Source organism: Pristis pectinata, chromosome 3 (assembly GCF_009764475.1).
Source record: "Pristis pectinata isolate sPriPec2 chromosome 3, sPriPec2.1.pri, whole genome shotgun sequence".
Lineage (NCBI taxonomy): Eukaryota > Metazoa > Chordata > Chondrichthyes > Rhinopristiformes > Pristidae > Pristis > Pristis pectinata.
This window is the reverse complement of record NC_067407.1, coordinates 10,724,422-10,796,510: the sequence shown is the minus strand read 5'-3', so window position 1 is coordinate 10,796,510 and position 72,089 is coordinate 10,724,422. Positions and strand designations below refer to the sequence as shown.

The following is a 72,089-nucleotide window of genomic DNA, read 5'->3' as shown; positions in this document are numbered from 1 at the left end:
TGATTTGCCTTCTTTGCTATGAGTGGCCCCAATCCACTGTGAGCTGTGGGCTGGTCAACGTAATGTCAGCATGGAGTTTGTGGGTGGTTTGGAAACAGAAGGCTGGGATACTGAAGGGAGTTCCACTGATTCATTCTCCATGGTCCTGAGGCAGAGGCTGGAAGACATTGATGTGGTAATGTGGACCACTTAATTCGCAGACCCTGTGCGACATGCTGCTGTATTTCCTATGAATGAACAGCGAAGGTCATAGGTTGCACCCATATTTTATATTACATATTATAAAATATTATTACATAATCTTCATTCAAGTAGAGAATAAGTGTCAATATTTACTTTCTGTTCAGTTTCCTGAAAACACTGGAAATTTGCAGGGCTTTAGTGAAAGAGTAGATGGATTGAGACAAGTGTGAAATGTTGCATTTTGGGAGGTCAAATGCAAGAGGAAAGAAAACAGAAAATGGCCTGAGGGACATAGATGTACAGAGAGATCTTGGGGTGCAAGTCCATAGCTCCCTGAACATGGCCATGCAAACAGTGAGTGTGGTAAAATGGTGTATGGCATGCTTGCTTTCATTGGTTGGGGAACTGAGTATAGAAGTCATGTTGCAGATGTATAAAACTTTGCTTTGGCCACATTTGGAATATTATGTCTAGTTGTGGTCACCATATTATTGGTTGTTGTTGTTGGAGGTCATTCACCCCAGCCCCAGGATATCACTAACGGATTTCCTCAGGGCAGTACCTTGGGTCTAACCATCTTCAGCTGCTTCATCAATGACCTTCCTTTCATCACAAAGTCACGAATGGGGATGTTCCCTGATGATTGAGCTGTACTGCCAAATGGATCTTTTTGCAAAATTTCAGTGCGTGCACTTCAGAATCAGCAACAAAGTTCCATCTTCACCAACACCATCTCTCACTATTTTGTTCTTTTGCAAGGTCATTCTAAGATTTGCTTCCCCCTCTCAATTACAGCCTTTTGACATTTTTCTGTGGGTTGAGTATTCGTAACCCTGGTTCTGACTTCACATTACTGAACTGGTTCAATCACTGTGATCTGTCCTGTCAGTATACACCAGCAAGAATTGCATGATCTATCCTTGTTGTGTTACATTTCCACAAAGTTACTTCTTCAATTTTTCTGTTTATCATCACTCTCAGAACTGTGGGTTACCATACGGAGATAAGAGAGATTTGCAAGATGCCATTTCTTCTTCTCTTGCTTTATTTTTAGCGAGAAGTTTGGTTCAATGAAACTATTTCCTTGTCTCACTCAGAAGTGAGAGTGAAAGGGACATTCTATTAACAGCAGGTAGCTGCATTGACTCATCCGCAACCCCACATGTGGTCAACCTGCATTATTTGAAAGGAGTTCCTCTTCCCTGAGAAAAGCTGATTTCATTGCCTCATCACTTCAATTAACACAGAAATAGCTGATGCTGCCTCCAAGGAGTAAACAAAGGGCTTGCAAAGAACCTTAAGGGTAACAGGAACTAAAGTGAGCCCAAAGCTTCCAGCTCCTTCCCTCAGCCTCAGCCTGGGACAGTTTTCTAAATGTCCTGTTTGTCATTTGAAAATGTGCAGTCTATAACTGAAAAGCCAAACAACACAAATGACTTAAGTGATGGCCAAGGTTTGCCTGAAGCAATTTTCAACTACGCTGCAAATATTTTTAACAGTGGGTGTCTGCTTCAAGCAAGGTCTGGCCCCATTATAATAGAAATGCATAGAGTGTGCACAATGCTAAGCAACCAAACTAGTAACTCTTAAATAAAAACAGCAGTGACAGAAACACCTGGCAGGTCAGACAGCATCTGTGGAAAGGAAACAGGGTCAACATTTCAGATCTGAGATTTATCATCAGCAAATCTTCAAGTGTCTGATGGAGGTTTTTAAAAAACAATCGCATTAAAATGAAGAGGGGGAAATTCAGCATTGTTCACTTGCACTACTCTTAACCTCACAATCTACCTCATTATGGCCTTGCACCTTATTGTCTGCCTGCACTGCACTTTCTCTGTAACTGTAACACCTTATTCTGCATTCTGTTATTGTTTTCCCTTGTACTACCTCGATGTACTGATGTGGTGAAATGATCTGTATGGATGGATGCAAGACAAAATATTTCACTGTACCTCGGTACATGTGACAATAATAAACCAATTTACCAACTTACCAAGTGTACAAGACTATCATCCATCAGTTTTACTCACTTTCTGCACACATGGAAGTCAATAGGATGGAACATTGGGATCTGAGAATGAACAGTGCACACGTTTAGCACCAATGAAGAAAGATACATTTCTTCTCCTGAATCTTTATTTTTTTTTAAGTCAAGGAAAAGGACCATAAATAAAATCTTCAGCTTACATTACTGAGACAAGTAAGAGTGGTAATTGCAGAAGTATTGCCCTTAGTTTTGCAAAAATCTGCAGATACAGGGAGGTGCCAGGGAGAGGGTGCCTGGAGACTGAAGAATCGCAAATTTTTACAGTCTAGTTCAAAGAAGGGTACAAAGATAGATCCAGCAACTACAGACCAGTCCGTTTAATTGCAGTGGTGAGGGAACTTTTAGAAACAATAATCATGGCCAGAATCAGTAGTGTCTCAGACAAATGTAGATTGACAAGGCAAGTTAGAATGGATTTGTTAAAGGCAAAAGATGTTTAAAAGCCTGATGGAGTCTTTTGATGAGGTAAGAGAGAGAATCACTGAGGGAAATCTGGTTGTTCAGGTGGATGTGGATCTTCCAAAGTCTTTGATAGAGTGTGACTTAATGGGCTTGTCAGGATTGAAGCTCATGAAATAAATGGCAGTGTGGATAACTGGCTAAGTGACAGAAAACAGAGAACAATTATTTCTCAGACTGGAGGGAATTATAGTTGGTTATCCCACAGCTTTTCTTTAGATTAGTGACTTGGGCTTGGTTGTATGGGGCAGATGACACATAATTTGTAGGCAGATTGTGAGGAGGATAGTAAGAGCCCAAGGATGGGAGAGACAGAAACCCTTACCACATGTAGGAAGTACCTGGATGTGTACTTGAAGAACTGAGACCTGCAGGGCCACAGATCGTGTGCTGAACAGTAGGGTTAGACTGGGTAGCTTTTTCTCGACCAGCACAGGTACAATGTCTGAATGTCCCCCTGTAGCATAAATTTTCTTTGATTCTACAATACAGACAGGCTGGTGAAGTGGACAAACACGTCACAGATGAAATTTAACCCAGAAAAGTATAAAGTGTTTCATTTCAAGAGTGAGAATAAACCAGAGGATACAATTCTTAAGGGGCTGAGGACGGAGGGAGATCTGGGGGCATATCTGTACAGTTCACTGAAAGTGGCAGGGCAGGTAGAGAAAGCAGTTAAAGGAGTATTCGGCATCTTTCCTAGGCTTTGAGATATAGAGTACACTAGCAAAAGAATTTTTGTGAAACTTTACGAAACAATGGTCAGGCCACAATTGGAATAGTGTATCCAGTTCTGGGCACCACACATTAGTAAGGATGTGAAGGTTTCAGAGAGGGTGCAAAAAAGATTTACTCAAGTGATTCCAGCGGTGAGGGACTTCAGTTATGTGGATCAGCCTGGGTTGTTCTCCTTGGATCACGGGGAATTTCAAGGACATCTGAGAGAGGTATTTAAAATCTTCAAGTGTTTAGATGAAGAGAAATTCTAAGATCAGAGAGGTTGAAAGGTTAAGATCAGAGGACATACGATGAAGGTGAATGGTAAGAACCCAAAAGTGATTTGAAGAAAACAGTTTTATGCAGTGAGTGATATATGAACTGGAATGCACTGGAAGCAGGGTGTTCAAAGGGACGTTGGATACGTGCATGAAAGAAAAAATGCAGGTCCTTAGGGGGAGGGTGGGGGAGTGAGACCAGCGGGATTCCTCGTGCAGGGAGCTGGAACAGACTCAGGCTAAATGAGTAACCTCTCTGTGATTCTGTGAAACCACTGCACATTGAACTGACAGCAACAGAAGGATTATGGTTTGAGTTCACAAAATTCTCGAATGTTCTGCTGTTTTCAACTATTTACTGAAAACCATACTTTGAATCTCTCCAATCAAAAAATTTCCTGAAAACCTGAAAAATAGTCAGCAAAGGGAGTTTAAACTTTGCAATTGAGAAGATCAACTTCCACTTACTAAACGGTATACTATTCTCACATTTTCAGAGATAAAAACTTGTAACACAAATTAACACTCCTGAATAGAATGTTCAGCAACATCTGAGGCCCTTCCAGGGATTATCTTCCCTCAGAAGAGACCCTGACCAAAAATGGCTCTATCCTTTGTTTACCAGCCACGGCCAAGAAATGTAAGTACCTCAGCCAGAAATTAACAATCAACCCACATTGTGAACCACAAAAAGGAATCTCCTAGAGGTTACCGTGAATCACTTTAAAATATTTCACTGGATAAAAGTCGTTGACCAATGAATTGCAGTGCAAGTTTTGCAGTTACACAATAAGTTGGGAATACTTTCAATCACAAGAGCATTGACCTCACTCTATGATCATTGCAGGGAGCTAGGTTGCTGTCTTGTTGCCTGTAGTTGGTTGACAAGTATAAACAATTTTTATATAAATCTGAAAATGGAGCTGGGAATCAAAATCAGAAAGAAAATCACAGATGCTGGAAATCTTAAAAAAAAACACAAAAAATGTTGGAAACACTCAGCTGGTCAGACAGCAGCTGTATGTCCAGGTGCAGGTAGATGGGACTAGGCAGAAAACCAGGCTGGTATGACTAGGTGGGTCGAAGGGCCTGTTTCTGTGCTACAGTGTTCTATGACTCTGAGTGAACATCACCAATCTCCTGTCCTGGTCCAACCACGTGGGCACCACCGCCAAGAAAGCTCACCAGCGCCACTACTTCCTCAGGAGGCTAAACAAATTTGACATGTCCCCTTTGACCCTCTCTAATTTTTATCGATATGCCATAGAAAGCATCCTATTCAGATGCATTATGCCTGAGTACAGCAACTGCTCTGCCCGGGGCCACAAGAAACTGCAGAGGATTGTGGACACAGTTCAGCACATCACAGAAACCAGCCTCCCCTCCATGGTCTCTGTCTACACTTCTCGCTGCCTCGGTAAAACAGCAAACATAATCAAAGACCCCACCCACCCCAGACATTCTCTCTTCTCCCCTCTCCCATCGGGCAGAAGATACAAAGGACTGAAAGCACGTACCACCAGGCTCAAGGACAGCTTCTATCCTGCTGTGATAAGACCATTGAATGGTCCTCTAGTACGATAAGATGGTCTCGTGACCTCACAATTTACCTCGTTATGGCCTTGCACCTTATTGTCTACCTGCACTGCACTTTCTCTGCAACTGTAACACTTTATTCTGCATTCTGCTATTGCTTTTCCCTTGTACTAACTCCATGTACTGTTGTAATGAAATGATCTGTATGGATGACATGCAAAACAAAGTTTTTCACTGTACCTCGGAACATGTGACAATAATAAAGTTTACCACTTTAACAAACCTTCCTGATAAGGATGGCAGACTGAAGTTGCTGCCCCTCTCATCGGTGATTAAAGTTGTAGTAAGATAAGACCTCTTTATTAGTCACATGTACATCAAAACACACAGTGAAATGCATCTTTTGCGTAGAGTGTTCTGGGGGCAGCCCGCAAATGTCACCACGCTTCTGGTGCCAACATAGCATGCCCACAACTTCCCTAACCCAGATGTCTTTGGAATGTGGGAGGAAACCGGAGCACCCGGAGGAAACTCATGCAGACATGGGGAGAACGTACAAACTCCTTACAGGCAGTGGCCGGAATTGAACCCTGGTCGCTGGCGCTGTAAAGCATTATGCTAACCGCTATACTACCATGCCTGCCCTCATTGAATCTGAATTGTTTTATTACAGGGCTATCAAATACATTCACAAAGCAATTAATATCCTTAGTTAATAGGACCCCTGAGGCTTGTGCTTTTTCCTTCCATGACTTTAAGTTACAATAGAGGTTCAATGTAGTAAGATCTTTCAACAAGTTTAAGGCTTCTAATTAACATGTCCAACCCCTGGGACAGTTCAAATACGACAGCTTCAGAGTTAGCAAAGGAACCACACTGGCAATAAACAGCCAAGAAGCAGAAGAAACACATCAATAGCTCTCCCTTTGTCTCTACTAGAATTCCTGAAAGTAAAGTCTGGGTGCAAGGTTCTTGGTTGTCTGTTTTGAATAGCAGTTGGCTCCTGGAGTTCACAAGTAGAAACCTTGCCAAATTTTCTTCTAAGTGATAGGAAGTTGTTATTGTAGCTCTTTATATCTGCTGAATTGTTTTATTACAGGGCTATTAAATACATTCACAAAGCAATTAATATCCTCAGTTAAGAGGACCCCTGAGGCTTGTGCTTTTTCCTTCCATGAGTTTAAGTTACAATAGAGATTCAATGTACAAAGTCAGCAGACATTTCTGAAGACATTTCATTTGATACTTGGCTTAATGAAACTTGGATTTATTGTTTGAATACCTGGACAATTTGGCTAGCTGCTGGATCTAATTAATTAATGGTTAGCTTTTTAAATTTTTTAAAAAATTTTTACAAAAATTTTATTTACAGGCCCTTCCGGCCCAACGAGTCCACGCTGCCCATTTTAAACCCAAATTAACCTACTCGTACGTCTTTGCAATGTGGGATGAAACCGGGGCACCCAGAGGAAACCCACACAGACACGGGAGAACGTACAAACTCCTTACAGATAGCGACGGGAATCGAACCCTGATCGCTGGCGCTGTAATAATGTCGCGCTTCACTGTTCTGTTTATAGTGGTGCGATTGTCCCATTTCCCACACATCTGATTTAACCTGAGTGACCCTCAACCTATCCTGAAACTTTTGACCTCTGATTTCATTTGTCACTGAAATGATGTCAGACAGGCAAGCTGATACCTCCTGAGGATGGCACAGCAGAAAAGAAGCCTAATTCATTGCTTGATTTAAAAATAAAACTTCATTTAAAATGAGGGAGAATCCAACATCCAGCAAGGTCTCAGTTCCAATGATGAAGGATTTTACATGTTGGGCCCACGGTTGGAATTTATTCAATTATCTTTGGCAGGAATAGAACAGGAGAACTTTTTATCAAGAACTGCACTTGTTATATTCAATTTATCCTGGTGATAAATATTACTTTAATCCGGTATTGTGTAATATTGGAAATGGTTATCATATGAAGATTCAGATTCAGATTTATTGTCATATACACCAGGATGCAATGAAATTCCTTATTCACATGAAGCACACAGAGTGAACAGAATACATGGTGGTAATAAGTACAGCAATAAATACAATGATGAGTACAAAGACAACAGAATGATGCAAAAATTGCAATCCAGTCTGAAGTAGTGCAATTGGAAATGCTGAAGTGACAATAATGGAAGAGATAGAGTTAAGAGTCCGAGAATGTGTAAGTCCCACCGGGAAGGGGATGTGAAAGAGGTGATTGGTTCAGAAGTCTGATAGCAGTGGGGAAGAAGCTGTTCTTAAGTTTGGACGTCCGGGCTTTCAAGCTCCTGGATCTTCTCCCAGAAGGTAGAAGATAGAAAAGGGAATGGCCAAGGTGGCAGACATCCTTGATGATACTGTTAGCTTTCCTGAAGCAACGCACTTGATGGCAGGAATTGACAAGTCTGTGACGGACTGGGCTCTGTTTATTACCCTCTGCAGGTTCCATCAGTCCAGAGCAGAGCAGTTGCCGTCCCAGGCTGAGATGCAACCTGTCAGGCATGCTGAATCTTCTCAGATTGCTAAGAAAGTAAATACGCTGATGCACTTTCTTGATCATTGCATCAGTGTGAAGGGACCAGGTGAAGTTGATGGTGATATGGATGACAAGGACCTTGAACCTGTTGACCATCTCTACAGCAGCTTTGTTGATGAAGACAGGGGTGTGTTCACCTCCCCACTTCCTTAGGTCAACAACCAACTCTTTTGTCTTGCTGACGTTAGAGCTGGGTTGTTGTTCTGACACACAGTTCATGATCTCTTTCCTGTATTCCATCTCATCTCTGTCGTTGATCCGACCAATAACAGTGGTATCATTGGCAAACTTAAAGATTGAGTTGACATTGTATCTGGCCACACAGTCATGGGTGTACAGTGAGTAGAGCAGGGGACTGAGCACACAGCCCTAGGGAGCATCAGTGTTGGGGGTCAGGATGGATGAAGTCTTATGACCATTTCTAACTGACCGAAGTCTGCTGGTCAGGAAATCTAGAAGCAAGTTGCAAATGGGGGCCTCAAGGCCAAGGTCCAGGAGTTTAGAGTTTATTTGATATTATCATTTTGAAGGCTGACCTGTAGTCAAAGAATGACACCCTGACATATGCATTCTTATTGTCGAGGTGATCCAGAGCTGAACATACTGCAAGGGAGATGGCGTGCTCTGTAGAACTATAGCATTGTGGTTATGTTACTGGACTAGTAATCTAGAGGCCTGGACTAATGATCTGGAGATGTCGGGGTTGAGTTACTTTAAGTAAGCTTTACGATTACTAGTTTTGTATTTAAATCAACGTCAACAGCCTTGTTATTGAAAACTCACTTGATTCACTGGTGTCCTTTAAGGAAGAAAATCTGCCATCGTTATCCCAGTTGGGTAGTGTGTGTTTTGGGACTCACAGCAATATATTTGACTTTCAACTGCTGTCTGATATTAACTAGCAAGCTACTCAGTGATATCAAGCCATTATATCTAAACTGTATGGGATCTGGCAATTCAAGGGCAGTGGTTCACCACAGGTCACCTATTTCAGGGACTGTTGCAGATGGACAGTAAACTTATCACAGATATCCATCTCCAGCTAATGCATTTCGAAGAAAATTTCTTTTTGTTCATGCCCTGCAGAAACAGCAGTTAATAATTCAAGCTGTGTAGCTTGTATAATTGCCAGTTTAGACTAGAAAATACATAAGGATAACTTTTAACCTACAAGAAAAGAGGAAAGATTTGAAATCCTCTATGCCACAGCAATCATTTCTGACAAAAGTCCGGAAAATTTTGAATTCAGCCTTTCAAGGAGGTGATTAAGAGGAACCCACAGCAAGACATTAAAAAATAAATCCAGAGCATTTATTTGAGACCTTTCATTCGGGCTAGTTAATGGTAGATCCAGGAATGGCATGCGACAGTTATTCTCATTTGAGATCAATTGAAGGCAGAACCTTGATGTGGAGGTAAATGTTGCAAGTGGTGCTTTGTTGGGAAGGCAAGGGGTCTGATAATTCTTGTATATGTAATACTTTTAACTGGCTGCTTTGTGTTTAACAGTGAAATGTATAAAATACTTGCAAATTGGAAATGTCTCCTCTGCTCTGAAATCAATGGTTGTTATAGACGGCTATCATGGAATTTTTAAGGAATTTGCAGAGATACCTTGTAAATAGGCATCCTCCTTGACATTAGACAGTGGAAATCAAAACTTGACCCTTCCTCAACTTGTGACCACTTTTAACCCTGCGCAATTTAACCCTGCACCCTTGCAGACTCATTTTCCCGTACTTGTACAATCCTTTCCCTTCACCCCAACATTGTGTCTGAGGCCATTGAACCCCATACATAGACACACCCTCTAACTCCTCCTGTCTTTCAAGCTCATTTTTACTTTAAGCTCTCATAAAACTTAATACTTTGAGTTTTCTTTGAAACAAATTGGGATGTTTTCTAAATTAAATGTGCTCTAATGTTGATACAGATGCTTTTTTTGGCACCATGTTTTAAAAGGACAAAACATTTTCTAAAAATGTAATATGAGATGGGTTTTATTAGGAATAGAAATTCTTGAAATTCCATCTTACTTCTGAGCTGTTAGGACAGAAACTGCTGGTGACTTTTTAAAAAGTCCGGTGAAGTAGTAGTAACATTTTAGCATTTTCTGATTGTTATTTGTTTTGTCAGCAGTCAGTGTTTACTTGTTAGCTGTTGGGTTTTTTTGCATGTCTCCTGTTTGGTTGTGGTTGTCAAAAAGTGAACCATCTCTGCATTTACAAAGTGTTCAGAGTTTTGTTCAGAGTTTTGTTCTTGTGGTTTATGACAATCTAAACTTATTAGGAGTTTTCACTCATTGATTGAGTCCAAGCATGAATCCAGATTACTTTTAATTGCCTGTGTAATGTGTCTTGTGTTCAGACTTCTTTGACATTTTAGGTTGATGCTTTTGACACTGGACAAGTTTCGCTCTTGTTACGGACTCAGTGAAAGTCCCTTTAAGATAGAGAGTGTGTGTGTATGTGTGCGTGGGGCGTGCTTACGTCAATAGAAGATAAAGGACGTAATGACGTTGTTGAAGAAGTTAGAAGAAGAAGAAGGAGAGAGAGAGAGAGAAGGGAGAGAGACACCAGCCTGCTTGTTTTCTCTATCGATGGATGAGAAACAATAACTGTGTTTGCCACAGAAATCCATGTATGGAAGTTGGAAGTAATCTGGTGGAGTTCACTTTGTTGCTGACCTGTAGAGGGAAACAGGTATTTGTGTGTGGACGACTACGATTCGGATGCTTTTCGGGGTGAGGAAGTCACTATCGAGTAAACACTGAAGTGTCGTTTGGGTTCCATTGTGGAACATTTGGATTTCATATGTACTCTCTCTATGTTTCTCTACGTCTACGTCTTATCTTCAGACAACGGTGGTTGTTGAAGAAGCCCTTGCTCATGTTTCACCTTATGGCTTGCGGAACTGAACTTTAAGAACCATTCCGGAACTGGGAGTTTTGGACTTTGCCACACACACACACGAAGAGTTTAGTTTTGGGGTTAACGTTCGAGGTTTAACATTTTTGAATTCTAACATACTAACATTTTTACTTTTATTTTACATATTATCATAAGTAGTGATTAATAAAATAGTTTTTAACACTGAATCGTGCTCAGTGTGTTTCTTTTGTTGCTGGTTCGTGACACTCTTGAGGATGACTTCACCTGCCCTGTCCAAGTTATTCTTGGGTCTTGCGCTTATTGTGCTATTCCTCAAACGTGGCAGTGTCAAATGAACTTGCTCTTTATATTTTTGCCTAAAGTCTCTAGTATCATTAGTGCTGTAATAATTTACCTCCATGTAATCAGGGGCTATTTCTTTGCACAATGGAAGCTTTGGGTAGTACATTGGGCGATTTAATTATATTTTTACTTCATGTATTGCTGTGATGTAATGAGAATATTTTAGCTCTTCCTCCTTGCCGCAGCAGCTGGCCACAGATCTAGATCTCTCTGGTGAGAATGTTACCACACTCAAGTCAACTCTTGGAATTCTGCACATCCAGCCAATAGACTCTTGTGCATGACAACACAATGCAGTGAGAGCGGGTTGAACTTTGGGAATGTCATCATCCAACCTCATTGCTAAATTGCTGGTCTGATGTTAATTTGGAAGTTGTGTTTTATTTTGAAATTTAGCAGACTGCCTTGAAATGCTGTTAGGGGAAAGCAGATTTATTTCCCCCTACAGCGAGTCAACATTTTTTAAACTTAAGAACTTGATTGCCATAAGCCTTGCTAGAATCACTCGTGGATAAAGAGATAGATGGCACTTTTCGTGTAGTACTGTCTACTTTTCAACTTCATATTTTACACCTGTTTTCTAACTCCACTCTTTCATTAGTCTTTTGTTTCTTGCTATGTCTTTTCTTGTTTACCTTTATTGCTCAATTTCAAAGTGCTGGCTCCTCGACCGTGATTTTTCATTCCATGTCCCTTGATTTGAAGAGTTCTGGCAGAGCAAAGTAACTTACTTTTCTCTGTCTGGTCAAATTTTATAACACTGGTCGAAAAGTGAGTATTTTCAGCATTCTTTCTACTTCAGATTTCCAACAACTGCAGTCATTTGTATCTCGCAGATCCAGCATCATTTTTTATTTTATTCTCTTTTGTTCTTTCACCTTCTTTTATATCCCCATCCAGACATCAGCTGATTAACACGTCTTCACCACTCTTCCTCATCCAGCACCACTGCCATTTCGGTCATTCAGACTTACTTGGTCTCGGCCCTATCGCAGATATTCCTTTTGTTGTTTCCACCCCTTCCCCTCCTCAGCAACTTGGAACAAGTTTCTTTAATAGCCTTGAAAGAAAATTTTAAAAAACTGCAGATGATGGAAATCTGAAATAAAAACAGAAAATGCTGCAAGAACTCAGCAGGTCAGGCAGCATCTGTGGAAGGCTAGACAGTTAATGTTTCAGGTCAAAGACTCTTCACTATTAGCAACATATTACACAGACAAAGGTGCTTCACCATCCATTTAATTTTCATCTGATTACAGACATTCCCTTCATTCCATCCAGTGCCCTCAGCACTTTCTCTACTAGCTAAACCAACTTGCTTTCTTTCTCAGTTCTGATGAAGGGTCTTCGACGTGAAACATTAACTGTTTGTCTTTCCACGGATGCTGCCTGACCTGATGAGTTTTTCCAGCATTGTCTGTTACTAGTTGATAAGCTTTCCTCATTCTGATCAAAGGCCATTGACCTGAAGCTTTAACTCAGATTCTCTCATCAATAGATGCTGCTTGACCAGCTGAGTATTGCCAGCATTTTCAGTTCTTATTTCTTTTTTACCTTGATGCATCACTGAGTTCTGGGAATGGGGAAAGAAAAAAGTGTTGGAATAAGTGGGTGTCACCAGGAGAGGAGGGGGTGGTATGGTAGCATAGCGGTTAGCATAATGCTGTTACAGCAACAGTGATCGGGGTTCAATTCCTGCCGCCGTCTGTAAGGAGTTTGTACGTTCTCCCCGTGACTGCGTGGGTTTCCTCCGGGTGCTCTGGTTTCCTCCCACATTCCAAAGACGTATGGGTTAGTAGGTTAACATGGGTGTAATTGGGCCAGAAGGGCCTGTTACTGTGCTGTATAAATAAAATATTTTAAAAAATGGACTTATGCACTGGGGGAAATAATTGCTGATTTATCATTTGAAATTATGGAACATAGAACATAGAACACTACAGCACAGTACAGGCCCTTCAACCCACAATGTTATGCCGACATTTTATCCTGCTCTAAGATCTACCTAACCATTCCCTCCCACATAGCCCCCTATTTTTCTATCATTCATGTGTCTATCTGAGTCTCTTAAATGTCCCTAATGTATCTGCCCTCACAACCTCTGCAGGTAGTGCGTTCCACGCACCCACCACTCTCTGTGTAAAAAACTTACCCCTGACATCCCCCTTGTACCTTCCTCCAATCACCTTAAAATTATGTCTCTTCATGTTAGCCATTGTCGCCCTGGGAAAAAGTCTCTGACTGTCCACTCGATCTATGCCTCTTATCATCTTGTACACCTCTATCAAGTCACCTCTCATCCTCCTTCTCTCCAAAGAGAAAAGCCCTAGCTCACTCAACCTATCCTCATAAGACATGCTCTCCAATCCAGGCAACATCCTGGTAAATCTCCTCTGCACCCTCTCTAGAGCTTCCACTTCCTTCCTATAATGAGGTGACCAGAACTGAACGCAATACTCCAAGTGTGGTCTAACCAGAGTTTTATAGAGCTGCAACATCACCTCGTGACTCTTGAACTCAATACCCCGACTAATGAAGGCCAACACTCCGTATGTCTGGGATAGCCAGACCCCATCAAAATTGAGTGTCTTGCTGCTGGAGGCCCATTCCACTTCAAGGTGTGTGTTTATAATCCAGGCAGAGATCATAACGTTGTCTGCATTGACCATGGTTTTGAAGGTCTGCACTTCACAAGATATCCAGGCTGGAAAGGATGAGTTCTAAAGTCTGTGACAAACCCCATGCAGGTTATTGTTGGACGCCTTCATGCCCCTTGACATTGCACACAAACTGTCTGGAAGACCTGCCAGTGCACCAAGAATTTCACTCTGTACACCCACCAGCCTTCATCTACAGGCTGACACATCATAGTTTTCACCTGAGTCCTCTGCAGCGGAATTGAAGTCCAGCCATACACCTCAGGAAGCTGGCAGCTGGGCTATCCCTTCCTCTCACCCTTGTTGCAATCCACAGGCACAGTAACTCATCAGGTGCAGGTTCCACCCTCTGCAGTCTATGGAGCACCACTATCTGGTGAACAGCAGTGATCATTTCAGCCAGAGTGTGCCCCTGGTAGGGTTGAAGGTCTTGACTACATGGAAGGAGAAAGCCACAAGGTTAAGGTAGTCATAAAAACAGAAAGAACTGGCCATAATTAACAGGCCCAGCGACATCTATGGAGAAAGAGGTAGAGTCTACATCTGTAGGTAGTTTCCCTCTTCATAGAACTTGGGTTGTTCTCCTTAGAGCTTCAGAGGCTGAGGGGAGACCTGATGGAGGTTTTTAAGATTATGAGAGGCGTAGCTAAGGTAGGTAGTTAGAATCTTTTCCCCAGGGTAGAAATGTCAAACACCAGAGGACATACTTTTAAGGTTAGAGGGGGGATGTTTAAAGGCGATGTGAGGGGCAAGTTTTTTTACGAGGAGAATGGTAGGTGTCTGGAATGGTTTACCAGGGGTAGTAGTGGAAGCAGGAAGGTTCATAGAGTTTAAGAGGCTTTTAGATAGACACATGAATACGAAAGGAATGGATGGATAGGGACGATCCATGAGGAGGATGTTTAGTATAAATTGGCATCAAGATCAGCACAACCTTATGGGCCAAATGGCCTGTCCGGTGCTGTACTATTCTATGTTCTATGTTCTAGAACTGGCCTGCTAAGTATTTCCAGCATATTTTATTTCAGATTTCTAGCATCTGCGTTTAATTTATGGTTGTAATTGGAAGTATGACGTTTATGCCAATTGCAACTTGTGCGTCGGAAGTATTTATGGAATGAATGGCAGGTGAGATGTGAGTATGATTCAGCTGTTGTCACCTGTGTTATTCATCTATTGCCAGCCATGGACTCTTTAAGATCTGCCCAGTCAGAGCCATAGAGTCATATAGCACGGAAACAGGCCCTTCAGCCCACCAAGTCTGTGCCGACCATTAACCATGCATTTACACTAATCTACATTAAACCCATTTTTTTATTCTCCCACATTCTCAACAACTCCCACCAGATTCTACCACTCACCGACTCACAAGGGGCAATTAACAATGGACAAATGTGCAAGTCTTTGAGATGTGTCAGGAAAGTGGATCACCCAGAGAAAACACCTGCTGTGACAGGGAGAATATGAAAGGTCCAAGGAAACAGCACCTGAGGTCAGGATTGAATCTGGAACTCAACGAGCTGTGCCTCTATGCTGTCGTGAGTGAGCCAGGCTAATCCCAGCTTTCAGAACTGGGTCTGTAGCCCTGCAGCCATGGCTCTTCAAGTACACCTCCACGTTGTAACTGTGATGAGAATTTCTGCCTCTGTCACCCTTTCAGTCCCCCACTACCATACCTGAAAATAATTGTTCTTCATCTCCCCATTACTGTAACTCTTTGTCCTTTGGTTTTGATCCCTGCACTAGGTCCTTCCTCACTATTCTACCTGAGTTCCTCAAAAATGTTTAAATCCACCATTCCACTCAAATTCCAATCCTTCTCAAATTTGACCTCTTTGCTCACACTTTCTATCAGCCATTCTCTCCATCCAACTCTCTATTTCCTTTGGCAGCTTTTAAATGTAAGCATTCCTGGTACATGTTATTACATTAACACTTATTTTGATTCATTTTTCAGGACACAGCTAATGCTGGCAGGCCCAACATTTATTTTCCATCTCTAATGGCCCTTGAGGCGGTGGCGAGTGGCCTTTGTGAGTTGTGATAACACACCACCTTATGTTGCAACTTCAGAGGTTGGCACCTCTTTTTTAAGTGCCACTCCCGACATGCTCTTCTGCATTCTTTATTAAACAATTGTTGATTTCCTGGCTTCACTGAGAGATTTGTTGGTCCATAATGTTAAATTGTGGAGGTGGTGTAAATTTCTTGAACACAACCCATCATTCATGCCCCATTTTGAGCTGCCAGATTTATTCTGAGTCTAATGGAGACACAAGAGACTGAGATGCTGGAATCTGCAGCAACAAACAATCTCCTGGAAGAACTTAATGGATCGAGCAGAGGATCTGTGGGAGGAAAGGAAATGTCGACATATTGGGTCAAAACTGCATCAGGACTATTCTGAATCTATCTTATTTAGTTTGATTATAACGTTACACAATACGATGGATGATGTCCTCCTTGTGAAGATGGGAATTTGTCTCCACGAGGATTGTGTACTGTCTAATCCAACTGTTCTCTCATGGACTTATGCATCTACTGCAGGTGGATAGATGAACACATACTGAAGTAAGTTCAACCTTCATGATAGGTTGCTCATTATGCAGCCCAAACCAAATCTGGCAGCTATGTCCTAAAGGGTTCAGTCAGTGGTGGCAGTACTGATCCAACCTTGGTGATGGGCATTGTAGTCCATCACCCAGACTACATTCAGTGATTCTTCCAAGCGTTGTTCAACGCAGAGCAGTACTGATTCGTCAGCTGAGGGAGGATGGTCAGTAATAATCTGGAACGTGTTTCCTTGCCCATGTTTGACCTGATGTCATGAAACTCCATGGAGACTGGAGTAAACGTTGAGGAGACCCAGGGCTACTCCCCCCAACCTGTATACACACGTGCCACTCCCTCTGGTGGGTCTGTCTGCCCTAAATGTTAATTATTGTTGTCGATGATGACAAAAATAGAACTATAATTGTATGAGTGATCATTGCGGTCAGTCCCTGGAAATTGCCAATGCAACTTCTGCATTACGTTCATGAGTACATTATTCTGTTCTGTGTGTGTAAATTGTAATCCAATGAAGTTCTTGGATCAATGGCCACTTTAAGTGTGTGCAGCCTATTCACTCCCATTGTGAGGCAGATATGCTTCTACAAAAACTTCCTTATGCAATCTCTGTGCACAATTTAAATGATCAAACACACAACAGTATGACAACAGTTGAAAGATTATCAACCAGAAACGGTGACTTTGTTTCCCTCTGAAAGATGCTGTCTGACTTGCTGAGTACTTCCAACATTTTGAGTTTTATTTCACAAGTACAAGAACACAAGAAAATAGGAGCAAGAGTAGACCACTTAGCCCCTCAAGCCTGCCCTGCCATTCGATGTGATCATGTGATCATTGGTATTGGTATTGGTTTATTATTGTCACTTGTACCGAGGTACAGTGAAAAACTTGTCTTACAAACCAGTCAATTCATTACACAGTGCAGTTACATTGAGTCAGTACAGAGTACATTGAGGTAGTACAGGTAAAAACAATAACAGTACAGAGTAAAACATCACAGCTACAGAGAAAGTACAGTGCAATAAGATGCAAGGTCACAACAAGGTAGATTGTGAGGTCAAAGTCTCATTGTATAAGGGAACCGTTCAATAGTCTTATCACAGTGGGGTAGAAGCTGTCCTTAAGTCTGGTGGTACGTGTCCTCAGGCTCCTGTATCTTCTACCCGATGGAAGAGGAGAGAAGAAAGAATGACTCGGGTGGGTGGGGTCTTTGATTATGCTGGCTGCTTCACCAAGACAACGAGAGGTAAAGACAGAGTCCAAGGAGGGGAGGCTGGTGTCCGTGATGCGCTGGGCTGTGTCCACGGCTGTGGCTGATCTACCACACACGTTAACCTCTGTGCCAGTTCCGCATAGCCCTCAATTCCCTGATCTCTCAAAACATTATCTCCCTCCTCTTTGGATACCCCTAGTGATCCAAACTCCGCATTTCTGTGGGATAGAGGATTCCAGAGATTCACCACACTCCTACACACCTCGGTTTAAATGACCGTCCACTTATCTTGTAATTATAGGTTTGAGACTCTTCTATGACTGGAAACATTTCAACATCTACCCTGTCATGCCCACTATAAACATATACAGTATGTGTTAACAAGATCACTCTCATTCTTTTAAATGCGAAAAATACAAGTTCACACTTTCTGACGTTAAACTCCACTTGCCAAGTTTTCTCCCACTGACTCCACCTATTTATAAACTGTTGCAGAGTCCAAAAATTACAGCATGGCTTCCTACGTATTTTTATGTCATTGGCAAACATGGATACCTTATGGAGACACAAGAGACTGCAGATGCTGGAATCTGGAGCAACACAAAATCTGCTGGAGGAACTCAGTGGCTCAGGCAGCATTTATGGAGGGAAACGGACAGTCCACGTTTCATAAGAACATAAGAACATAAGAAATAGGAGCAGGAGTAGGCCATCTGGCCCTTCGAACCTGCTCCACCATTCAATAAGATCGTGGCTGATCTGGCTGTGGACTCAGATCCACCTACCTGCCTTTTCCCCGTAACCCTTAATTCCCCTACTATGCAAAAAAATCTACCTAACTGTGTCTTAAATATATTTAATGAGGTGGCCTCTCCTGCTTCCCTGGGCAGAGAATTCCACAGATTCACTGCTCTGTGGGAAAAGCAGTTTCTCCTCATCTCCGTCCTAAATTTATTCCCCCAAATCTTGAGGCTATGTCCCCTAGTTCTAGTCTCACCTACTAGTGGAAACAACTGTCATGCCCCTATCTTATCTATTCCTTTCATAATTTTATATGTTTCTATAAGATCCCCTCTCATTCTTCTGAATTCCAGTGAGTATAGTTCCAGGCAACTCAATCTCTCCTCATCGACTAACCCCCTCATCTCCAGAATCAACTGGTGAACCTCCTCTGCACCGCTGCCAAAGCCAGTATGTCTTTCCTCAAGTAAGGAGTTTCGAGTTGACACTCTGCATCTGGACTAGAGCAACACACAAAGTGCTGGAGGAACTCAGTGACTCTGGCAGCACCTATGGACACCGTATACTCTGCCCCTTTCTCTAGGTCATTAAAATGGACAGTAAATGATTGAGGGCTAAGAAGTGATCCTTGCTGCATTCCACTAGTTACATCCTCTTAACCTGAAAAGACTCAGTTATTCTAACTGGTACAGCAACTGCTCTGTTCTGGACCGACGGAACCTGCAGAGAGCGGTAAACACTGCCCAGTCCGTCACAGGCTCGTCACTTCCTTCCATCCAGCCCATCTTCATGGTGCATTGCTTCAGGAAGACTAACAGTATCGTCAAGGATGCCTGCCACCCTGGATTTTCCCTTTTCTCTTCTTCTACCTTCTGGGAGAAGATACAGGAGCTCGAAAGCCCAGATGACCAGACTCAAGAACAGCTCCTTCCCCACTGCTGTCAGACTTCTGAACCAATCACCTCCTTCACATCCCCTTCCCAGTGATGCTGCCATGTTCTCAATCCTTAATTCTACCTCTTCCATTATTGTCACTTTGGCATTACCCCTTGCACTACCTCAGTTTGCACCACTATACTTTGCACCATTCCGTTATTTTTGCGTTTGTCAATGTACTTATTGTTGTATTTCATATTACCTTGTTTACTGTTTAATTTGTGAGCTTCACATGAGCAAGGAAATTCATTGTACCCTGGTGTGTATGACAATAATGTAATCTCAGTCTGACTCATCCCTTTCTTCTATGCACTAGCCAGACTTCAATCCATGTCAACGTGAAACTGCAGAGAGTTGTGGACACAGCTCAGCACATCACGGAAACCAGCCTCCCCTCCATGGACTCTGTCTATACTTCTCAATGCATCAATAAAGCAGCCAACATAATTAAAGACCCCAACCACCCTGCACATTCTCTCTTCTCTCCCCTCGCATCAGGCAGAAGACATGAAAGCCTGAAAGCACACACCACCAGGCTTAAGGTCAGCTTCTATCCTACTGTTATAAAACTATTGAACAGTCCCCTAGTACCATAGAACCATAAAACCATAGAATAATACAGCACAATACAGGCCCTTCAGCCCACCATGCTGTGCCGACCTTTAAACCTCGCTTAAGACTATCTAACCCCTTTCTCCCACATATCTCCTTATTTTAAATTTCTCCATATGCTTAGCTAACAATCTCTTGAACTTGACCAACATATCTGCCTCCACCGTAAGATGGACTCTTGATCTCACAATCTTCCTCGTATTGACCTTGCACCTTATTGTCTACCTGCACTGCACTTTCTCTGTAACTGTAACATTCTATTCTGCATTCTGTTATTGCTTTACCTTGTATGACCTCAATGCACTGTTGTGATGAATTGATCTGTACAAACGGTATGCAAGACAAGTTTTTCACTGTACCTCGGTACATGTGACAATAATAAACCAATTTACCAAGTTAACAATTTACCACCCTTCCTCCAATACTTTGAGTTCTTGTGCAGCAGACATAACATATTTATGAACAGCAGTTTCAATCACACAAAGGAGACAATACCTTTATTGCAGGAAATATTTTTATTAGCACACAGCAAAGGAAATAGCTACAAAATTAATCAATTTTACATATTCTATACCTGTATTGGAGACATGAATTTGCTTAAATGCAAAGAAATGATGTACTGGTGGCACCTGGGATTGGACACCCTTGAGGGTAACCAGCTCAAATCAGTTTAAAGCCAGGAGAATGAGCAAATAGCCAGGGGATAAATTTGCACAGGAATTCTCCCAATTGCCATAATCCTGGGAGAAAAATCAGTAAATGCTGGAAGATGGAGCATATATTAGAAAATACCCTTTGGGTCTTCATCTTATCTCCCTCCTTCCAACCCATTCCCTAAAATTGAAACCCAGTTAAGTGTTTGGATTTTGGCCATTTTAATTGCAATCTGCCTCTTCATTCCTTTTGTTAAAGTCCTATGCGTTTGGAATACGCATTTGCTGCCTTTTCCTTTTTCGATACCTAATGTAAAGAATGATCCAGAAAATGAAAAACCCAATAACCACAAGTAATATTGGAATCTTTTCCTTCCATGATAGGCAAATGATACAATGTGACTTAGCCAAAGGCACAAATAAAGATATCATGGCTATGTTTGACACTTGAGAAGACTGATTGCTTTGGTCATATGCACGCACAGCAAAGTAGATCACTGCCCCATTTTGCATGTTTGCATTCTCAGAATAAATCATAAGTGTTTCCTTGGAGCCATAAGGTTGTGGATTCATGAAAGTCATATTGATTGATAGAGCTGTGGAGAAATTATCTCGTAGTTGTAGCAGTTTGTTACTCATTCTCATTTCATAACGAGATGCTAAAAAAATGAAAAAGATTGGATATAAATGTTGTTTTATACATACAGATGGAAAAAATGTACAGTTTCCTTGGCTTTATGAAAAGAGGTCAAGGGTATGAGGGTAAAGAAGTCATGTCAAACCTTCATTAAATTTAGGTTGGGTTTCACCTGGAATATTCTCAGCACCATGCTTTAGGAAGGATATCAAGGCCTTGGAAAAGGTGTCACAGAAATTTACCAGGATACTGTCCCACTCTGACTTTTGTAGCATTTAATACATCTCTCCATTCCCTCCCCTACAGATAGGCCATAGAAAGCATCCTATCTGGATGCATCATGCCTTAGTATGGCAACTGCTCTGCCCAAGACCACAAGGTACTGCAGAGAGTTGTGGGCACAGCCTAGTCCATCACAGAAATCAGCCTCCCCTCGGACTCTGTCTACATTTCTCGCTGCCTCAGTAAAGCAACCAAAGTAATCAAAGACTGCACCCACCCTGGACATTCTCTCTCCTCTGCTTCCCATCAGACAGAAGATACAAAAACCTGAAAGCACGTAACACCAGGCTCAAGGACAGCTTCTATCCCCTTGTTATAAGACTATTGAACGGTCCCCCAGTACGATAGGATGAACTCTTGACCTAAAAATCTACCTCATTATGGCCTTGCACCTTATTGTCTGCCTGCACTGCACTTTCTCTGTAACTGTAACACTTTACTCTGCATTCTGTTATTGTTTTACCTTGTACCAACTCAATGCACTGATGTGATGAAATGATCTGTATGGACTGCGTGCAAATCAAACTTTTACATGTGACAATAATAAACCAATTTCCCAGTTTCCCAATTCTGAAGGGGCCAGTCCCTTCACAATTCGCTGATCCCTTCTTCCTTGTCCATCAACCACTTCCCTTCTTGTGGCACTTCCCATTGCTACCACAGGAGATGCAACTCCTGTTCTTTTACCACACCCCTAATCACCAGGCAGGGACCCAAACATTCCTTTCAGGTATAGCAGTGATTCACTTGCACTTCTTCCAAACTAGTATATTACATTTGGTGTTCACAATGTGGTCTCCTCTACACTGCAGAGTCCATATGTAGATTGAGTGAGGGATTCAGTGCACAGAGGCAACCCTGAGCTTCTGGCTGCCTTTCATTTGAATTCTCCATCCCATTCCCACTCTGACTTATCTTTCCATGGTTTTCTTCACTGCTCAGTGAAGTCCAGCATGAACCTAAGGAGCCTCAGCTCACCTTCCGTCTGGGTATGTCACCGACTTTTGGATTCGATATCGAATTCAACAATTTCAAGTAATTCACTTCTCTTGTTTGTGTCGGATCTGCCTCATTCAGCTGTAAGGTTATCCAGCTGTAATGTTAATTTAATTTCTCTCGCTCCACAGAAGCTGACTGTTCAGCTGGACAGTTGCAGCATCTTCTTCTTGGTTTCAGGTTTCAGCAATGGCTTTGACCTGTATTTCACAGGGAAAGCTTTAACATGTCCCTTTATTTGTGTATCTCTCTCTAACTTCCCTCATTAATCTATGAGCCAGTGACTCCGTAACATTGGAACCATCTTGGCAAACCTGGCCTCACTCTATCAGATATATTCATTCCTCTCCAGCAGCTCCCTCCCTCCCTCCACCCTCTCTACAAATTAAAACCAGCTTTTCTCTTACTTTCCCAGTTCTGATGAAAGGTCTTTGATGTGAAATGATCTCTGTTTTTCTCTCCACAGACGCTGCCTGACCTACTGACTATTTCCAATATTTTCTGTTTCTACCAGGATGGCATTAGTCATACAGCATAGAAAGAGACCATCCAGCCTACTATGTCCACACTGACCAGTGAGCAGCCATCCACCCATCTTCCAGCACTTTCCCCTTAGCCTTCAATGCCTAGTACTTGTCTAGACACTTCTTAAATGCTATCAGCAACTCTTGCTTCCACCACTCTCTCAGGTACTAAATTCCAGGTACTTACCACTTTCAGGGTAAAAAGGTCCCCCTCAGAGCCCCTCTAAAGCACCTTCGGATTTATCTTAAATCTGTCCACCAGTGATATTTTGTGACTTTTTGCCGTTCTAATTTCCTTTTTAAGCAGCCTACCCATTTTATACTCTTGACTAGCCTTCCCAATCTTTTGCTTCTATACCTTCCACATGTTTTTTTTTGTTCTTTTTATCCAACCCTCATTATCCCTCAACGTCCAGGGTTCCCTGTACACGTCCTTGAACATGTTGGCCCTGAGCTCTCGCTATTTCTCCTCTGAATATTTCCCACTGTGCAGATGTAGACTGACCTGCAACTAAATGCTCCCAGTCTACCTTGCCAGATCCTGTCTTATTTTAATGAAATTGGCCTTCCCACAATTTATTTCTGGTCTATCCTTATCTTTTTCCATAGTCACTTTGAAAACAACTCCAAAATATTTCCCCATGGACAATTCCTCCACTTGATAGGTTACATTCCCCAAGATATGATCTAGTAATGCTTCTTTCCTCATTGCTCTGTATGCCTTATAAGCCATATGCTTTCTTTACCACCACATCTACCTCTGTTGCCGTTTCCAGGGAGCTATGGACTTGCACTCCAAGATCCCTCTGTACATCAATGCCCCTTAGGGTCCTGCCATTTACTGTATACTTTCCTTTTACATTTGACCTCCCAAAGTGCAAATTAGAGGGGATTAGAGGGCATGTGCTATCAGGAGAGGCTGGACAAACTTGGGCTCTTTTCTCTGGAGTGGCAGAGGCTGAGGGATGATCTGTTGGAAGTGTATAAACTTATGCGGGGCACAGATAGGGTGGATAAGCAATATCTTTTTCCCAGTATTGAGTGATCCAATACCAGAGGGCATGCATTTAAGGTGAGAGGGGGTAGGTGCAGAACAAATGTGAGGAGTATGTTTTTTACTGAGAGAGTGGTGGATGCCTGGAATGCGTTGCCTGATAGGGTGGTGGAGGCAAATTCATTGGGGATTTTTAAGAGGGGCTTGGATGGGCACATGAATGAGAGGAAAATAGAGAGATATGGACATTCTGTAGGTAGGAGGGAATAGCTATGTGGCACAACATTGTGGGCCGAAGGGCCTGTTCTGTACTGTACTGTTCTATGTTCTAAGTACCTCACACTTGTCCAGATTCAAAGCCATCTGCCCACATTTACAACTGGTCTATATCCTGCGGTATCCTTTGACAACCTTCCTCATTATCTATCTATGACTCTGAAAATTTTCCTTTCGCAGGCAAACATACTAATCAAATTACCTACATTTTCATCCAAATCATTTATATTTACCAGAAGCAATTTTATTATATCTCTCTGCTATATGGGGGCAGTTCAGTTGTTCTGAGTGGAGCGGCTTGGGTTAGGGGGAAATTAAAGAGATCCGGCTATCTTCTTTATGATGATGTTCTACGGGGTAGGTGTGGATAATGTGACTGAGGCCAGAACATAGGCCATAAATATAAGAAGCACTAATAAATGCAAACAAGAAAAAACGAATAACTTCTTTACTCAGAAAGGGGTTAAGATGTGGAACTCACCAGTACAAAGAATAGTCAAGGTGAACAACACAGATGCATTTAAAAGGAAGCTGGACAAGCACTTGATGGAAAAAGCAAAACCAAAAAAGATATACTGAAGGGATGGGCAAGCAAACTTTAAAGAGTTTGATAGAGGACGAGAAGAAGAAACTGTTTATCATGGTAAAAGTGTCATTAACTGAAAACCCACATTTAAATTCATTGACAAAAGACATAGTAGTGTGTAGGATGAGTACTCTAGTGGGATGTGAAGATAAAGAACTAAAAAGGGAGCTGCTCAAGTCTGAAGAGAAGGCGGAAGCAAGCTCAGTAGCAGCTTTCACAAGGGCTAGGACTGCAGAGCGATGAGAAAGGGCAGGAGTCAGTAGGATGAATGGATAGTCCTTCCTGCAATACAGGACCAACAAGAAGGACCAGCTGCTTATTTGTGTAGCTTTATCACAATAGTTCACAATAGTTTCCACTGGAAGGTCACACATAAATGGCCAAAGATTAAATATTAATGGAATGTACATTATTGTGTTTAACTCATAATGTAAACCTTTCTATCTTACCACTTCTTTATTACTCCATTATATCTTCTTTGATCAGGTTCTGATCACATAGCAAATTAAGTAATATAAAGACTTGGTGTCAAGTAATACTTGATAATGCCACTGTGAAGCAATTTACAATATTTTGCTTTATAGCTTCAGCGAAATGTATATGTATGTGTGTATGCATGTGTGTGTTTGCATGTGCATGTGTGTGTTTGCATGTACAGGTGTGTGTGCGTGTGTGTGCATGTGTGTGTGCATCTGCCTGTCTATCTATGTGTGAGTGGTACCTGTAACCAAACTTCAATCAAGAATATATTTAACTCATTTAACCTAAGCTAACATTAAATTACATTGACTAAAAGTTGACTGAAAGAATAGTTCTATCACTGGAAACTTGTAAACCAAACTGTGACCTGAACATTCTGTGAAAGGAATTGTTCAGATACATTGCAGACAATTTACTTATCTACTTTCTCCATAGAGCTCCTGTGGTATGACTGCCCAAACAATTTTCAAGTCAACAGATACATTTAAAGGTTTGTTACGGACTCAATGAAAGTCCCTTTAAGATAGAGAGTGTGTGTGTATGTGTGTGTGGGGCGTGCTTACGTCAATAGAAGATAAAGGACGTAATGACGTTGTTGAAGAAGTTAGAAGAAGGAGAGAGAGAGAGAGAGAGAGAGAAGGGAGAGAGACACCAGCCTGCTAGTTTTCTCTATCGATGGATGAGAAACAATAACTGTGTTTGCCACTGAAATCCATGTATGGAAGTTGGAAGTAATCCGGTGGAGTTCACTTTGTTGTTGACCTGTAGAAGGTAACAGGTATTTGTGTGTGTGGACGACCACGATTCGGATGCTTTTCGGGGTGAGGAAGTCACTACCGCGTAAACACTGGAGTGTCGTTTGGGTTCCATCGTGGAACATTTGGATTTCGTATTTACTCTCTCTATGTTTTTCTACATCTACATCTTATCTTCAGACAACGGTGGTTGTTGAAGAAGCCCTTGCTCATATTTCACCTTATGGCTTGCGGAACTGAACTTTAAGAACCATTCTGGAACTGGGAGTTTTGGACTTTGTCACACACACACACGAAGAGTTTAGTTTTGGGGTTAACGTTCGAGGTTTAACATTCTTGAATTCTAACATACTAACATTTTTTTTTACTTTTATTTTACGTATTACCATAAGTAGTGATTAATAAAATAGTTTTTAACACTGAATCATGCTCAGTGTGTTTCTTTTGTTGCTGGTTTGTGACAGGTTCACTAAAGTAAGAAGTTCCTAAGATGCTGAAAAGCTCAGTGGTCTTCTCCTCAAAACAACCTCACTGTGAAACCTGATGACAAAAACCAATTAAATGAAGAAATGCATAAATTTATGAGTTGAGACAGTAATATCAAAAAGGAGGGGTTTGCATCAATCAGTTGTGCCAGGGCATAGTTTTTGTATCATTACTTAGAGGGCCATGGGCCAAATGTGGACAAATGGAACGAGATCAGCATCTTGGTCAGCATGGACGATTTGGGCCAAAGGGCCTGCTTCTGTGTTGTATGAGTCTTATGACTCTATGAATCTATGCAAGGGAGTGTTTTGGAGCAACTTACAAGGGACTGCAGACAAAATTGTTCACCTTTATGGATAGGAGCTGGCTCGCCATACAAGTGATCACAGGGTGAGTTGCAAACAGAATGAGAGTTAGGGAGAGATACATGTGTTGAAATTACAGTACAGCTACTGTTGGGAGTTAAATCTCTGTAACAAACAATCTGCTGGAGGAACTCAGTGGGTCAAGCATCATCTGTGGGAGGGAAGAAATTGTCCATGTTTCAGGTTGAAATCCTGCATCGGTCCTGATGCAGGGTTTTGATGCAAAATGTTGACAATTTCTCCTCCTTCCTCCCTAATTCCTTAAAGATTGTTTGTTGCTCCAGATTCCAGAATCTGCAGTTCTTGTGTCTCTAAAGCTATGTAAGATTATTATAATGCAGAGGTTATATCAATGTATGGTATTTTGTATCATAATTTTATATCATATAATTCTTTTATAGCTTCTTGCAATAGTTTATATAATTTGTAGCACTTTATCTTATAATAGTTGAAGTCTTTACTCAGTTTTAATAACCTTCTAAAAATAACTCTGCATTGTGCTGTTCTTTGAGTCTTGATTTAATCCATCCAAATGTATTAAGACCAAATCCAGGTATAGGTGACAACTACCTACGTGTCCTACAGAATTCATCAGCCACTGATCAATTCAAATGCAGAAAGAAAAACTACTTCTAAGTAACTTAAGCCTAGCCACAGTTACCTGATCCATAGTCATAGTCTCCTCCTGGTGCTGTCCATTCCAGCTTAATTTTATCTTTAAGCAACATTGCTTGAAGGTCCGTGATCTGACTTGGTGGAAAGTCAATAACGGGTGTCCCCAAGGGAAGTGAAATTGCTCCTCCTGCTTGAACTCTGTTGAAATCTCCTAATTCATCATATATACCTTCCTCATTAACGTTGGGTCCAGATGGATTTATTTCAATATTTCCTAAACAGAAAGAAAAACATCCACTTTTAGTTCCTGGCTCTGTGGGCTTAACGACCTCATAATCAGAATCAGAATCAGGTTTATTATCACTGACTTAGGTGTTGTGAAATTTGTTGTTTTGCAGCAGCAGTACAGTGCAAAAGTATAGAATTACTATAAATTACAAAAATAGATAAATAGTGCAAAGAAGAGGAATGACAAGGTAGTGTTCATGGGTTCATGGACCATTCAGAAATCTGCCAGTGGGGCAAGAAGCTGTTCCTGAATTGTTGAGCGTGGGTCTTCAGGCTCCTGTACCTCCTCCCCGATGGTAGTAATGAGAAGAGGGCATGTCCTGGATGGAGAGGGTTTTTAGTGTTGGAGGCCGCCTTCTTGAGGCATCGCCTCTTGAAGATGTTCTCGATGGTGGGGAGGGCTGTGCCCGTGATGGAGCTGGCTGAGTCTATAATCCTCTGCAGCCTCTTGCAATCTCATACAATAACAATGCAATTTCCACCCAGTCTGCAGCAACCAAGCCAGGTAACCAGGCCACTGTATGTAATTGAGATTGGTTTTATGTATAGAATTTGTACGTAACTATCTGTCAGTCACTGGATTACTTTTTTGACTAATGACTTGCTTTTCTTGGGAGAAGTTGCTGCGGTGTCTGTCAAAAATTCTGTTTCTTCTACAACATCCAACAGATGCTTTAACTGAATTAATTGGCTTTGCTATAGACAATCAGTGCTGTGTAATAGCCTATCAGTCATGGAAAAGGTGAATTAGGTCTTGGTCTACTCGACCTGCCTGCTGTTTCCCATGGTGCGTTTCTGAACAGCTTTGGCAGGAGAACAGCAGCACTATGGTGAACGAGGAGCTGAATTAAATTATCAACAGGAAAAAAAGACCATAAGATATAGGGGCAGTGTCAGGCAATTTGGCCCATCGAGTCTGCTCCGTCATTCAGTCATGGCAGATATTTTTTCAACACCATTCTCCTACCTCCTCCCCATAACCTTTAACCCCCTTACCAATCAAGAACGTATCAACCTCAGCCTTAAATACACACAGTGACTTGGCCTCCACCGTCCTCTGTGGCAATGAATTCCACAGATTCACCACCCTCTGGCTGAAGAAATTCCTCCTCATCTCAGTTCTAAAGGGACATCCTTTATTCTGTGGAGGAAGTAATGGGACTGAAAACCAGTAAATCCTTAGGGACTGATGACCTGCATCCATGATTTTGGAGGAGATGGAAGTGAAGACAGTGGATGCACTGGTTGTTATCTTCCAGACTTCCATCAATTCTAGAACAGTTCCAATAGATTACTAGATGTACAGTATTTAAAAGAAAGTGAGAGGGAAAACAGGGAACAATAGACCAGTGAACCTGGTATCAACGGTAGGAAAAATGCAATAATGTATTATTAATGAAGCAGTAACAAGTCACCCAGAAGAGAATTATCGGATTGGGCAGATTTATCAGAGATTTATAGAAGGAAAATCACGTTTGACAAATCTGCTGAGAGCTTCTTGAGGTTGTAATTAGCAAAATAAATAAGGGATGTGGGGGTGACTGGATTTGGTATTAGTATTGGCATTGGTATTGGTTTATTATTGTCACTTGCACCGAGGTACAGTGAAAAACTTGTCTTGCGTACCGTTTGTACAGATCAATTCATTACACAGTGCAGATAGATTGAGTTAGTGCAGAGTGCATTGAGGTAGTACAGGGTAAAAAAACAATAACAGAGTACAGAGTAAAGTGTCACAGCTACAGGGAAGTGCAATGCAGGTAGATAATAAGGTGCAAGGTCACAACAAGGTAGATTGTGAGGTCAGAGTCCATCTCAACATACAAGGGAACCGTTCAATAGTCTTATTACAGTGGGACAGAAGCTGTCCTTGAGCCTGGTGGTATGTGCCCTCAGGCTCCTGTATTTTCTGCCTGATGGGAGAGGAGAGAAGAGAGAATGACCCGGGTGGGTGGGGTCTTTGATTATGCTGGCTGCTTCACCAAGGCAGCGAGAGAGAAGGCCTTTGGAAATTTCAGATAACCTGTTTCCTTTTCTTGCTTTCCTTTCCTTCTGATCTCCTCAGGTCATAGAGTCACAGGATTATACAGCATGGAAACAGGCCCTTCAGCCCAACTGGTCCATGCCGACCAAGATGCACCATCCAAGCTAGTCCCATTTGCCAGCGTTTGACCTTACTACACACACCCAACACCCCCCTCACCTCAGCCCCCATCACCCAGTTTCTTTCCCCTCTCCCACCTAATCCATCTGTCCATTTCCCCACTTATTTCTCTCCTTTCTTAAGTATGAGCTACCTTCTATTCCCTCAGAGGCCATTCCAGAATCTATGGAAATTTTAAAGATGATAACCAGAGCATTCATTAACTCTTGTCAACTCTTTCAAAACCTTGGGACATAGATCATCAAGTCCTTGGGATTGACTGCCTTTCAGTCCCACCAACCTCTCTAGTGCTATATTTTTACTAATATCCTTCATCTCTTCAGTTTTGCTGGATCCTTGCTTCTTTAATATTTCTATCAGGCTGAGAAGCCTTTTCCCTAGACAGAAAACTTTTTTCAATGTCTCCTGCAGTTCATGGTTGGACACATGGTTGGCCTCATTTCAGCAAGCATCTTGGCTCAACAGTTCGTGGTATAGAATTATCATTAGTTTGGATGGAGCTCAGAAGCAGCAGGAAGGTAGAAAACATTGATAAGAGTTGTTTATGGACTGACTAGTGTGATGTAGGACATGGTGTGAATGAGGGAATGGGAGGTAAATGTAACAGGGTAATACAATAATTGTGAGGGGCTGTAATTGATATATAGGCTAGGCAAATGAAATTAGTACCAGCAATGTTAAGGATGAATTCCTAGAATGTACATAAGATGGATTTCTAGATCCGTCTGTTGAGGGGCTGAATGGGCAACAGGTTATTTTAGATCTATTACCGTGTAATGATGAAGGATTATTAATAATTTTATTGTCAAGGAAAGAGTGCATGCACAATGATAGAAGTTTGAAAGTGACGTGATTCAACCTGAATCCAGGGTTTTCAATCTAAACAAAGAAAACTGAAGGGATGAGGGGCAGGTTGACTGGACCAGAGCATAAAACTAGATTAAAGAGTCATCAGTGGACAGGTAATGGCTGGTATTTAAAGAAATAATACATATTGGGAACAAATACACTTTCCTTTAAGGCAGCAAAACATAGCAGCAAAGGTGCTCCAATGTGGATTGCAGGAAGTATTAAAGATAATACTATAGGCTTATTAAGTTGCCAGGAAAGACAGTAAGCCTGAAGACTTTGAGAATTTTAGAATTCAGCAAAGGATGATCAAGAAATTGATAAAGAAAGAGAAAATAGCATATCAGAATAAATAACATAAAAGTACATTGCAATAAGTTCTCTCAGTATGTAAAATGGAAAAGGATAGTGAGGGTTAATTAAATTCCCGGAGACACAAGAGACTGCAGATGCTGGAATCTGGAGCAACACACAAAAAGGTGGAGGGACTCAACGGATCAGGCGGCATCTATCGAGGGAAATGGACAGCCCACGTTTTGGGATGAGACCCTTCATCAGGACTGAATTGGATCCTTTCCAGACAGGGAAATTTATAAGGAAATGACAGTGAAGTTAAAAAATATATGCCTCTGTTTTCACGGAAGGCATATCAGACCTCCCAGAAATACTGGGAAACTGAGAGTGCGGTGGAAATGAGGAAGTGAACTAAATAAAATAATACCAGAGAAGTTAATGAAGCTGAAAGCTGATAAATTCCAAAGACCTGATGATCTACATCCCAGAGGGGACTTTTGAGGTCATGGGTGCTGTGGATATCATCTTCCAAGATTCTACTGATTTTGGAATGGTTCCTGTTGATGAAAGGGTAGAAAATGTGACTGCATTTAGAGAAAGAGAGAGAGAGAAAGCAGGGACCCAGTAGTAGGGTAAATGCTGAAATCTATAATTTTAGGTTATGATATCAAGATACTTTGAAAATAGTAATGAGATTGAGCATAATTAACATGAATTAAAGAAGGGCAAATAACTTTTGAATATCCTGTTGAGTTCTTTGAGGATATATCTCTGTGAGGGAGCGGGTCAGTTGGTGCATTTGGATTTTTGGAAGGGTTTCAATGAGGTCTTACACAGGAGGTTGGTGAACAAGGTTAGTGCACATGGAATTGAAAGCAGTATGCTAGCATGACTTGTGAGTTGATTAGCAGACCAAGAAAGAAGGAGTTGGAATAAACAGGCCATTTGCAGGTTGGCTGGCTGTGACTAGTGATGTACCACAGGGATTGGTACTGGGGGCCCAGCTATTCACAATCTATAGCAATGATTTGGCTGAGGGTACCAATTGTCATATTTCTGTGTATGCTGATGACACAACCCCTATTAGAAATGGAAGTAGTGATGAAGATTCAAAGAGGCTTCAAGAGATATAAACATGCTGAGTGACTGGGCAACAACACAACAAGTGGATTACAAGGTGGAAAAATGTGAGTAGAAAAGCAGAGCATTTGTTAAGTGCTGAAAGATCAGGAAACATTGATGTTCAAGCAAGCCTAAGTATCCTGGTACACAAGACACAAAGTGGTAACATGCAGATGCAACTGTTAATAGAACAGTACACCACAGGAATAGGCCCTTCAGCCCACAATCAGGAAGGAAATAGGTATGTGCCGAGCTGTCCCCAGAACACTCTACGCAAAAAGATGTATTTCTCTGTGTGTTTCAATGTACATGTGACTAATAAAGAATCTTATGTTGGAAAGAGAAGTTGAATACAGCATTATGGGTTCTTATTGTGATTATATAGGTCCCAGATGATACTATTCCTGGAGTATTGTGTACAATTTTGGTCTTATCTACAAAAAAAAACATATACTTGCTATTGAGACAGAACAGTGAATATTCACCAGGGCCCTGCGATGGCTGATCTACTGTAAAATGAGAGACTGAGCAGGCTCGGCCTCTATTCTCTCAGGTTTAGGAAAATCAGAGGGGGCCTCATCAAAATGTGCAGAAGGCTCAACAAGGTAGATGCAGGGAAGATGTTTCCTCTGCCTGATGTGTCTAGAACTAGGGATGACAGTCTCCAAATAAAAGGTCACCCATTTAGGACTGAATTGTGAAGAAATTCCTTTACTCAAAGGGTCGTAACTCGTTGGAATTCTATTCCCAGAAGGATAAGGAAGTCAGTCATTGTTGCATTTAAAACAGAGATTCATTGGCTTTGGCTTATTAAAGGCATCACACGATATGGGAATTGAGAAGAAAATGGTGTTTGAGGTAGAAGATCTTGTTGAATGGTGGAGCAGGCTTCAGGGGTCAAATGCCCTACTTCATCTCCTATTTCTTAGGTCCAAGTGGAGTGGGACTTGTACCCACAACTCTCTGCCTCTGAAGTGAGAGAGGCATTTGCCAATATCCTAAATAATCCCTACACTTTGCTGCTCACTTTCATTCCCCCTGCACGGTCTGCAACAGAAGAAGCCTTTGATGCTCATGCATTCAATGAAGATACAGTATTGATTGACATTGGAAATATAGATCAGATATTTCTGTCAGTAATAGGCATCAAAACAATTCTGACCCATGGTCTCTGACCCCTGTGTAGGCGCCAATACCATTATTTGCCTTGAGACTTGCTATGGGCTGTTAAGGGCTAATAGGCTACTGTAGAATTCAAAGATTCACCTTGATATCAAATCATTCACCATTACAATAACAATTCCACATTGCTATCGCTAAATATTTGTTACCATTTTCCATGTATCCCGGGAGGCACTTGGCTTGTCCTCCTGTTCTGACTGTTATCTTTGCAGTACCCTCGTGTCCCTGTACACGCACTTTAACACTGTATCTTCCAGTTCCACTGAAGCTGAGGAAATACTTGGAGTAAATCCCATCATTCCTGACAATATCAGCACCTAAAGGCAAGGAAAAGTAAATGAAGATAAAATAAGACTGCCATCAATAATAAAGAAATCTGAATAAAGGAAAAGTAAATGACTGTAGACAAGAGGTACAAGGAATATTAAAACTGTATGAATAAAGTGCTTACTAAGTATAATAGAGGTGACTAATCTCACCATATGGAACTTCAATGTTGACAAGGTAATATGTCCAAACACTGAACTTCAAAACGTTCTTTGATTGTTGTGATGCATTGGCTTTGATGTTAATAGAGTCATAGAGTCATAGAGCAATACAGCATGGATACAGGCCCTTTGGCCCAACCAGTCTATGCCGACCATGTTGTCCACCTAGCTAGTCCCAATTTCCTGCGTTCGGCCCATATCCCTCCAAGCCCTGCCCCTCCATGTACCTATCCAAGTGCTTCTTAAATGATACTATTGTACCTGCCTCAATCACTTCCTCTGGCAGTTTGTTCTGTTTACTTACCACCTTCTGCATGAAAAAGTTGCCCCTCAGGGTCCTTTTAAATCTTTCCCTTCTCACCTTAAATTTATGCCCCCGAGTTTTAGACTCCCCTCCCCTGGAGAAAAGATCGTTACCGTCCACCTTATCTATGCTTCTCATAATCTTAAACACTTCTATAAGGTTGCCCCTCATTCTCCAACTTCCCTTAATCCTTCATTTGTTCATTTTTTTCAGGATCTGCTCATCATACCGGTGCCCAAGAAGAGCAGGGTGAGCTGCCTCAACTATCGCCTGGTAGCACTCACATCTACTGTGATGAAGTGCTGTGAGAGGTTGGTTATGGCTAGAATTAACTCCTGCCTGAACAAGGACCTGGACCCGCTGTAATTGGCCTACCACCACAACAGGTCTACAGTGGATGTAATCTCACTGGCTCTCCACTCGGCTTTGGAGCACCTAGACAACAGCAAAACATACATCAGGCTGCTGTTTATCGATTACAGCTCAGTGTTCAACACCATCATCCCCTCAGTACTAATCAACAAGCTTCAAAACCTGGACCTCTGTAGATCCCTCTGCAAATGGATCCTTGACTTCCTTATCGGGAGACCACAGTCAGCGTGGATCGGTAATAACATCTCCTCCTCGCTGACAGTTAACACAGGTGCACCTCAAGGAGGTGTGTTTAGCTCACTGCTCTACTCTCTCTACACTCGTGACTGTGTGGCTAAGCACAGCTCAAGCACCATCTATAAATTCGCCAATGACACCACTGTTGTTGGTAGAATCTCAGATATCAGTGAGAAGGCATATAAGGGCACTCAGCATCAGCAAGACCAAGGAATTGATTGTGGACTTCAGGAAGGGGATATTTGGAGAACACACACCAGCCCTCATTGAGGGGTCAGCGATGGAAAGGGTGAGCAGCTTCAAGTTCCTGGGCATCAACATCTAGGAAGAACAATCCTGGGCCCAACACATTGATGCAATCATGAAGAAGGCGTGCCAGTGGCTCTACTTCATTAGAAATTTGAGGAGATTTGGTATGGCACCAAAGACTCTTGCAAATTTCTCCAGATGTATGGTGGAGAGCATTCTGACTGGTTGCATCACAGCCTGTTATGGAGGCTCCAATGTACAAGATCGAAAGAGGCTGCATAGGGTTGTAGGTTCAGCCAGCTCCATCACAAGCACAACCCTCCCCACCAATGAGGACATCTTCAAGAGATGGTGCCTCAAGAAGGCGACATCCATCACTAAGGAGCCTCACCATCTTCTCGTTACCACCATTGGGAGGAGGTACAGGAGCCTGAAGACCTACACTCAACTTCTTCCCCTCTGCCATTGTATTTCTGAATGGCTCATGAACCCGTGAACACCTCTTCATTCTTTCTTTTTTTGCACTATTTATTTATTTTTGTAATTTATAGTAATTTTTATGTTTGCACTGTACTGCTGCTGCAAAACAACACATTTCACGACCTATGTCAGTGATAATAAACCTGATTCTGATTTACTACTAATGCTAACATTTAACTTGCATTTCAGAGTCACTACATTGATGGGTCAGAACAGGTAAGGCTGACCTGCTCTGAAGAATATTAGTGAACTAAAGAAATTTGGTTTGTCCCCTTTGACTCTCACCAACTTTTACCGATGCACCATAGAAAGCATCCTATCTGGATGTATCACGGCTTGGTACGGCAACTGCTCTGCCCAGGACCGCAAGAAGCTGCACACAGCCCAGCGTATCACAGACACCAGCCTCCCTTCCTTGGAGTCTGTCTTTACCTCTCGTTGTCTTTGTGAAGCAGCCAGCATAAGCAAAGACCCCACCCACCCGGGACATTCTCTCTTCTCTCCTCTTCCATCGGGTAGAAGATACAGGAGGCTGAGGGCACGTACCACCAGACTTAAGGACAGCTTCTACCCCACTGTGATAAGACTATTGGACGGTTTCCTTATACAATGAGAGGGACTATGACCTCACGATCTACCTTGTTGTGACCTTGCATCTTATTGCACTGCACTTTCTCTGTAGCTGTGACACTTTACTCTGTACCGTTATTGTTTTTACCTGTACTACATCAATGCACTCTGTACTGACTCAATGTGACTGCACTGTGTAATGAATTGACCTGTACGCTCGGTTTGTAAGACAAGTTTTTCACTGTACCTTGGTACGTGACAAGAATAAACCAATACCAATAGATGGATCATGGATTTCTAAACAAATAAACCCAGTATTTGTGGTCACCCTCTGTGACTTTTTATTAAATTCCATATTATTAACTGAATATAAGTTGAACAGTGGTGCCACATGTTGAGATTTGAAGGTGTCTCTCTAGATTACTACTCTGGTAATTTAACTTCTGCACCACCACTGTATCCATGAGGAGCTGGAGTAGCAGGGAGATACCAGAAGACAATTCAACAAGTTGGAATCTGTAATTTAAACCAAACTGAACTGAGTAATGTTTGATCTAAAGTTGTTATGCTTTCAAACTGCACAGTGACTATATCTCAGCTGTATTTAAAGGGTCAATGTAGAGATGAACATTGGAGGTCGTCATGATGGGAGGCGCATTCAGAGCAAGAGCGAGGCCTGGATTCTATGATGTGTCATTGGAATTACTGCTGAGTGAATTCAGGAGAAGAAGAGAATGCGTTGCCCCAGCAATGGGAGGAAGAAACCTGCGTCTCCCACTGGGAAGGTGAGGATTGAAGCTGTGGAGGAGGTAAGCAGCAGAAGCACTGTGCAGGCGGAAGTTTGAATTTACTGAATATAATTACCTTTATAACTCTTACTTCTATGCAGTGTGATGCATTTGCCTTATAATCACCTGACTGAATGGAGAGCGTTCTACGACCAAATGTTGAGAAGACTTGAGCAAGGCAATTGACAAGATTGTGACTTTGAATTCACTGACTTCATCCCATGAAGAAAAGTGAATGCACTGATGGTTTCCTCCAAATCCCGTGCTTTACGCCCATTCATTACATCTTGCCAAATGTCCTCCATCACATCCCCCTTCATACCCACCTGATTTTCAACAACACCCATCTTTCACTTTCCAGATACACCCCCAGTTATCTGTCCACCACTGCCAGTAACCCTTAGCTTTATGCAATGTGATGCATTTCCCTTTTAATCACCTGATTGAATGGAGAGCATTCTATGACCAAATATTGAGAAGACCCGAGTATGGCGATTGTCAAGGTTGTGACTTTGCCATGGGTAAGTAATATACATTTCTTCTGTCCTCAAGGCACTTCATGTGTTGAGAAGTGTCACAAGACGTGCATGAAGACAATTCTTCACTGGAACTCTCTCTTCCATGGGCACTGTTACAAGATGCACGGGCATATACTGGAACTGATCCATGCACCCTGGTGGGACTATTCAAAGAGTCAGATTCTTGCCTGCTGCATCACGAGCCAGGAGGGAAAAAAAAGTAAATGTTAGAAGCAGGGAGAGGTGGAGAGCACATCAAGGCAGGGAACAGGGATGTGGGATCCACGGAGATTTGGTAGATTGGATTCAAAACTGGCATGGTCATGGAAGACAGAGGGTAGTGGTGGAGGGTTGTTATTCTAACTTTAGGTCTGTGACCAGTGGTGTTCCACAGGGATCAATGCTGGGACTTCTGTTGTTTATGATACATATATAAATGATTTAGACAAAAATATAGGTAGGCTGATTAGTAAGTTTACCAATGACGCAAAAATTGGCAGAGTTGTGGATTGTGAAGAAGATTGTCAAAGGATATAGCAGAATATAGTTCAGTTGGAAATACAGTATGCTCAGTAAACAAAGTTTAATCTGGATAAGTATGAGGTGTTGCTTTTTGGGAGTTCAGATGTAAGAGGTAAGTATACAGTAAATGGCAGGGCCTTAATGAGCATTGATATACAGAGGGATTTGGGGTGCAAGTCCATAACTTCCTGAAAGTGGCAACACAAGAAGATAGGGTGGTAAAGAAGGCATACGGCAAGCTTGCCTTCATCAGTTGGGGCATTGTGGATAAAGTTGTGGAAGTCATGTTGCAGCAGTATAAAACTTTGGTAAGGCCACATTTGGAGTACTGTATGCATTTCTGGTCACCACGTTACAGAAAGGATGTGGAGGTTTTAGAGCAGGTGCAGAAGAGGTTCACCTGGATGGTATTGGTATTGGTTTATTATTGTCACATTTACCAAGATACAGTAAAAAGCTTTTGTTTTGCGTGCCACCTAGGCATGTTGCCTGGATTAGAGATTATTAGCTATAAGAAGAGGTTGGACAAACTTGAATTGCTTTTTCTGGAGTGTCAGAGGCTGAGGGGTGACCTGATAGAAGTTTATAAAATTATGAGAAGTATAAACAGGGTAGATAATCAGTGTCTTTGTACCAGCATGTATATGTTAAATACAAGATGGCAAAGCTTTAAAATGGGGGGGGGGGGCAAAGTTTAAAGGAGGTTTATGAGGTCATTTTTTCACACAGAGAGTGGTGGGTGCCTGGAGCATGCTGCCAGGGGAGGTGGTGGAAGCAGGAATGATAGAAGGCATTTAAGAGGCTTTTAGACAGACACATGGACAGGCAGGGAATGGAGTGATATGGATCATGAGCAGGCAGACAGAATTAGTTTAATTTGCCATCATGGTCGGCATACATGTCATGGGATGAAGGTCCTGTTCCTGTACTGTACTATTCTATGTTCTATGATGTTCTACTCAGCTGTATAGGTGGGCAGGGTGGGGAGAGGTCCCAGTGCAAGGAGAAGACCTCCTGGTTTAATTTCTTACATTTTAAACCGGGTGAACCTTCATCTATTGGGGCATCCTGGGCAGCCCAGGCATCAGTGTAAGGAACTGGAATGGCAGTGGGTGGCCTACCTTCAATCTCTTTCTCCTGCTCCTTCTCCTCTATGCTCACATTAATATAGGATGGGCAATTATGATTGGCAAATGTTAGTGCATTTGTGGTAGAAAACATAAAGAGGCCGCATATTTCTGGGAAAAGGGTAGAATTTAATTTTTGGTAACCTTTGTTTCATTTCAACTTTTCAGTATCTGCAGCCTTTTGAGAACGGTAAACTAATTAGGATATGGAATACAGAGGTTACACATGGTCCTTGTTTGCAGCGAATTGCTTGATGCCGGTGATGAGTGTGTGTGCAAGTCTAACGGTGGCATATCTACAGATGTGTACAAGTTGGCTCCAAAAAGAGAAAATACTAAGTACAAATTGAGGCAGTTAGTCAGAGTGGCAAGTGATGGCCTGCAAATGGTACACAGAGATGGGTTTTGGGACCATGATTTGAGCATATACTGTACTTACTACTTGGGGAAGCTGTGAAACAATCAATAAAATTGTAGTTTGGGAAAATATAATTGGCAAATAAATCTCAATAATTGAGTGTGCATCAGGTTGTAAGCTTAAGGAGACCATGTACACCTGGGAGAATAAATAATAGAAATTAATTTTTCAGGGACATTTAAAATAAAGCGCTGTTGTTCGTCCCTCCTCATATTTGGTTCCATTGACTTCAATGGCCAGGAGGTGGGGGTTTGTGGAGGTTATGGGATAAACGTGGAATGCCTTCCCACTCCAAGAACACAGAAGAGAAGTTGGTCCCACTGACTCTGGAGCTTTCTTCAAAAATCTTTTCCCGTCGTATTTACAGAGAATCTGATACCCAGGTGAGCCCCACTTCCACTGGTTGTCAGGGAGATAAGCCTGGTCAGAGTAGATGCAGTTCCACTGATATTACACCAGTTCTTGACAGAGCTGAAACTGAGGGATTCCAAATGTATGTGAAGTCACCGTCCCTCAGTCTGACCCAAAGTTGATGGTTTGATGGAGTCAGGGGAAAATTCTAGCCTCAGGAGACCAACTTACTGGCTTGGCAATCAAAATGCTAAGAGCTTATAAACCCAACTCATGTCATTAATCCCTTCATTATGATCTTTCATATAATTTTGGAAAGGAAGCTAAATTTTAATATATCTGCATTTTTGGTATGCATAATAGAATTACACTTTCTTATTCACAGACATCTAATGAGTCCTACCTAAGCCATCATCAGAAAGCTTCAGTGTAACTGGTACGTTATTGGGACGTTCAATAATGGCTGTCACATTTGCGTTTAGGACAGGTAGAAATCCATGACTGACTTCCACGTAGGAAATCATTGGGCTGGTGGAATCCTTTCTGCTGATGTACCCGTTAACTTTGATTGGTGGAACCTGTGCATCTGCTGCTCGGGATGTTACGATGATTGTTATAACCTGTTTGCCTCCTGGGTTCTGAATGGTGTAGATCCAAGATCCAGGCTAGGAAACAAAGAGTCAGAGTTATATTGAGCTTCCTCAATGACTTGTTCCAAATAGTCCAGCAGAGCCCACATGTTATTCTTTGTCTGTGCTAGCTGAACTAATCTCAGGCAAGACTCCAAAATTAACTTCATTGACATTTGCTGGGCTTGGAGGGAATGGCCAGGACACTTCCTCCTGACTGCCATCCAGGCAACATCACTGGAAGTGTTTCACTGTGAAATCAGGTGAACTCACGAATACTCCTTATGGCTGAAGACCCATTAGAATGGAATGAATGTAGCCTTGGCCATGGCTAACCCTCAAGGCACTATCACTCAAAACTCATAACCTTTGCAGTATGAAAAAGGACCCATATGTCAAAAGATAAGCTAGCTTGTTTTTATCAACATATAAATCCTATATGTGACAGATGTAAATCGAATGTGGCTTCTTTGACACATATGTTTTGGTCTTGTCCTCTTTTGGAAAAATATTGGAAAGAAATTTTTAACATTATTTCAAATGTATTGAAGATTGATTTACAACCTCATCCTATCACTGCAATTTTTGGTTTACCAAGGATAGAATCTGGCCATCTATCTGCCTCCGCTAACCGTATGATTGCCTTTGTTACATTAATGACCAAACGATCCACTTTGCTTAAATGGAAGGATCCAATACCCCCTACTACTTTTCAATGGTTCTCTCAAACTATATCATGTTTAAACTTGGAAAAAATTAGGAGTGGTACTGTTGATCCTTCACTTAAATTTGAGGAAGTTTGGAGTCCATTTATTCAATATTTTCACATGATATAGATCCCCTTAAAATGACCTTTCAATTTAGAGGAACGGAGTTGACAACATAATATTGCTCTGTTTCTATTGAGAAATTTTAGTCCAGTTTTTTTTCTGTTTGTTTTTTCTTTATTTTTTTTTCTTTAGCTTCGTTTGCTTTGATATATTGTTTATAATTTTTCTTATTGTTTCAGGGTTTTTTTCTTTATATTTTATAATAAATCTTTTTCTTTTATATTATATTCATTCACTAACAGATCGTTGGATCTACAAATTTTTTTTTGCACTTTATTGTTCTTTATGATTATCCATGTCATGATTGTTCTTCTGATCTCTTTGTATTACATGTATAAACATTGACATATTAATCTGTATTAATTTGAAAACTAATAAAAAGATTGAAAAAGAAAGAAAGAAAAAGGCAAGAAAAGAAACCATTTGCATCACTTTCTTTATCCATTTACAGGATCTAGGCATCACTGGCAAGGTCGGCATTTATTTCCCATCCCTGACTGCTGTTGAGAAGGTGGTAATGAGCAGTTTTCTTAAACAGTTGCAGTGTTGGAGATCCTCCGACAATATTGGAATTGGTTTATTATTGTCACTTGTACCGAGGTACAGTGAAAGACTTGTCTTGCAGTCCGATCGTACAGGTCAATTCATTACACAGTGCATTGAGGTGGTACAGAGTAAAACAATACAGGATGCAGAGTAAAGTGTCACAGCTACAGAGAAAGTGCAGTGCAGGTAGACAATAAGATGCAAGGTCATAACAAGGTAGATTGTGAGGTCCATCCTTATCATACTAGGGGACCATTCAATTGTATTATAACAACTGAATAGAAGCTGTCCTTGAGCCTGGTTGTACATGCTTTCAGGCCTTTGGATCTTCTGTCCAATGGGAGAGGGGAGAAGAGAGAATGTCTGGGGTGGGTGGGGTCTTTGATTATGCTGGCTGCTTTACCAAGGCAGCAAGAGGCAGTGAGGCAGCTTTACTGAACAGCATGCTAGGTAGAGAGTGCCAGGATCTAGACCCAATGCCAAGGAAGGAATAGTAAGGTATTTCCAAGTCGGGATAATGCGTGACTTGGAAGGGAAGTTGCCCTGGTGATTATTATTAATGTAACCAGAAAATGCTGGAAACATTCAACAGATCAAGTTCCATCTGTGGAAAGATGGAGTTAAAATTTCAGGCCCTTCATTAGAAGTGTTTTGTCCATCTTGGTGATAGAGTTTGCTGGTTTCGGGGGCAAGTGTTACCTGTATAACCTTGGCAAGTAACTGAAGTGCATTTTGTAAATGGACCGTTATGCACCAGTAGTGAAGGGGGTGAATACTGCAGTAAGAAAATCAATATTGAAGGGCTCAAAGGATTCTCAAGCAACAGGAGCTGCATTGTTCCTTGTTTAGCCTGATGTACACCTGTCTCTTGACTTTATCCACCAGAAAACACAGAGGCTGGTTTGATGAGAATAGCCAGGAGACCCAGCATCTAGTTAATTGCAAAGGCACTGTATTCTTGGTTTGGGAATGCCATCATTTCTCAAGGAGAAAAGAAAACAGATCATAGATATTGAGGGGCAAAGTCCAACAAAAAACGTGTAACCTAAATAACCGTTGATAGATTTAAAGAGCACAGGGATTCAGCAATGATGTGCATGTTCAGCGCTGTTAAGACCATGCACAGTCCAGTCACTGCTGATCCAATCTGTTATGAACCAAGAATGGAAAAGCTTATTGCAGACAGAGAGGCAGTCAGCGCCCTCTGGAGGAAGAACTTCAAAGATCTGCTCAATCAAGACTCGGTTTTTTGACATGTCTCCTCAACTCTATTCTAAAGCACACGAACCACTGCAGTCTCAGTGTTACTCCACTTGAAAAAAAGGTTGAAAATATCTGTGCAATAGCTGAAAAGCATCAAAGCTTTTCTCGGTAACTGTAACACCTTATTGTGCATTCTGTTATTGTTTCAACCTTGTACTGCCTCAATTACTGTGTAATGATCTGTATTGATGGATGCAAGACAAGCTTTTCACTGTACGTCAGTATATATGACAATAATAAATCAATTCACCTATTTGAATTTATTTACCAAAGCCAAACCTGCTCCTCTCACTATGTTGTCTAGGTCATTCTCATCCATTCTCTATTCAGATACTGGCTGTCTCCCTTCTTCACAGCAGACTTTGTGTTTTTGAACATTTGAGTGTACAATGCACCTCCTGACCCCCAGGGACCATAAGATGTGCCAGAGAAGTATTTCTGGTGTGAATGAACAAGTCCATTTCCCTCATCTGCCTCATGCCATAGGATCTCAAATGTGGGGTAGGGCAGCACGATGGCAGAGCGAACACAGTTGTTGCTTCACAGCTCCAGCAACCTGGTTCAGTCCTGAGAAATGTAACATCCTCACTGCCTCATGGAGCTAATAAACTCAAAATGGAGAAGCAGTATTCAGGAAGAACTCATCGAATCTCTATGATGCAAGCACAGTGAAGTGGAAACAACAAAAGGAGCACTCAACATCCCAAACCAGCCATTCAAATACTCGCTGGCCCAGCTGTGGCAGATCTGTAGGTCCTGCAGAGAAATATTCAGCCAACTCAGAAAACACAGCTCTAGACTGGGAACAAGTCATCCTCAGTCCCAGAGAAGTGCCTCAGAAAGAGGGGAATGTTTAGGATGGTGGCTTGGATACCAATAGAGTTGGCTGTTTTGTCCTAGATGGTGTGCAGCTTCCTGAGCATTGTTGGAGCTGCATTCATCCAAGTGAGTATGGAGGATTCCATCTCTCTCCTGACCTGTACCTTGCAGATGGTGGAAAGGCTCTGGGGGTCAGGAGGTGCATTGTGTGCTCAGCTGTTCAAAAACACAAAGTCTGCTGTGTCGAAGTTTGTTGTTATTTCTCGAACCAACCAGCAAAACCCTAATCACTACAGTTTAGCAACACCATGATCTCTTTGCACTAAAATGGACTTCTTTTTTTGTTCTAATTGTGTTCTTTCTTGTAAAATTGTGTATAATTTATGTTTAATTTATGTTTTTCTTGTGAATGTTGCTTATATGATGCTATGTGCCTGTGATGCTGCGGCAAGTAAGTTTTTTGTTGCACCTGTGCACACATGTACTTGTGCAGATGGCAATAAACTCGACTTGACTTGAGAATGGAGACATATCTGCATAGAGAATGGATAAGAATGACTTAGACAATATAGCCAGAGAAAAATGTTTGACTTTGGACAACAGGATGTAAAACAGGGAAAACTGAAGCAAAACCAAAAATACTCATCAGGTCAAACAGCACCTATGTTAATGTTTCAGCCATTATAGCAAATATTTTGATCCATACCTTTGCAGTGCCTTTAATCTTAAGACGGGCTGATCGTGCATTTTGATCTATCTTAAAATCAGCGTTATTGTAAATCTTTCCACTGGGGTCACGTACAAACATAATTGGATTCTGTGTCTCCCAATTCACCACAAAAAAGGTGTCATTCCCAATAGTCTTATCGATAACAACTGTGCCATTCAACCAACCGTTGGTCTCAATGCTTGTTCCTGAACTTTCAAGCTGGGACCAAACAAACAGAATTATTACTTTGCTGTAATGCAATTAGTAAATGAAAGTACATAGATCTCTGAAAGGTAATCTCCCAGCTAAGTCACTGAATGAACTTCAACTGATTGTAGCTGAGTTGCAGGCAAAATAACAAAAAATAAAAGGATGGTACGCTGACTCACAGCACCAACATCCAGGGTTCGATCCTGACCTCAGGTGCTGTCTGTGTGGAGTTTGCACACTCTCCCAGTGGCCACATATGTGCTGCCGCATCCCAAAGATACATCGATAGATTTGTTTGGTACCTGATGGTAGTCCCCCCAGTGGTGGTAAGTGGAAAAAGAAACAAAGGGGAATTGATGGGCATGTGAGGGAATAAATCTTAGGGCTAGAGAGGAGGAGGGGAATGGGATGGATGAGATTGCTCTGATTTACAAGGCCTCATTCAGTGTTGAAATAAGATAACATTTAATGTTATTGATTGTGGTAATTTGTAAAAGTAATTTGGAGAAATAAGCTACATAAATATATGTTATACTTTTTAAGACATTATGCTTTTCAAAACACGTTCCCCTTGTGTGCCACAGTTAATTGTTCCAAACCAGGGTTATGGGTGGCTTGGTTTGTGGGCATTGCTGCAGAAATGAATCTAGAGTCTGGGGTTGAATGGGCAGTTGGAAGACCACAGGAACAGCAAATGGGTGGGTAAGGGACTCCAAGAGTAACTGAGATGGTGGTCAGAGACTCCAGGAGTGGCCGAGATGGACATCAGACATCATGGAAGCAACAGGCAATCTGGCCCCTTTGCAGTAATTTCTCCAATATGGCAGTTTAGGTAAGGCCTTACTGAAAGGTAATCAAACCTGAATGGACTGTTGGCTGCTGTCACCATCTCCTGATATTAATCCCGTGAAAGAATCAATTAATCCATTTGTGTCCAGGTTATCAGTTGCTGCAAACTGTAAGCCCCCTGCAGAACAAAAATAACACATGTTACAATCAAGTCAGCTAATATCCATGACACATACTAATTGAGAAGTCAGAATCAGAATCAGGTTTATTATCACAAACATATGTCATGAAATTTGTTGTTAGCACCAGAAATTGCACCCAATGTGACCAGATCTGTTCGACGAGGACTAAAATAGTTAAACCCATCAGTCCTGACTTTAACTTTGCACTCCTGACATAAGGAGATGGTAGATATGGAGTATAAAATGGCAAATGGATGCTACCCACTGTGTTGGCACTATCCACGATCTTGACAAGAAACTTTGGCCAATGTGTGCTCAGAATCCAGAATTATACTCATGAAGCGGAAGATGGTCGTTCAGTGCCTTCAGCCGACTCCAATGTTCGGGGGGGTTCATGGATAATCTATGCCCCAACACAATATCTTCGGCCATTTCCTTTGACCAGGTCTTTCAGTGCCAGTACCTGTCATGGTTGAGAGCTCTTCTAACTTTTCAGTTGCAGATGGTCCTAACGCGATGGTGTGGATTACAGCAGAACTTCTTTCCACTTCTGTGAAGCAACTGCTTATTCCAGGGTCCTCCCCATCTGTCAGTAAAATGATTTCATCGCCCTTTGTAGCACCGTCATCACCACGAAGTACCTACAACCATCAATTATCAACATGGGAAAAATGTAACACTTTAAATTAATAAAATTGGCCAAACTTTATAGGCTTACCTCAAAGCCAGACCGAACCCCTGCACAGATGCTCGTTCTCCCAACAGCTGATGTTGGTAACAGCTGTACAAGTTCTTCTCTCACTTTATCATCAGCAATCTCTTTTAACCGTGTTTTAATGCTTGCACTGCTGCTAAAAGTGACAATTCCGACATGTGATCCTGTTTCAACAATCTGCAGTATGAAGATCTCGGCTGCTTGTCGGAGTCTGACAATGCGATTCCCCTGTGTATCAGAAGAGCACAATTCAATGTCCAGCAAACCCCATTTATTTGATTTTCTTAAACTCTGTACTTTAAGAAAGATTTAAAAAAAATAAATGTAAATTTAGGTTAATCACGCAGCCTGCTTTGCTCTGGATGGTGCCGAGTTTCTCTTTCATTGTTGCTCGATCCACAGACACTCATGCAAGTAGAAAACCATTCATTGCATTCTGTACTCATGCTTTGTACATGGTGGAGAGGATTTTGTGGAGCCAGGAGGTGAGACAGTTCCATCAGAATACCCAGCCTTCGACCTGTTCTTGTTGAAAGTCACACAACAGTAGGGAATTTAGTCCAAGATTACAGCAGAATATCATAAAAGACCTTACCGATCCCATGCTTCCTGAGACGTCAAGGACTAAGCAAACAACACGGTTCTTAGCCTGCAGAAGTGTGAATGTTGGGATGACTGAACCAGTGTGGGATGAGGAAATGGTTCTGAAATCTTCCGACTCGCTGATCACATCCCAAGTGCTCCTGTAATCGCACATTCTGTTCTGCATGTTGGGCGCTTCAGGATTGTGAGTCTCGGAATCACAGAACTTATTCACCTGGAAATTTGTGGAAACAAAACTTGGGTTAAAGAGGCAAAAGCTGCTCAACAACACTGAATAAACTCTTGCTTAATATAAAAGTATTAAAATTCTTATTGAGGCTTGAATCTAAGATGTTCCAGGCAAAGTGGAGAGTGTCCTTAGACTCTCAGCATGTTCACAAGGGCCATCAATTACTTCAGTCCCAATGAACGAGCAAACTGCTCCATTTGTAACCAGCGTCCTCAGCCAACACAATCTGCACAAGCAATTGAGGAAAGCAGCTTCTAGGGGCAGATTATGACAGGAATTGTGACAGATCAAGCAGTTTCTACTTACATTTGGTAAACCCTGTAAGTACATTATTGAAGATGATGACAACTGATTTTTCTCTGGGAAAAATTTACATTCCTTGTTGGGTAATCCTGTGCTTTCATCAATGGTACATGGTGAACAGGAACTGCCCTTGCACTCAGCATTCTTTCCTCTTATGCTGAGTGAACATCTGAAAGTCAAAATAATAATTATAAAAGTGTACTTCTGTTTATTTCAGTACATTTGACAGTTTCATCAGAAAAGACAAGGAATGGCCAGTTTACAGGTTTTCTTGTTTCCAGCCTGTTCTTCCTTTATGGAGTGTTGCCTGGACTTCCCAGCCCACACTCATTCCACTCCAACGATATGACCACCTTTGTATTAGCTGGGATGCATTTCAGCACTTTGTTGGTGGCTGAACCACAAGAACACAAGAAAATAGGAGGAAAAGTAGGCCACTCAGACCCTTAAGCCCATTCTGCCATTCAGTTTGATCATGGCTGGTCTACCCCAGGCCTTATCTTCTCTTCTGTGCAAGTTCCCCACAGCTCTATATTCCCTGATCTTTCAATAATGTATCTACTTCCTCTTTAACTTACCTCAATGATCCATCTTCCACAAACCTCTGGGGTGGAGAATTCAAGAGATTAACTACACTCTGTAAAAGCCCAATTTTAAATGACCACATCATCCCAATTGTGTAATAATATTCTCTTGTTCGAGATTCTTCCAATGGAGAAACATCCCAACATCTACCATGTCATGCCCCCTGATGATCTTAGAACATAGAACATAGAACAGTACAGCACAGTACGGGTCCTTCGGCCCACAGTGTTGTGCCAACCTATATAAATCTACTCTACAATCAACTTAACCCTTCCCTTCTACACAGCCCATAACCCTCCATTTTTCTATGTGCATATCTAAGTCTTTTAAATGTCCCTATTGTATCAGCCTCTACCACCACCCCCAGAAGTGCATTTCAGGCACCCACCACTTTCTGTGTAAAAAACCTACCTCTGACATCCCCCCTAAACTTTCCTCCTCTAACCTTAAACTGATGTCCTCTGGTATTGGCCATTGCTGCCCTGGGGAAAAGGTGCTGGCTGTGCATTCTACCTATACACCTCCATCAAGTCACCTCTCATCCTGCGTCACTCCAAAGAGAAAAGCCCTAGCTCGCTCAACCATTCCTCATAAGACATGTTCTCTAATCCAGGCAGCATCCTGGTAAATCTCCTCTGCACTCTCTCTAAAGCTTCCACATCTTTCCTATAATGAGGTGATCAGAACTGAACACAATACTCCAAGTGTGGTCTAACCAGACTTCTATAGAGCTGCAACATCACCTTGCAGCTCTCAAACTCAATCCCCCCACTAATGAAGGCCAGCTTACCATACGCCTTCTTAACAACCCTATCAACCTGCACGGAAAGGGTGCATTTTTCATTATGATCTTATTATATTTTTATTATAATCTTGGATGTTTCATTATGATCACCCCTAATTCTTCTAAACTTCAAAGAATACAGATCTAATTTCTTTAGCTGCTTGTAACAGGACAACTCTCACATCCCAGGAAATAGCTTAGTGAATCTCTATCATACTGCCTCCAATACCAGTATATCTTTTCTTAAGTAAGGGGACTAAAACTGTGCACAGTACTCCAGGTATGACCTCACCAGTACCCTGTAACCTGTAACAATACTTCCCTATTTCTAAACCCCAACTCTCTTGCAATAATGGTCAATGTACCATTTGCCTTCCAAGTTATTTGCTGCACCAGCCTGCTAACATTTTGTGATTCACAATTAAGAAGACTTAGCTCCCTCTGTACTTCCCTCATCTGCAAACTTTCTCCAATTGGATAACAGTTTGCCTTTCAATTTCTCTTATCCAAGTGCATAACCTCACCCATTCCCACATTAAAAACTCCATTTGCTAAGTTATAGCCCACTTCCTTAGCCTATCGATATGCAGTTGTAGAGTACTAATATACTCTTCACAACGTGCCCATTTTCATGTCATTGGCAAACTTGGATATTTTACACGTAATCCCATCCTCCGGGACAGAAATATAAATAATTGAAAGTTGTGATAGAAATACAAGTCTTTTTCTTTCAGCTATGACAGTCTTGACTAGAGATCCCAAAAACCAAATGAAAGCATGCAATTAGATTTGTCGTACCTTGTTGCTTCCACTGTTCCACTTTCTGACATGTAAAATGGAACCAAATCATTATGTTCATTGAACACACCCCAGCGAAGATGGGCCCACTCATGGACAAATACCCTATCTGTTAAAATAATTTTTTTAAAATAGTGAATGCAGTATTTTCACACTCCTAGAGGTACAAATGCATCTGAGCATCGAGGTCAGGTACCTGACCAATCCGCACCTAACTTGTGTTGAACTTGTCCAAGAAGCAGCACATAGAAGCAAGAAGAAATGTACAATAAATGGTAGGTTGGTAAATGATGCATAATGGTGTTTGAAAAAATATTAAGTTATCTTTTTTATTATTACAGCACATAAAATGTATTGATTAGTACTACTTCCACATCTTGCTTAGCATTGTTCCTTAAAGGATTGAGTGTAATAAATCCAAGTGTTCTTCCTTTACAATGAATATAACTGTATGAAAGAACCCACCAGAGTTGACGAATGATTGTTTGAAATTTTGTTCAGTGCAAAGGTTGTCCTGGTTTAGGGGCATGTCCTTCCTGCATGCTATGGCTCAGTTGTACCTACGTCAGAAGTTTGCAGGTCCAATATAAAGACTCGGCCACAGAAATCTAGGCTGACACTCCAGTGCATAATTGAGGGATTGTTAGATGAGATTTACTTAAGAAATGGAAGTAAGAATATGTCATTCAGCTCTTGGCAGCACGGTAGTGTAGTGGTTAGCGTAACGCTATTACAGTGCCAGCAACCTGGGTTCAATTCCTGCCACTGTCTGTAAGGAGTTTGCATGTTCCCCCTGTGTCTGTGTGGGTTTCTTCTGGGTGCTCCGGTTTGCTCCCACAATCCAAAGGTGTATGGGTTAGGAAGTTGTGGGCGTGCTATGTTGACGCTGGAAACGTGGCGACACTTGCGGGCTGCCCCCAGCACACGCTACACAAAAGATGCATTTCACTGTGTCTTTCGATGTACATGTGACTAATAAAGATATCTTATTTTGTCTTATCTTATCTTGTGGCTGTCCCATTATGCAATAAAACCATGACTGAACCTCGGTGTCCTTCCAGCAACAACCTTTAGTTCTCTTGATATTTATAAATCTTTCAATCCCTGTCTTGAATTTATTGAATGACCGAGCCTCCACAATCCACTAAGGTAGAACATTTCAAAGATACACTACACTCTCTGGGTGACAAGAGTTCTTCTCAAGACTGTCCTGAATGACCAACCACTTATTTTGAGATGAGATGCTCCCGTCAGGGGTAACATCATCCTCATACATGCCCAGTCAAGATCTGTAAGATTTTTGTAGGTTTCAGTGAGATTCCTTCTCATTCTGCTAAACCCAAGAGAGATTGGGCCCAGTCTATTTAAACTCTCTGGATACAGCAAACCCACTTTCCCAGGAATCATTGTGACGAATCTTCACTGCACTCCCTCTTTCATTAGTATATCGTGAGGTAGGGAGAACTGACCAATGCACAACGTTCCAGCTTCAGTCTCACCAGGCCCCTGTGTCTCTACTCTTGCACTCAAATCCCCTTGTGATAAAAACCAACATGTTGTTTGCCTTCCCAAATGTTTGTTGCAGCTGTACGTTAACTTTCAATGATTTGTGTACAATGACACCGATGTTCCTCTGAACACCACTCTTCCACCAATCATTTTTTTCTACTTTCTGGAATGGAGGATGTCATGTTTCACCGCATTATATTTCCTTGGCCATCTCCTCACCCATTCATAACCTATCTCTATCTCCCTAGAGCTCCTCTGCATCCTCCTCACAATCCATGTTAACATCCAAGGTTGGTATCATCAACAAACCTCCGATATACTATACCTGGCCCCTTCATCCATATCATTGTTATAGTTTGTAAGCAGCTGGGGCCCAGCAAAGATGCCTGTGGGACCCCACTTGCTGCAGCTTCCAACTCTGCTTATTTCTACTGTTTCCTGTCCATTAACTTCCAAATCTACACTGGTACATTACCAGTACACTACCAGTAGTCAGTTCCCTGGCTGTGAGAAGTAACACAAGCTTGTTAGCCCTCTGCTCTAACTTTGGCAGCATCCATGACTTCTTCAGAGAACTTGGCTGCACCTCTTTTCTTGTATTTTTACTCTTCAAAGGAGTGTATTCATGGAAAATTATGAATTGTTCATTTAAATGTTGGCTGTTGCTTAACTATTGGCATATGCTTTAATCTAATTTCCCCATTTGCTCAGTCAAACACTCCCCATCCCTCCATAACTAAAGTCGAGTTTATTGTCATATGCACAAGTACATGTATGCACAGGTGCAATGAAAAACTTACTTGCAGCAGCATAACAGGCACATAGCATCATATAAGTAGCATTCACAAGAAAAACATAAATTAAACACAAATTATACACTATTTTTTACAAGAAAGAACACAATTAGAACAAAAACAAGTCCATTTTAGTGCGAAGTGATCAAAGTGGTCACAGAGTTGCTAAACTCCAGTGATTAGGGTTGTGTTGGTTGGTTCAAGGACCAAATGGTTGAAGGGAAGTAGCTGTTCTTGAAGCTGGTGGTGTAGGACTTTAGGCTTCTGTACCCCCAGCCCAATGGTGGCTGCAAAAAGATGGCATGGCCCAGATGGTGGGGATCTTTGACGATAAATGTTGCCTTCTTGAGGCAGCACCTCCTGTAGATACTATCAGTGGTGGGGAAGGATGAGCTCAGTATGTATTGGGCAGAGTATACTACACTCTACAGCTTCTTGCGTTCCTGTGCATTCGAGTTGCTGTACCAGACCGTGATGCAACCAGTCCGGACACTTTCAACAGTACATCTGTAGAAGTGTTCAGTGACATTCCGAACCTCCTTAACCTCCTAAGAATGTAAAGACGCTGGCACACTTTCCTTATGATTGCATCTACGTGCTGGCTTTGTTTAAATAAATTACTATAGTTTTGGATCTAACCACATTATTCTCAAATTTAATATGACTTTTTTTTAATTACTTTTCCTCACAGCTTTACCTACTATAATATTCTCAATTAACCCTTCCTCTTCACATACTAGATCAAAAATAGTCTGTTTCTTTACAGTCAATAAATTATTGCAGAAAACCAACTCAGGTGCTTTCTACGAATTCATTTCCTAAGGCACTTGGTTTGTCTAATCTACATAAAAATTAAAGACCCAGTGATTGCTGCTTTACCCATGGTACATGCTACTCGAATTTGCTGTCTTAAGCAGAGAATAAAAATCTTTATTTCTTGGACATCTTGTTGGAGGAATAAGGAATATTTGACCAAAGCAAGTGGGGAAATTAGATTCAGAGATGTGCAACTAGTGAAGCTTCCCCTTACTGTTAATTATACATTTGCTATTATGTGCCATAGCCTTCCTTTCTATTGTCTTTAAGTTATCATTTAGTTTCAGCACAATTATACCACTTCCCCAATTCCATTTCCCCTGTCATTTCTAATACTAAATACTTTGAAATATTTAATTTCCGAACTTGATCATCCTGTAACCACACCTGAGGAAGTGCCCCAGAATGTGCTTCACTGCATTTTAATTAAACATATTATGTGCACCTCTAATTCTTTAAAAACATTTTATAAATGTTGTAATCTTCAATTATGAGGTTTCCAGAACTTTGTGGCCTGGAGGTTGATTTGGAGGCCAGCCTTTAAAGGGACATCCAACAATTCTACCAGCACTTTACAGGGCACTAGAGAGTGATACTGCTTAAAGAATGGATGCTGTATTCCTGAGGAATGGAGGAATTGCTTTGAGGGTTCATTGGGACTTTGATAGAATGGAGAAGAACAGTTTCTGTGGGAAGCATATTCTTTTATACCCGGGATCACGGAGACTTTCTAGGGCTACAGACAGGTTCTCCGGAGAGTAGGCTATCAGGGAGGGTTCTGTAAGGCGTAATAGTTTGGATTAGAATTCAATACAGGCAGATCCCATTCTGGTTCCAATGGGCTGAGGGAAAAACCTTCTCTGCTTTATTGTGGAGTTCAGGCGACCTCCCTAAAGCACTTATTTTGAGATGAGATGCTCCCGTCAGGGGTAACATCATCCTCATACATGCCCAGTCAAGATCTGTAAGATTTTTGTAGGTTTCAGTGAGATTCCTTCTCATTCTGCTAAACCCAAGAGAGATTGGGCCCAGTCTATTTAAACTCTCTGGATACAGCAAACCCACTTTCCCAGGAATCATTGTGACGAATCTTCACTGCACTCCCTCTTTCATTAGTATATCGTGAGGTAGGGAGAACTGACCAATGCACAACGTTCCAGCTTCAGTCTCACCAGGCCCCTGTGTCTCTACTCTTGCACTCAAATCCCCTTGTGATAAAAACCAACATGTTGTTTGCCTTCCCAAATGTTTGTTGCAGCTGTACGTTAACTTTCAATGATTTGTGTACAATGACACCGATGTTCCTCTGAACACCACTCTTCCACCAATCATTTTTTTCTACTTTCTGGAATGGAGGATGTCATGTTTCACCGCATTATATTTCCTTGGCCATCTCCTCACCCATTCATAACCTATCTCTATCTCCCTAGAGCTCCTCTGCATCCTCCTCACAATCCATGTTAACATCCAAGGTTGGTATCATCAACAAACCTCCGATATACTATACCTGGCCCCTTCATCCATATCATTGTTATAGTTTGTAAGCAGCTGGGGCCCAGCAAAGATGCCTGTGGGACCCCACTTGCTGCAGCTTCCAACTCTGCTTATTTCTACTGTTTCCTGTCCATTAACTTCCAAATCTACACTGGTACATTACCAGTACACTACCAGTAGTCAGTTCCCTGGCTGTGAGAAGTAACACAAGCTTGTTAGCCCTCTGCTCTAACTTTGGCAGCATCCATGACTTCTTCAGAGAACTTGGCTGCACCTCTTTTCTTGTATTTTTACTCTTCAAAGGAGTGTATTCATGGAAAATTATGAATTGTTCATTTAAATGTTGGCTGTTGCTTAACTATTGGCATATGCTTTAATCTAATTTCCCCATTTGCTCAGTCAAACACTCCCCATCCCTCCATAACTAAAGTCGAGTTTATTGTCATATGCACAAGTACATGTATGCACAGGTGCAATGAAAAACTTACTTGCAGCAGCATAACAGGCACATAGCATCATATAAGTAGCATTCACAAGAAAAACATAAATTAAACACAAATTATACACTATTTTTTACAAGAAAGAACACAATTAGAACAAAAACAAGTCCATTTTAGTGCGAAGTGATCAAAGTGGTCACAGAGTTGCTAAACTCCAGTGATTAGGGTTGTGTTGGTTGGTTCAAGGACCAAATGGTTGAAGGGAAGTAGCTGTTCTTGAAGCTGGTGGTGTAGGACTTTAGGCTTCTGTACCCCCAGCCCAATGGTGGCTGCAAAAAGATGGCATGGCCCAGATGGTGGGGATCTTTGACGATAAATGTTGCCTTCTTGAGGCAGCACCTCCTGTAGATACTATCAGTGGTGGGGAAGGATGAGCTCAGTATGTATTGGGCAGAGTATACTACACTCTACAGCTTCTTGCGTTCCTGTGCATTCGAGTTGCTGTACCAGACCGTGATGCAACCAGTCCGGACACTTTCAACAGTACATCTGTAGAAGTGTTCAGTGACATTCCGAACCTCCTTAACCTCCTAAGAATGTAAAGACGCTGGCACACTTTCCTTATGATTGCATCTACGTGCTGGCTTTGTTTAAATAAATTACTATAGTTTTGGATCTAACCACATTATTCTCAAATTTAATATGACTTTTTTTTAATTACTTTTCCTCACAGCTTTACCTACTATAATATTCTCAATTAACCCTTCCTCTTCACATACTAGATCAAAAATAGTCTGTTTCTTTACAGTCAATAAATTATTGCAGAAAACCAACTCAGGTGCTTTCTACGAATTCATTTCCTAAGGCACTTGGTTTGTCTAATCTACATAAAAATTAAAGACCCAGTGATTGCTGCTTTACCCATGGTACATGCTACTCGAATTTGCTGTCTTAAGCAGAGAATAAAAATCTTTATTTCTTGGACATCTTGTTGGAGGAATAAGGAATATTTGACCAAAGCAAGTGGGGAAATTAGATTCAGAGATGTGCAACTAGTGAAGCTTCCCCTTACTGTTAATTATACATTTGCTATTATGTGCCATAGCCTTCCTTTCTATTGTCTTTAAGTTATCATTTAGTTTCAGCACAATTATACCACTTCCCCAATTCCATTTCCCCTGTCATTTCTAATACTAAATACTTTGAAATATTTAATTTCCGAACTTGATCATCCTGTAACCACACCTGAGGAAGTGCCCCAGAATGTGCTTCACTGCATTTTAATTAAACATATTATGTGCACCTCTAATTCTTTAAAAACATTTTATAAATGTTGTAATCTTCAATTATGAGGTTTCCAGAACTTTGTGGCCTGGAGGTTGATTTGGAGGCCAGCCTTTAAAGGGACATCCAACAATTCTACCAGCACTTTACAGGGCACTAGAGAGTGATACTGCTTAAAGAATGGATGCTGTATTCCTGAGGAATGGAGGAATTGCTTTGAGGGTTCATTGGGACTTTGATAGAATGGAGAAGAACAGTTTCTGTGGGAAGCATATTCTTTTATACCCGGGATCACGGAGACTTTCTAGGGCTACAGACAGGTTCTCCGGAGAGTAGGCTATCAGGGAGGGTTCTGTAAGGCGTAATAGTTTGGATTAGAATTCAATACAGGCAGATCCCATTCTGGTTCCAATGGGCTGAGGGAAAAACCTTCTCTGCTTTATTGTGGAGTTCAGGCGACCTCCCTAAAGCAGCAGTGAGCAGCGGACCCAGAAGCGGCAGAGATCACCTGCAGCTGGTTGATATGTTTCTGGGGTGGGGAGGCTGAGAATGACCATGACCTTGGCATTCGTGGCAAAGCAGTCCAGGCACATGCATGAGGCTATATTTGAGGTTGCCACATAACAGATTTCAGCGAGGGCATAGAATATAATTTTAGCGTTGGCCTTTGAATTAATGCTTCAGGAGGTTCAAGGCATAGAAGGCAGCAGACCCAATGTGGGTAAGTGGGATTAGTGCAGGTAGATACAACGGGAGCACAGACTTAATGGGCTGAAAAGCCTATTTCAGTGCGGTATGACTCTATGACCATGAAGTGGTTGAGTAAAAGCTGGTTGTTTTGCATGAATACATGAGAACTGCTGTTATTTCACCTCCACAGTGGTTTTGGATTATTGAAAAAGTGGCTAGGCAGAATGGGCAGGTTGTGCAGAGTACCCTTGTGGCCGTTCCCCTCAATAACAGGTATACTACTTTGGATACTGTTGGGGGGAGATGACCTACCAGGGGAAAGTCACAGTGACCAGGGCTCTGGCACTGAGCCTGGTCGTGTGGTGCAGAAGGGAAGGGGGGAGAAGAGGAGGGTGGTAGTGATAGGGGATTTCATAGCAAGGGGGGCAGACAGGAGATTCTGTGGACGTGAAAGAGACTCCTGGATGGTATGTTGCCTCCCGGGTGCCAGGGTCAGGAATGTCTCGGGTCAGGTCAACAGTATTCTGAAGGGAGAGGGTGAACAGCCAGAGGTCATGGTACGTATTGGTACCAATGACATAGGTAGGGAGAGAAACAAGGTCCTGAAGTGGGAATGTAGGGAGTTAGGTAGGAAGCTGAAAAGCAGGACCTCAAGGGTAGTGATCTCTGGATTGCTGCCTGTGCCATGTACCAGTGAGGGTAAGAATAGGATGATTCGGCAGATGAATGTGTGGCTAAGAAATTGGTGCAGGGGACAGGGTTTCAGGTTTGTTGATCATTGGGATCTCTTCTGGGGAAGGTACAACCAGTACAAAAGGGAAGGGTTACACCTGAATTGGAGGGGGACCAACGTTCTTGCAGGCAGGTTTGCTAGAACTGTTAGAGAGGGTTTAAACTAGGTTGGCAGGAGGATGAGAACCAGAGTGATAGGTCAGAGGTTGGTGCATTTAGTGTGCAAGTAGATGCAGAGTGTAGAAAGACTGTGAGGAAGGATAGGCATTCGAATGTGCAAAATTGCAGTCAGTTGGATGGGCTGAAGTGTGTCTGCTTTAATGAGAGAAGTATCAGGAACAAGGCTGATGAACTTAGAGCATGGGTAAGTATGTGGAACTATGACGTGGTGGCCATTACAGAGGCTTGGCTGTCACAAGGGCAGGAATGGCTGCTGGATATTCCAGGGTTTAGATATTGCAAAAGGGACAGGGATGGAGGTAAAAGAAGTGGGGGAGTGGCTTTGCTGATCAGGGACAGTGTCACAGCTGTAGAAAGGGAGGATGTCCTGGAGGGATCGTCCACTGAGTCAGTGTGGGTGGAAGTCAGAAACAGAAACGTATTGGGAGTACTCTACAGACCTCCCCAGCAGCAGCAGAGATGCTGAGGAGCAGATAGAGAGGCAGACTTTGGAGAGGGGCAAAAATAACAGGGTTGTTGTCATGGGTGATTTCAACTTCCCTAATATTGATTGGCACCTCCTTAGTGTAAAGGGGGTAGATGGGGCGGAGTTATGTGTGTCCGGGAAGGATTCCTGACACGGTATGTGGACGGGCCGACGAGAGGAGAGGCCATTCTGGATCTGGTACTAGGCAATGATCCTGAGTGGGTATCAGATCTCTCAGTGGGAGAGCATTTTGGAGACAGTGACCATAACTCCTTGACCTTTACCATAGCCTTGGAGAGGGATAGGAGCAGACGATATGGGAAAGTATTTAATTGGGGGAGGAGGAATTATGATGCTACTAGGCAGGAATTTGGGAGTGTAAATTGGGAACAGATGTTCTTGGGGAAGTGCACAGTGGAAATGTAGAGGTTGTTTAGGGAGTATTGCATGGGGTTCTGGATAGATTTGTCCCATTGAGGCAGGGTAAGGATGGTGGAGTGAAGGAACTGTGGTTGACACAAGATGTAGAATATCTTGTCAAGAGGAAGAAAGAAGCTTAACTGAGGTTTAGAAAGCATAGATCAGACAGGGCTCTGGAGAGTTACAAGGTGGCCAGGAGGGGGCATAAGAATGGACTTAGGAGAGCTAGAAGGAGGCATGAGAAGTCCTTGGTGAGTAGGATCAAGGAAACCCCAAGGCATTCTACACGTATGTGAAGAATAGGAGGATGATTAGAGTGAGGGTAGGACCGATCAGGGATAAAAGAGGAAACATGTGCCTGGAGTCAGAAGAGGTAGGGGAGGTCCTTAATGAATACTTTGCTTCAGTATTCACCAGAGAGAGAGACCTTGACATTTGTGAGGATGGCGTACGACAGGCTGATATTCCAGGGCATGTCAATGTGAGGAAAGAGGATGTGCTGGAACTTTTGAAAAACATTAGGATAGATAAGTCATCCCGGCCAGATGGGATATATCCAAGGTTATTACGGGAAGCGAGGGAAGAGATTGCTGCACCTATGGAACTCTTGTTTGACCACACTTGGAATATTGTGTTCAATTCTAGTTACCTCATTATAGAGGATGTTGAGGAGATTTACCAGATTGCTGCCTGGATTGGAGAGCATGTCTTATGAGGATAGGTTGAGTGAGATGAGGCTTTTCTCTTTGGAGAGGAGGAGGATGAGAGGTGACTTGATGAAGGTGTACAAGATGATGAGGCATAGATTGAGTGGACAGTCAGAGACTTTTACCCAGTGCAACAGTGGCTAACACGAGGGGGCATAATTTTAAGTTGATTGGAGGAAGATATAAGGGGGATGTCAGGGGTAAGTTTCTTACACAGAGAGTGGTGACTGCATGGAATGCACTGCCAGCAGAGGTTGTGGGGACAGATACATTAGGGACATTTAAGAGACCCTTAGATAGACACATGAATGATAGAGAAATGGAGGGGTCCGTGGGAGGGAAGGGTTAGATGGATCTTAGCAGGATAAAATGTTGGCACAATATTGTGGGCTGAAGGGCCTCTACTGTGCTGTAATGTTCTATGTTCTATGTTTTAATGTCATTTGGGGGAGCGTTACACTGGAGAAAATTGACAGTGCCAATGACAATCCTGCCTAGAAGTCAGGAGTCATTCTTCCCATGGTGTATTAAGTGGTCTGGAAACGGACATAGTATTGCTGTTCTGCAAGGTAAGCTTATTTTCAAATGCACAGAAAAGCTTTCTTCCCTGAGTTGTGTGAAAAAATTCTAGGCTACAGCCTTAGAGCCTCTGTAATGTAAAGCTCTGCACAGCCACCCCACACAAGCTCAGCCTCACCTTATCAGAAATATTTCCTTGCCTGATTCATCTCTCAAAGTCAAAGTTGAGCTTATTGTCATATGCACAAGTACATAACTGTAACATTTTATCCTGCATTCTATTAGTGTTTTCCCTTGTTCTGCCTCAATGCACTGTTGTAATGAAATGATCTGTATGGATGACACGCAAAACAAATCTTTATATTGTACCTTGGTACATGGGACAATAATAAACCAATTTACCAATTTTCATGTATGAACAGGTACAATGATAAACTTACTTGCAGCAGCATTACAAGCACATAGCATTAGCTGAACAACATTGACAAGAAAAACATACATTACCAACATAAATTATACATGATTTTTACAAGAAAGAACAAAATTAGAACAAAAAAAAGTCCATTGTGGTGCAAAGTGGTCAAAGTGGTCCTCCCTTACTCTCTCTGTAACATGAACCAATTTATTATTTTCTCATTCCCAGTTCTGAAGGCTTCTGAATCATTAACTCTGTTTCTCTTTCCACAGATGCTGCCTGACCTGCTGAGTGTTTCCAGCATTTTCTGCTTTTAAACATTTTACACTTTTTCTTTAATATAGTTCAGCCAATAATGCCCTATTAATGTTGCGAAGCATTCTGTCGCTTCCTGGCTCAAGCTATTGGATATTATCTGAAATGGTATTTGATTTTCTCTGGTAATTTACTGGCTCTTGCCACCCCTCTCCCCCTTCCCCTCTCTCTCTCTCTCTCTCTCTTTCTATCGCCATCTCTCTAATTGTATATCCATTTCTTTCTCTCTCTATCCCTATCTCTCTGTAATACATTGGTCTTGGAGGGTGTGTAACTTGGACTTATCAGAGTATACCACAGAGCTAAGGGTTAACTTGAGAATAGCTTCTATAAATGAGGCATTTAGTTTTTTGAATGTAATTAATAATAGAGCTTTTGAAGCAGCGGTTTTAATGGAAATGAAGCCAAGATTGATGAATGGAATTAGGATATAGATCAGCAATCATGTTATTGATCAAAGGTGACAGTGGCAAATAGCCCACACCTGTTCTGATGTCCCTTAAAATAATTCAGTGTTCAAAACACATTAAACAGCAATGCAAGCTTATTTAAAGTAATTTACCTTTTGGACAGTAAACTGAGGTCATCTTGTCATTCAGTATGAAGTTTGGGGTGAAGTGAATGTACCGGCCCTTCTCGCCACATCCACCATACTGCAGGGTGTACGGGGTGTCTCCATGTTTCAGGTATGGTTCAGCAACGATCACATTTGCCTATGAAAGAAAATTGCAGTGTTCCATGTGAGGATCCCTGCACACAGCACAAAAGAAACTACTTCCAAGAGCAGAATTATAAATGTACTAAGTCTGAGAACTTGGAACAAGAGTGCCTAAAGGTCCAGTGTCAATCTTGTTCCTCTTCTCCTCATCACTGCCTGACTCTTGCTCCCCACTTCCCCTTACGCCAAGTGTTGCCAGAATGCACTGTTCCTGGATCCTTGAATAGGCTCTCAATCGTTCATGGCACAAGTATACAATTCTCCATTGTCCTTGTGGGCCAGATTCTCACTTCTACAGGCCTAAGTATCATATTCACCAATGCCCTTTGTAGCTTATTGCACCATGCCTTCCCATACTGCCTAATGTCAAATGTCCTAATACCACTCTAAGTGAAAGGGTCAACTCCAATTCAATATTCCAGGATCTTGCTTCCATGGTTCTCAGCCACAATGAAATGATAAGCTCCATTCCATTGCTCCCAGACACAACACATCCCAGTAACACTGGAGCTGAGACTCCTTTGTTGGCAATGCTCAGGCAGCCCTCAGACCCCAATATTGGATAGACCTTTGAAACCCACACAATCACTGCCTCACAACAGCTCCCAGAGCAGATGGGCTTCAAGATCTCCCCCAACAACATCATTATTCACAGGGCTGCAGTCACACACACCACTCCTGTTATTTCAAGCACATCCCCCACCCCATAACCAACCCACCACGCCCTCTTACTGTTGTCAAGGCCTGTACATCCTCCACCAAAAATTACTGTCAAACCACAAGGATCATATCCCACTATTCCACCCCCCAATGATACCAGGTTGTGGCCCACCCACAGCATGTCTGTCAGCTTCCTGAATAGTCTCCCAATATCATTAAAGACCTATTACAGTTCCGCACTCCCTCAGTCCATTCATCAGTGCTTTCAAGCTCGTGTACACCAGGATTTTAGACAGATAAGAGGCAAGAATCACATATACAGGTAAAGGAGCCTATAACAATGAAACCAATGAGTTGAAAGTAAATAAAACTTCAGATGCTGGAATCTGAAACATGAACAAAAATGCTGGAAAACTCAGCCGGTCAGGCAACATCTGTGGAAAGAGAAACCACTCAATGGTTCAAGTCAGCAACCCTTCCTCAGCTGCTTGACTGGCTGAGTTTTTCAAGCATTTTTGTTTTTGTTTCAAAGTCAATGAGTAACTATTGCATGGAAAAATCAACACAGTTAGGGCCATAGAATTATACAGCACAGAAACAGTCCCTTTGGCTAAACGTCCAAATTGCCAACCTGAGATGGTCCCATTTGTCCGCATTTGGCCCATTTCCATCCAATCCTTTCCTATCCATGTGCCCTTCCAAATGTCTTTTAAATATTGTAATTGTATCCGCCTCTACCACTTCCTCTGGCAGCTTGTTAAACATACCCACCTCCCTCTGTGTGAAAAAGTTGACCCTCAGACCCCTTTAATTTTCTCCCCTCCCACCTTAAATCTATCCCGGGAAAAGTTTGTGGAACTCAATCTCCAAAGCCCCAGCAAAAGTTCTAGAGTTTGTCTTATTCTGGCAAACTCCAACAATATACTTGTTCATTTTCAAGAATAAGTTCCATTTTTATTGTCAGTGGGGCATTTCCATGGCTCTCTGTGGGAGACTGTTAACCGAGGGAGAGATTATACTTGTAAGAAAGTCTTTAGAAGTTGCTGCTTTGCAGGGTCTATCCTTAGAGTTTCTCTGCTCCATCACTGGAACTTTGGCACAAAACTCGCATGTGTGAATGGGGGTTTTTGGGAGGAGTTCCGTTGGTAGTAAACCATTGATAATAGTCTCAGTCTCTCACCCCTCTGTTCTTACCTTCTCGTAGGACTCAGTAGTTGGTCTCTGAACCTGGCTTAGATTCCATGGCCAGGCAGCAGGCAGCAGGATTTTTACATCTGCGAAGTAAAGTTGACTTTTCGTAGCTTGGTGGAGGTAGGACGAGGCTTCAGTCATCATTTCCTGCAGAGCAAACTCAGGATTAAAAGTTAACACCTGACTGCATTTTAATCATCCAGAGAGGGGAGAAAGAACATAAGTATGCCTTTAACTCTCACCAAATCCTAAACTCCAAGCAGTGAAACACAATGTAAATAACGTACAATGAACAAAACAATGTAAATAAATTCATTTCAGACATCACCTCACCTGAATGGCTTCAATAAGCCTGGGATTATACTCGATATGAGGATTGATAGCAAAAACAATATTCCGATATCCATTATTGACCACTCTTACTTTGGAACAATTTAGAATACAAATATTCAGGACACAACAGAACACTAAACCTAGGATTCTCTCAAACATCTTATCAGCTCCAAATGAAGTTTTCTCTGCTCGAGTCTACTTCTTACAACGCGAGAAATAGGTCGTCCAGTGACACCCACTTCCTGGGAGTGTACTGAAAAGGATTAGAGGAGGGTTGTACTGGTGTACGATACAGATGGGAAGCTGGACAAGAAATTCTAGCCTGTTCCAATTATCTTTTTATTTTATTCCCTTTTTCAGGATCTCTACATCACTGGCAAATCCAACATTTATAGCTCATCCCTAATTGCACTTGAGGAGATTAAACTGAAAAAGAGTTGTTCCAGATAGAGAATCGACAGAATTTTATATAAAGTTGTAATGTGATTTAGTTCAATCTGAAACTAGGGTCTTAAATCTAAAGAAACAATCAACAAAGAATTAAGGCACGAGTTGGCCATGGTAGATTGGGAAATAGATATGGCGGTAAAGAAGTGATGGCTAACATTTAAGTAAAAACCAAATGGTAAAAGTGGTCCAGCCACAGTGAACAAGAGAAGTTAAAGATAGTATGAGAGAAAAGCTTATGAAGTTGTCTAAAAAAGCAATAAACCCAAGGTTTGGGAATATATCCAGATTCACAAAAGGAGGGCTAAGAAATGGTAAGAAAAGAGGAAGGAGGATACAAGAGTAATCTAGGGAGAAAGATGAAAGCAGATTGTGAATGCACATAGGCAAACAAGCACAAAAAGATGAACAAAGTGGCTCCATTACAGATGGAGACAGGTGATATTATATGGAGGAATAAGGAAATGGTAGAGAAGTTAAACAGATACTTTGTGCCTGTCTTTATGGAAGAGGACACAGAAAACTTCTTGGAAATAGTGAAGAAGAAAAAGTTGAGAGAGATCGAGGAGTTGAAAGGAACTGGCATTGGTTAAAAAAAAAGTTAGGGAAATTTATGGGACTGATGACCTGCATCCTAAGGTATTGAAAGAGGCGTCCATGGAAATAATGGGTGCACTGCTTTTTATTTCCAAAGTTGCATGGATTACAGAATGTTTCCCACGGAATAGAAGACAGCAAATGTTATGCCGTTATTTACAAAAAAAGGCAAAGAGAAAAAAAGGAATGTTTAAGCAGGATCTTGACCTAGAGGCATTCTGTCATAACCCTACAGATGGCTGCTTTGACCCATTTACTCCTCAGCCAAGCCCATACACCAGATAGTAATCCTGATATCAGCAGCAGGCAAAAACCTGGAATCTCTTATTAAGGATGTGGTTAAAAAAAGGCACTTAGAAAATAATTATAAAAGTAAGCAGAGTCAACAAGAATTTCTGAAAGGGAACCTGTTTAATAAATGTGGTCAGAGTTTATTTCTGAGGTTTTAATTTGAAGGATAAAGGGAAACTGGTCAATGGATATGGTGTAATTTGACCTTCAGAAAAGTTTAGATAAAGTGCCACACAAAAGATTATTTAACAAAGTTAGAGTGCAATAGGTAAGGATTGGGGGTTGGTTAACAGACAGAAAAGGAAGAATCAGAATAAATGGAGTTGGGAGGCTGTGACTAGTGTGGTGTCATAGCGATCAGTGCTGGGGGCTGTATCTATATCAGTGATTTAGATGAGGGGACCAGGTGTAATATATCCAAGTTTGCTAATGATAAAAAGCTGGGTGTGATGTAGTTTGTGAGGAAATGCCATAAGCTCTCAGAGAAATATAGACAGAATTAAGTGCCTGGGTGAGGACATGACAGATGAAATATAAGGTGGAAAAGTGTGAGGTCATCCATTTTGGTTGAAGGAAGCAGAGAGAAGGGGTATATTTTAAATGGCAAAGGAGCAAAATATATTTTGTTCAGAGACACTTGGGTGTCATTGTACACAAGTCACTGAAAATTAATGTAGAAGTGAAGCAAGTACATAGGAAGGCAAACAATCTGTTGGTCTCATTGCAAAAAGATTTCAGTTCTTTATTACAATTATATAGGGTAATTGATTTATTATTGTCACATGTACTGAGGTACAGTGAAAAGCTTTGCATGCCATCCAGACTAAGGTGCTTGTAAGACTAGGGTGCAGTGTAATACGTACAGGTCAGGTCTCACAACATAAAGAAGGATATATGAGGTAGAGGAAGCAGAATGAAGAATCACGAGAATAATTCCTGGAATGAATAGTAAACCAATCCTGAGAGGGTAACTGATCGGAGTCTATATTCATACCAAACTCTTTTGCAGGGATAATATTTCCCCTTTCTAGCTATTTAGAAACAAAATTCAGTCTCAACATAAGGTAGATTGGTAAATTGGTTTATTATTGTCACATGTATCTTGGTACAGTGAAAAACTTGTCTTGCATACTCTTCATACAGATCAATTCATTACAACAGTACATTGAGGTAGTACAAGGCAAAACAATAACAGAATGCAGAATAAAGTGTTACAGTCACAGAGAAAGTGCAGGGCAGGCAGACAAAAAGGTGCAAGGTCATAATGAGGTAGATTGTGAGGTCAAGAGTCCATCTTGTAGTACCAAGGAACTGTTCAAAAGTCTTATAACAGTGGGATTGAAGCTGTCCTTGAGCCTGGTGGTACGTGCTTTCAGGCGTTTGTATCTTCTTCCTGATGGGAGGGGGGAGAAGAGAGAATGTCCAGTGTGGGTGGGGTCTTTGACTATGCTGACTGCTTTACCAAGGCAGCGTGAAGTGTAGACAGTGTCCATGGAGGAGAGGTTGATTTCCATGATGTGCTGAGCTGTGTCCACAACTCTCTGCAGTTTCTCGTGGTCACAGGCAGAGTAGTTGCCACACCAAGCCGTGATGCATCCAGATAGGAATCAGCCATTCAGGACAACAATGAGAAGAAATTTCTTTATCTTGTGGCTCGTCAATATTTTACCAAAGAGGCCTCTGGAGGCTCACATGCTGAGTATATTCACAGCAGAGATCAAAGGATATTTGGATGGCTAAAGAACTATGTGATATAGGGTGTTATGTCAGCACAGATGTTTCTGGTTATGGTTCGATCTGATCGGTTTCAGTGAAGAAACAAACTAGTACAGTTGAGATTTACAGCAAATCTCAGTTTGTTATTAAAGCAAACAACATTTGTACATAGTCAATAGCAAGAGATAGCTCACATTCTTCCTTCCATTCACGGGACTCCAAAGTGATGGATTGATGCCCAAGTTCCTTACCATTGATAATGAATACATTTAAAGGTTAAAGCAAACAATCGATTGGACTACCCCATCCTTTATACATCAAATGGACATGATCATAATGGAAAGGAAACCATTGCCCAGGAAGCCTTTGAAGAATAAAGTAAATCTAAACAGAATTGATATGAAAAATCACATGGATGGTGGAACTCTGCGCATGCTGAACAAATATTCCATTTTTAGCTTTTGAAGACTGTACAATCCCTCTGAAGCCTGAATATTGTTACACTACATGATAGAACTGTGACAGACGCTTTTCTCTTCATGGGTTGGTGCAAACATGGCACTGAGTAAAAGATTGGCTGTAATCTTATTGAATGGCAGATCAGGCACAAGGGACTAAAAAAATAACTTTTTAAAAAATTTTTTAAAAATTTTATTTGCAGCGTGGTAACAGGCCTTTTCGACCCAACAAGTCCGCGCCGACCATTTTTTAAACCCCAAATTAACCTACCCGTACATCTTTAGAATGTGGGAGGAAACCGGAGCACCCGGAGGAAACCCACGCAGACATGGGAAAACGTACAAACTCCTTACAGACAGCGACGGGAATCGAACCCTGATCGCTGATGCTGTAATAGTGTATAATTTTTATATTCTGGTGCATCTGCAGTGCAGACATGCAAGGAACAATGATCAGAAGTTTCCCCTTCCACAGAACATTGACGTCAAGATCAAGCTCTTCATAAGACCTAGCACAGCACGTAGACTTTTGTAACCAGACTTTTGGAAGCTCTGCAGAACCTTGGCAAGAGCCTGCAGACATCAGTCTGCAAGCAATGTTGTTGCTGTTTGGATGTTATGAGTTCTGGTTTGGTTTTGTTATGGTAATTGATGTGACTGTGTTCATTTTTAATGCAAATTTCAACAGCCACCATAAAGATATTGGAGCATACAACCCCAAGATATACCTGAAATCTGCAGGAGGATCAGACCTTGATGTTAATCCACACCCTTCAGCTAATACCTTTTATTAACCTTCCTCAAATGAAGGTGTACAGCAGCAGGAAGGAACCCCACCTACTTCACCAACCCCACCCACTTCACCAACCCCACCCATAACCCCACCACCAGTACAAATCACAGAAACTTCCACATCAGCTGCTGATAGATTTCTACGATCTTTTGCAAGCTCCCACAAGACTTGCTTCCTAGAGTCCTTTACAGTCGCTGCAGTCTGTAGGAAATGGTATGCTGGGTCTAATGCGAGATCTTGACTTCAATCTTAGAACCTTGAACCTAGAACAGTATAGCAGAGGAACAGGCCATTTGGCCCATGATGCCTGTGTTAACCGTGATGCCAACCAAACTAAGAGCATCTGCCTGAACATAGTCCGTATCCCTCCATTCCTTGTGTGTTCTTGTGCCTGTCTAAATGTCTCTTAAACTTTGCTGTTTTATCTACTTCTCCACTTCTCCTGGCAGCGTGTTCTGGGCATCTACCACTCTCTGTGTAAAAAAACTTACCTTATAAATCTCCTTTAAAGTTTTCCTCTCTCACCTTAAAGCTATGCCCTTTAGTATTAGAGTCATAGATAGAGTCATGCAGTTATACAGCACAGAAACAGGTCTTTTGGCCCAACTGGTCCATGCCAACCGAATGCTCCATACAAACTGGTTCCACTTGCCTACGTTTGACCCATAACCTGCTAAACCTTTCCAACCCATATACCTGTCCAACTGTCTTTTAAAAGTTGTTATCGCTTTCTCTGGCAGCTCATTCCACATAGATACCACCCTTGGTGTAAAAAAGTTGCCCCTCAAGTTCTTACTAAATATTTCCCCTCTCACCTTAAACCTATGCCCTCTCGTTCTTGATTCCCCAACCTGGGAAAAAGAATGCATGCACTCACCATGTCTGTTCTGCAGAACTCAGTCAAATGAGTGCAAAGACAAGCAGGTTGGTTGGTAAGTTGGCCACTGTAAATTGCCCGTAGTGTGTAGGAGAGTGATAGAGTCTGGGGGTACTTGGTAGGAGTGCAAGGAAAATAGGTTACAGGGAAATGAGTGGGAAGTGGGACTGGTCTGTGAACTGGTTTGGACTTGGTGGGCCAAAATGGCTTCCTTCTATGTTCTAAGGACATATGATATGCCTTCCCTTAATAAGATAAGATATCTTATTAGTCACATGTACATTGAAACACACAGTGAAATACATCTTTTGTGTAGAGTGTTCTAGGGACCTAGAAATATTAAGGCCAAGACTGTGTCAAAGGCTCTTTCAAAATTTTTTACTTTGGTTGGTTTGCCAAAAGAAATCCAATCTGATCAAGGCAGTAATTTTATGTCTAATTTATTCCAACAACTAGTCTATGAGCTGGGAGCAAAGCAGATTGTATCATCTGCATATCACCCAGAATCTCAGGGAGGTCTGGAGAGATTTCATTCTACTCTCAAAAATATGCTGAAGACTTATTGCTTTGAAACCACAAAGGATTGGGACGAGGGCGTTCATTTACTTTTGTTTGCCATTAGAGAATCAATACAGGAGTCATTAGGATTTAGTCCGTTTGAGCTTGTATTTGGACATCGGGTGAGAGGACCTTTGGAATTGTTAAGAGAGCAATGGGTTAATGAGGAAGTGCATTTGAGTCTGTTGGACTATGTCTAAAAGTTTAAAACTCGGTTGGAGAGAGTCTGCCAGCTGGCGAGAGAGAATTTGAAAACCAGCCAGATAAGAATGAAGACATGTTTTGACAGACATGCTCAGCCTAGGACATTTGCAGTGGGACATCTTTTGTGTAGAGTGTTCTGGGGACAGCCCGCAAGTGTCGCCACACTTCCAGCGCCAACATAGCATGCCCACAACTTCCTGACCCATACATCTTTGGAATATGGAAGGAAACCGGAGCACCCAGAGGAAACCCACGGAGACACGGGGAGAACGTACAAGCTCCTTACAGACAACGGCGAGAATTGAACCCGGGTCGCTGGCGCTGTAATTGCATTATGCTAACCACTACACTACCACGCCCAACAATGCACAACTGGGAGAATGAGCAGTGAGCAGTGGTCCTGCAGAGCAGGATAGGTTGTTACTGGGATGTGGAGAAGGGGGTGGTGGGGGTGGAGGGTGGGGAAGCCACAAGTAACTTTATCCACTCATAAATTTCAGGGAGCAATTTTTCTTCCTAAATCCTGTAAAAGAGCGATGCATCTGCACTTAAATAAGATGGAAGCAGCAGGATAATTGCTCCTTATGTTTTTTCTATCTAAAGAGTTCCCTAGTTTCACGGGTAGCTGCCTCATTGATTTGCTTCATGCTCTGCATTGTCCTCATTCTGATTCTACTTAATGCTTCAAGTCAACAACCATTCTTCACATCAAGGAATACTTAGAAAACAGGTTGTCCTATAAGGGGAGATGAAGCAGACGAGGCCATTTGCCCTTATCCACTCCAGGCTGAGGTTATGTTGGAAGGGTTGAGGTAAATATAAAGAGGGTATTTGTTGTTGATGGAATGATTAAGGTAAGGATATGGGTATTTTAATGGGAGTCGGGGTATAGATCAATAAAAGTTCAGACTGAGGATTCAGGAATAAATCTTAGAGGTATTCAGAGTGTGGTGTTTAGTTTATAAATAGGAGTTGGACTCCTTAAGAGAAAAGGGAACCAGATTTCACATGTGACAGAAGTAGTTGAGAGAAGAAAAAAAAACAGGTGCCTGTGGCTCACCAGCAGTACCAGATAAGACCAGGAACCAGAGTATGCAAGGGTGCTTTACAAGGGAAATACCCTGACCTCTGCTTGCGTTTTCTTCAAACTCTTTCTCTAATTTTCTGAGTTCAATTTTACGATCTGTTTTTGGTTTCTGAACAGAATTTTTTTCCATTATGAATCTTTGCTCAGTTTTGCATCCCTCTGACCAATGAATTTAAACCCTCCCCAGAGGCACTACCAACCTTGCATGGGAATATGTTGGTCCTGGCCCTGCTGAGTTGCAAGTAGAATGGCCTAAACAAGTTCCCCCCTTCCCCAGAACTGGCCCCAATTCCCCAAGAGTCTGCAACCTTCACACATGCATCATCCCTCCAGCATGTATTCATCTGTACTATCCCCTTAGTTCTTTACACACTGGGTATAACCTGGAGATTGTTACTTCTTAATCTTTCTTTCCTAGCTCCTTAAAATTTACCTGCAGGACCTCATGCTGTGTTCTCTTAATGTTGTTGGTAACTTCGACCATGACCATGGCTACTTCAGCCTCTCAGTGATATCTTTGACCCTTGATTCAGGGAGGAATCACACCTGTAACTTCAGGAACACCAACTTGTCCCCTGAACTACAGAACCCCGTCAAGCTTAAGGATAGCTTCTATCCCACTGTGATAAGACTATTGAATGGTTCCCTTATGCAATCGACTCTTGACCTCACAATCTACCTTGTTATGACCTTGCACCTTATTGCCTACCTGCACTGCACTTCCCCTGTAGCTGTGACACTTTACTCTGTATCCTGTTATTGTTTTTAACCTGTACTACCTCAATGCACTGTGTAATGAATAGATCTATACGAACGGTATGCAAGACAAGTTTTTCACTGTACCTCGGTACAAGTGACAATAATAAACCAATACCAAGACCAATACGTTGACTGACCTGCTGAGCATTTCCAGCATCTGTTTCGATTTTTCGGGCTGCATTTACGGAAAGAGAAATGGAGTTAAAGTTTCAAATTAAAGCCCCTTCATCAGAAGTGGAAAAGAGGGAAAACTAGTTCAAGGGAGGATGAGGGAGGGATGGATAGAGAAAAGGAATATCTCTGATATGGTGTCAGGATTGTTGTTCAAAGGTTAATGAGAGCAGTGGAAGAGATAGTGAACACAAACAAGGACCACATGTTAAAGCAGTGAAATGCAGAGCTGAAGGAAATGCCCAGCTGGTCAGATAGTAACAGAGAAGGAAAACCTGAGTCAATATTTCTCACAGTAACAGAACTAGACAGCTCTGACACAAAAGGGCAGGTATGGTGGTGTAGCGGTTAGCGTAATGCTTTACAGCGCCAGCGACCCAGGTTCAATTCTGGCCACTGTCTGTAAGGAGTTTATACATTCTCACCATGTCTGCGTGGGTTTCCTCCGGGTGCTCTGGTTTCCTCCCACATTCCAAAGACATACAGGTTAGGAAGTTGTGGGCATGCCATGTTGGTGCCAGAAGCGTGACGACTCTTGTGGGCTGCCCCCAGAACACTCTACGTAAAAGATGCATTTCACAGTGTGTTTTGACGTACATGTGGCTTATAAGGATACCTTCTCTTATCTTCTCTTATCTTATGTAGAAAGCAAGTTACCTGAAGGACACAGGAGATGGTGCAGTGGTATAATCATTGGATTAATAATCTAGATACCCAGAGCAA

The 72,089-nt window shown here is 41.8% G+C and overlaps 1 protein-coding gene across 1 annotated transcript; it reads right to left on the bottom strand.

Moving 5' to 3' along the window:
- Window positions 1-27,440: 27,440 nt before the first annotated feature.
- Window positions 27,441-70,926, bottom strand: LOC127568939 (calcium-activated chloride channel regulator 1-like). The gene is made up of 15 exons (XM_052013205.1): window positions 70,870-70,926; window positions 64,761-64,804; window positions 63,409-63,502; window positions 63,079-63,222; window positions 61,069-61,219; window positions 49,726-49,834; window positions 47,562-47,727; window positions 47,019-47,240; window positions 46,427-46,651; window positions 46,172-46,349; window positions 45,598-45,704; window positions 44,525-44,746; window positions 40,135-40,396; window positions 33,457-33,624; window positions 27,441-27,682 (listed from the first exon to the last, which is right to left on the bottom strand). Exons 1-15 carry the CDS (start codon window positions 70,924-70,926, stop codon window positions 27,441-27,443), a joined length of 2,391 nt encoding a protein of 796 aa, XP_051869165.1.
- Between the last annotated feature and the right edge of the window lie 1,163 nt (window positions 70,927-72,089).

Bases quoted from the DNA above. Each gene is read 5' to 3' on its own strand.
- LOC127568939 (XM_052013205.1), bottom strand. From the start codon at position 70,926: ATGGTCATGGTCGAAGTTACCAACAACATTAAGAGAACACAGCATGAG. The intron at 47,241-47,561 runs GTAAGTAGAAAC...ACAAATTTCCAG, and splicing joins ACTTACAGGGTTTACCAAAT to GTGAATAAGTTCTGTGATTC. The intron at 33,625-40,134 runs GTAGGACTCATT...CCTTGCCTTTAG, and splicing joins GCTTTCTGATGATGGCTTAG to GTGCTGATATTGTCAGGAAT.